Source organism: Girardinichthys multiradiatus, chromosome 21 (genome assembly GCF_021462225.1).
Source record: "Girardinichthys multiradiatus isolate DD_20200921_A chromosome 21, DD_fGirMul_XY1, whole genome shotgun sequence".
Classification (NCBI taxonomy): Eukaryota; Metazoa; Chordata; class Actinopteri; order Cyprinodontiformes; family Goodeidae; genus Girardinichthys; species Girardinichthys multiradiatus.
The window spans coordinates 15,361,092-15,422,632 of NC_061813.1; the positions used below are offsets into that span (position 1 = coordinate 15,361,092).

At 38.7% G+C, this 61,541-nt stretch overlaps 1 protein-coding gene across 2 annotated transcripts; it reads right to left on the bottom strand.

Annotated features, from left to right (window-relative positions):
* Nucleotides 1-14,288: 14,288 nt before the first annotated feature.
* Nucleotides 14,289-60,657, bottom strand: LOC124858296 (receptor activity-modifying protein 3-like). Of its 2 annotated transcripts, XM_047350285.1 has the most exons (5): nt 60,529-60,657; nt 60,268-60,456; nt 33,230-33,259; nt 32,844-33,003; nt 14,289-18,982 (listed from the first exon to the last, which is right to left on the bottom strand). In XM_047350285.1, exons 2-5 carry the CDS (start codon nt 60,317-60,319, stop codon nt 18,727-18,729), a joined length of 498 nt encoding a protein of 165 aa, XP_047206241.1. In that variant the 5' UTR covers nt 60,320-60,456; nt 60,529-60,657; the 3' UTR covers nt 14,289-18,726. The 2 variants fall into 2 exon arrangements, with proteins under 2 accessions (XP_047206241.1, XP_047206240.1); XM_047350284.1 differs by having other exon boundaries at nt 60,268-60,575.
* Between the last annotated feature and the right edge of the window lie 884 nt (nt 60,658-61,541).

The following is a 61,541-nucleotide window of genomic DNA, read 5'->3' on the forward strand; positions in this document are numbered from 1 at the left end:
CCAGAAACCAAAAACCAAACAACCCCAAATCATAACAGTCATCTAAAGAAACATACTGGGAACAAAACCACTTGGAGTGACAGATCCAGCTCTGGCAGTCTTGGACTGGGATCAGCCTAAATCTGGTATTCATAGCATTAAAATGAGACGTGACTGCTGATTATAGACTCTCCACCTTCACACATTCTTGCAAATCTCTTTTGACCCCTTCCTGACCTCACTCCTCTTCCCACTCTACCCCCTCCTCTTCTGAGACATGCTCATCTTCCCAGCCCAAGTCTTCCTTTCTTGCCAGAAATTATGTGTTCTCCTGTGTTCTGTTTCTAAACTGGACAACATCATTCCCAAAATTCCCACATTTATGTGTGTCAATGTTATTGATAGAATTCAGCACCAGAAAATAAATTCAGACAAGACTTTGCCTAACCTAACAAAAGAATCAGGTAGGTGTTGGTCACTGAGCAATCAGTTTATACGGTTATTAACTGTTCTTTTTCTTCAACATAGAAAGTGTTCTTGTTTTTTTTGTAAATATGTCTGTATTGACCTCTCGAATCCCCAGTCAACTGTTTATACTGAACCTGGTTCCGGTGGAGGTTTCTCCTCGTAACATAAAAGGGAGTGGTTCTTTTCCACCCACCAGATGGTGGTAAAGGAGATAGTGATTGCTGCAAAGTTGGTGATTTAAAGCACTGCCCTTTATTATAACTAAGATCAAATGGATGTGTATTTTATTCAGTGTGAATGGGTCTACATGAATGAACTGATTGATTTGATAATACACTGCTCAAAAAAATAAAGGGAACACTCAAATAACACATTCTAGATCTGAATGAATGAAATATTCTCATTGAATACTTTGTTCTGTACAAAGTTGAATGTGCTGACAACAAAATCACACAAAAATAATCAATGGAAATCAAATTTGTTAACCAATGGAGGCCGGGATTTGGAATCACACACAAAATTAAAGTATAAAAACACACTACAGGCTGATCCAACTTTGATGCAATGTCCTTAAAACAAGTGAAAATGAGGCTCAGTATTGTGTGTGGCCTCCACGTGTCTGTATGACCTCCCTACAACGCCTGGACATGCTCCTGATGAGACGACGGATGGTCTCCTGAGGGATCTCCTCCCAGACCTGGACTAAAGCATCCGCCAATTCCTGGACAGTCTGTGGTGCAACGTGACGTTGGTGGATGGAGCGAGACATGATGTCCCAGATGTGCTCAATCGGATTCAGGTCTAGGGAACGGGCGGCCAGTCCATAGCCTCAATGTCTTCATCTTGCAGGAACTGCTGACACACTCCAGCCACATGAGGTCTAGCATTGTCCTGCATTAGGAGGAACCCACGGCCAACCGCACCTGTATATGGTCTCACAAGGGGTCTGAGGAGCTCATCTCGGTACCTGCGGCCCTCCAAAGAAATGCCACCCCACACCATTACTGACCCACTGCCAAACCGGTCATGCTGAAGGATGTTGCAGGCAGCAGATCGTTCTCCACGGTGTCTCCAGACTCTGTCACGACTGTCACATGTGCTCAGTGTTAACCTGCTTTCATCTGTGAAGAGCACAGGGCGCCAGTGGCGAATTTACCAATCCTGTTGTTCTCTGGCAAATACCAAGCGTCCTGCACGGTGTTGGACTGTGAGCTCAACCCCCATTTGTGGACGTCGGGCCCTCATACCATCCTCGTGGAGTCGGTTTCTAACCGTTTGTGCAGACACATGCACATTTGTGGCCTGCTGGAGGTCATTTTGCAGGACTCTGGCAGTGCTCCTCCTGTTCCTCCTTGCACAAAGGCGGAGGTAGCTGCTGCTGGGGTTTGCCCTCCTACGGCCTCCTCCACATCTCCTGGTGTACTGGCCTGTCTCCTGGTAGTTCCTCCAGGCTCTGGACACTACGCTGACAGACACAGCAAACCTTCTTGCCACAGCTCACATTGATGTGCCATCCTGGATGAGCTGCACTACCTGAGCCACTTGTGTGGGTTGTAGAGTCCGTCTCATGCTACCACGAGTGTGAAAGCACCACCAACATTCAAAAGTGACCAAAACATCAGCCAGAAAGCATAGGTACTGAGAAGTGGTCTGTGGTCCCCACCTGCAGAACCACTCCTTTATTGAGTGTGTCTTGCTAATCGCCAAAGATTTCCCCGTTGTCTATTTCATTTACACAACATGTGAAATTGATTGTCAATCAGTGTTGCTTCCTAAGAGGACAGTTTGATTTCACAGAAGTTGGATTTACTTGGAGTTATATTGTGTTGCTTAAGTGTTCCCTTTATTTTTTTGAGCAGTGTATATATCTGGATACAAATCATTTGTCATGTAAAGTGCCTTACGGTAACATTTATTGTAAATTGCTGCTATATAAATAAACTGAATTCAGTCTAATTGTCCTACTCTTGTTTTTAAGTTGATGTCATTGCAGAAGTAGAGGTTATTATATAGTTTCTAAGCTCTGGGATATTGTATTTCCAATTCTGACGTGCTGTGTGTAAACATCTGTAAATAAGACAAAGATTATCCATCATTTTTCTTTGAGGTAAAAATTGTCAAAGAAAATATGAAAAAGTGTTTAAAACTGTGTCCACTGAAATACATGTTGTGTTCAAATTAAATGTGTCAGTAGTATAGCCACAGTAGGATGTTGTGCTAATTGTGTTTTGAGGTTTACAAAAGAGACGATGGATTATACAAATGCTTGTCAGCAACTGAAAACTGTAAAATTTCAACATGCAGTTTAGTTTAGACCTCAAAACATATATGTTTTTTGCAATGCTAAACAAGATGTTAAACTTCCACAAAAAAATCCAAAATTAGAATGAACCTAAAAGGGAGCAAATCAAATTATTTATTATTGCACAGAAAAAAACATGCCTTTGAACTTTATATTTATATTGCATAAGAGTTGGAAGAAAACTGACACTTAAACTCCTAACAGACAAAAAATGTCAAAACCTCCAACTCATTTTTGCAAAAATTTGAAATTTGGAAAACATCCACAGATTTTTCTCATGTGGTTGATGAAAAAAATTGTCCACAATGTTGCAAAAGTGACTTCAAGCCTGTTGGTCTTCCAAAAGGGTATGTTCTTTTCAGAAGGCAACGATTAATCTCTTAATGATTTCTCTTGCCGAGCAGCCTGATCCGGCTGTTTGTGTTTCAGGAAGGCAGACAGACAGACTCAAGCTGTGTGGTGATCTTGCCAGCAGCAGGGAAGTCCGGCTGAGCGGGGCACAGGGATCCCTGGGGGAAAGGAGAAGGGAGAAGGAGGGGGAGGAAGAAGAAAAACACGATGAAGGTGAAGTCAAGTGAGGGGTTTAGAGCAGGATGCAAAAAATGTCAACACTGGAGGGATGAGGAGGACGTGCAAGGGATTGTGAAATAAAGACGAAGGAGTAGGCTGCAATAGTCTGAAATATTTTGTCTTTTTGCAACACCATTTGTATAAAGTTCAGTAGAACTGCCAGATGTTGCCCAAACTGTGCTTTTGATATGTTGGCCAAAAACTACTGTGAACTACTGCAAGTTAGCATATTGGAGAAGTCATGCTGTCTGTTAAAATGTTCACAATTGCTACTTTAACATCTGTAGATGGGGAAATACGCTTAATTCTTTCCTGTTGCTCTATTTTCATTATTATTCACATTTTGGCTCAGTGGAACGAAAGAATCACAGATCTTATCCTTAGGAGCACATCACTCACATATTGTAGAGCAGCATCAAAAACAAGCTTTGTTTTGTTCAAATGTATTCACATCCCTTGAGTTTCTTTACATTATGCCATGTTACAACCACAAACCTTGATGTATTTTTTTGAGATTTTATGTGATTTATAAAAAACAAATGTATATACAGTTTTCTTTTTCTAGTAAACGGTTACAATTTTGGTTGGCTTTTGTATTCATCACCCCTGAGTCAATCCTTGGTTTAACCACCATTTACTACAATTACAACTGCAACTACAATAACAAAGTTGAGAAATGCACAAGTCATTTGGCCATACCAACTTTGTACATCTAGAAACTGATGTTTGCGTATTTTTGCAAAACATGAAAGCTCAGATTGGATGGTGAGCATCAATAATCAGCGCCGTTTAGGTCTTGCCACATATTCTTAACAGGGCTTATGTGTGGACTTTGCATAGGTCCCTAACAAATAAATATGCTTTGATTTAAACCAATGTTTTACAGCTTTGGCAGTGTGTTTAGGGTCAGTATCCTGCTGAAATGTGGCACTTCACCTCAGTCTCAAATCTTCAAACAAAGGTTTTCCTCAAAAGCTGCCCTGTATTTAACTCCATCCATCTTCCCACTAACTCTGACCAGCTTCCTTCTCCCTGTTGAGGAAATGCTTTCCCACAGAATGATACTGCCACCACCTTGTTTCATGGAGGGTGGGAACAGGTTGATGTGCAGTGTTGGTTTCCTGCCACACAGAACATTTTCCACATTGTTTAAAAAGTTCATGTGTGATCTTTTCAGCTCATCTTCCACATTTAGAAAAACATTGGTAAACATGCATGTTAGCTTAACTAACCACTTTAAATTACTCATATGCAGGAGAGTGTGTGGTTGTCTTTTCTCTGGTAACATGTCTAAGCTGTACCCCAACAACTCTCAACAAGTCTCTGGGGACTTTCTCAAGTCCCCAGAGACCCCAAAGTGCTTCACACTACAATCATCCAGCCATTCATACACACATTCACACACTGACAATGGTGAGCTTCATTGTAGCCACAGCTGTCCTGGGGCGCACTGACAGAAGTGAGGCTGCCATACAGTCAGCACCACCGAGCCCTCTGACCACCATCAGTAGGCAAGACGAGTGAAATGTCTTGCCCAAGGACACAACCACTGAGACAGATTGAGCAGGGGTTCAAACCAGCAAAGCCCCTGTTACAGGACAACCCCATACCACCATCGCCACCGTCGCCCCATTCATTGTGAAAGAATCACAATGAATGGTCACATAAATTAAAGAACAGTTAAACAATTCTGTTAGTAAAGCACTTAAGTTTTCTAAGAGAAAACGTAATAAAAACCTGAAAAACAGCATTAAGCCCCAAGCCAGTGGTGCTAGGATACAGCAACATCAGCACCTCGCCACTGATAGCTCTTGAAAATGTTAAAAACAATTTATTTTTGTCTTTGGCACAAGCAGGTGGTGGTCATATGGACTGTTTTTGTTGTTTTAAATTAAAATTATTGCAGAGAGGAGCAGTTTCATACAGATCATGCACTAATGTTTACCCACTTTGACAACTACTAATTGAAAGAACTTTTCCACAATCTGGTCATAATTTACTGCAAGGGAATGTGTTAATGTGACTCTTAATAATGAACATCTACCAGCGAGAGATGGCTCCAAGTTATTTTAGTGATTTCCAGAAGTCATCTCCACATAAAAGTCAACAAGCTTCAGAAAATATAGAATAAAATAAAAAAATGACTGAAAGATAAGCATTTTATGTAATTATAAATCTCATGATTCAAAAAAGTAATAATAATGAGGATTTCAACCAGGGAAAAGCGTTACCATGACTACCGATAGGTAATGGTAGGAGAGGATCACATGACATTTGGTGCAACATTATAAACTTGGAAGAAGAGGTTTACAATGGAGGAGAAGGGGAGTGGGAACTCTGGAGGGTAAAACATTGAGAAGATGTCCTGTTCGGGTCGTGCGCTTCAGTGCTTTCTACTGTGGGAAACTGTGTGTGTGAGTGCATAGGGGTGTGTGCGTGTATGTGAGGGAGTGTTTTTGTGTGTGGTTCAGTTAAGCTACTTGTGAGAACTGACTTTAGAAGGCTATATGCTCTTGTTAGGAGATTTTGGATCATTTGTATTTATCTCTTAATGTGGGAAGGTTTCTGTGGTTGAGCACGAAGCGTTTTACTGGAAACCCGGATAAACTAATGCACGCCAGTGTGATGTCGTCCCAGAGGCTGTCCACTGTCAGTGTGTCTATTCAAAGCTTGTTTATTTTGAGTGGGTGGAGAAAAACCTCACAGCTTATGGGCCTCCATAGAAAAACAGAAACATTTAAGACCTTTTCATAGATTATTAAAGCAAAACATGTTGCATTAACCAAGCAGTGATGAGTCATATAATGTATTTTAGATGAAAGCTATAATCATATCAGAAACTGTGATGATGATTTGTATGTGTGCTGAGATCAAGGCAGAAAACTTGTAAAATAAATTATTGGAAAAAGTTTCTAAAGGTCCTTTAATTCCTGTACTTAAAAAAAATTTAACATCCATGTCATATCAATAAATTTACATAATGGTAAAAAATGGTTAAAAAAAAATAATTATGTGTTCAAATCATACTTTTTCTTTCTGCTCTCAGTGGAGGAGGACGCTTTTTCTCTGTCTCCCGCACCCCTGCTTCAGCTCTGTGTCTTGTCTTTCTTTGTGGAGCCTCTTTTTGCATATCTTCCAAAATTCAGATTTATGGATTTGGTCAGCTGGTCTCTCAATGCAATTGATCAAATTTTCTCAACGAGAAGACAGGGTCAAGGGGAACCCTCTTGTCCAGACAGGACATTTTCTCCGGATACACGATGGGCTCCTGGCAGAAGTGGAGGATTGTGTCTGTCGATATTGTCAGTCGAGGATGTGGAAGATGTGTACACAATTGGATGTTTGATATCAGGATTTCTGCTTTTTGGAGTTGGCGGTTACCTGGCATATCGAGAAATACGAAAAACGTCAGCAGCTATTCTGGCCATTGTAAGGCTGCCTGGCATGTATGAAGGGATCTGCAGAGCGATCAACACTCAGACTGAGATGTTACATGAGCTGAATCGCAGACTGGATGTGATCCTACAGGATCGCAGGCAGGTTGCGGTTCCTGGACTCAGGGGTGAAATGGGATACATTTTGGAGAAAGTTGTTCGCTCGGATCTGGCGGAAAGGACCTGGAATTTGGCTGTTTGGATTCGCCATTGAGAAGCACCAGCGAGACTCAAGGCTGACAGAAAATTAAGAGTCAGCCTGACCCAAATAATTGTTGTTTTACTGAATCTGGCTCCCCTGCACGGCCTTGATGGCTGGCTATCTTCAACTTCTCCTGGAAGTTATGTAAACATGATGCTCTGCTCCCTCTGCCCCCTCCCTTCCCTGAGGACATCTGTGGACCAGCTCAGAACTTTGTGGCCAGTTGATGAACATTCCAACGTACCATCAAGGACAATGGCCTCTGTGACAGTGCTTCGTGGACTTACTTTGCACACACTGACCTGCACACACACACATGCTCAAGATAAACATATGCACCCCTTCACACCACCTTCACCGGATCCCCTGCATGATGTTGTTTTGTATATATGTTGCTTCTTTGTGCTGAGGTTTTTTTGCAATCTCAAACTGTATCCTGCTAAGGATAAAGTGTGAAATATGATTTTTTTCCCTCTTCTTACCTAATGTGGCCTTTTTTCTCATCTACCTAAATGTGTGATTTCATTACTTTTCACAGATTTTCAGATTTCTCAGAAGGATTACCAGGGAAAGCCAAATATTATTAGTATTTGAAAATTTGGACTAAAGCTGTTTTTACACCAATGACCAGAGAATTTTAGATTTCTTAAAAGGATTGTATTACAACTATATCATACCAGTGACAGCCAAACATTATTAGTATTTAAAAAGTTTGGACTAAAACTGGTTTATACCAGTGACCCAGCTTATTTGAATGATGGGACCACAACTGCCTCATACCAGCAACCTCAAAGATTAATATTTTTTTCTAGCACCGGATGAATTCCTTACCACAGAGGACTTCATGAGCTAATTCAGGATTGGATTAGAACCAGCTCTTACCAGTAAACCCCCAAGGATTATTAATGTCATTTGATTTGTTTTTCTGTGTTTGATTTTCTGTATCATTGTAATGTTTTTCCTCATGTGCAGCGATCTGAGTGCCTTGTTGCTGAAAAACGCTATATAAATAAACTTGACTTGGCATATGTCCACAGAAGCTGCGTGTTGCAAACACTATTTAAGTTAGATATGTTTCAGCAGTGAGACCTATTAATGTGCAGCAGTTACCTGATAATAACCCAGTAAAAAGGTTAGGAGGCAGAGTTGTGTTACATTCAACCAACTGGATAAATGCCGTTAAATAAATATTAGTTACTAAGTGAGAACTAATAATCTCTTTCTCTCTAGATGTATTTACTTAAAAATGTATATTTTAAACAGATATGCCAGGCTGGTTAAAGGTATGCTCATTTTGCATGAATTACTTAATCAATGTGGTGTGCCATAGAGGGGATCAGGCTGTGGTTCTTCTGAGGTGCAATGGGAGCATAGGTGGCTTTGATAGCTGCTTTCAGGTCATCTGCAGTGCTGGATCTGGTGTCCCTCATCTTCCTCTTGACAATCCCCTGTAGATTCTCTATGGGGTTAGGTCAGGTGAATTTGCCAACTAAACAAGATTTGTAACACCATGGTCATTGAACCAACGGCAGCAGATGACATGGCATCCCAATTCATCACTGACTGCGGAAACTTTACACTGGACTTTAAGTAATGGATTCTGCACCACTCCACTCTTTCTCTAAACTCTGGAACCCTGATTTGCAAACAAAATGCAAACTTTACTTTCATCTAAAATGAGGATTTTGGACATCTGAGTCCAATATTGACCAGGAAACATGCTGGGCAAGCAGGGAACAGGTTTCAGCTTTTCTTCTCCTCAGCACAGGCAAAACACTTCTGAAGTCTCTGGTTCAGGAGAGGCTTGACACAAGGAATGCAACATTTGTAGGATTCCTCTGTGCATAGTGGGTCTTGATGCAATGACTCCACCCTCAGTCTACTTGTGAATGTCCCCCAAATTGTTGAATGGATTTTTCTTGACAATCCTCTCAATGCTGCATTCATACTTGCTGCTGGTGCACCAGCCACATGCTTCCACTCATCGTTGGATACAACAGCATTCTGTGAACAATCAAGTTCTCTAGCACTAAGCTTTCGGGGCCTTCCCTAATTGTGGAGGGTGTCAATAACTGTCTTCTTGACATCTGTTAAGTGTTTCCACCAATGTGCAGTCCTTGATCACAAAACAAGAAATTCAACAAGCTGGGCTATGAATCCTCTAAAACCCTTTATCAAGCCACAATGTCTTTTTTGATATTTCTGTTGAACATAGGGTTCAGTGTAGTTTCCTGTACAGATGGAAAAATTGTATAAAAAACATAAAAATAATGGAGACTTTGTTGCTGTTAACCATCATGAAAAATACTAGGACACTGCATCTGTAATGCAAAAAAAATTATTTACCTGTACTTGGATCTGGAAATCTGTGTTCTGCTCCCTCACTGTTCCCTGCTACCACAGAGATACTGTGTAAATTGCAGAGTAGTGGATGCTGGGCAAATCCACAGTAATGTTACACAAGCTTTGAGGCAGTGTGTATAACATTTTAAAATAGGGCAGAGGTCAGGGCCATTCCAGAAGCTTAATTTTAGCTGGCTTTATTGATTCTAAAACCAGTTCTCGTGTGTCCTGCAGAACAACTCATTTGGGTCAAAGTCTCAACCTTTCAAACCAGGAAATCAACTTTTTAAATCAACTCTTCTTTTTTTTATTACAAAGAAGGGTTGAACATCCAGCCTAAAGTATGCCAGTAGCTTCTTGATGACTGCAAAACCTACTCTAAAAATGGTTATGAAACATAACCACTGATATCTAACACCCGATTGGACAAAGAAATTTGTTTTTTTTCTCTTTGTTTGACCTATCAAGGTGTTTTGTGAAGGCTGTGCCCGAAAGAACACGTCCAAATCTAATTGAGTTTTTGTCAGAAATTACAGACTAACTAAAAATTATGTTAATAATTTTGTGTTTCACATCAATTGATAATTCTGGTCTTCCTTTGCTGCTGGTTGAGTAAATTCTGGGCCGATTGTGACAAAACCTATATTTTTGGAATATGTGAGATCTCTGCATTCAGCATTCAGACATGCTGTTTGTGCTTAGAAGCCGTGTGATGAACAGCTGGGACCAAATTTTGCCATGATGCCATTTTGTGGCGTTTTTGACCCTTACATAACTTATAACAGTCAGTCAGACATTTTCTACCGCTTATTCCATAGTGGGTCGCAGGGGAGCTGATGCCTATCTCCAGCAGTCTATGAGCAAGAGGCGGGGTACACCCTGGACACAGTTTTAGGGGAATAGAAGGTGAATAAATAGATTATCAGTTTTGATCATGTCTAGTCTGTCTGAGTACAAATATTAAAAACCAAATCTTGTTTTAGGCTGCTATTTTTAGTTAATAGTGCTCTTGGTATTACAATGGTAGAAATCGACATCAGCCTTGAAAAATTGTTTCTTTGTGTGCTACCAGCATCTTATCTATCACAAAAGAGCTGCTTGAAAGCCTGGGACTCTTACACTTCCTGGGTCAACCCACTTCCCTGTATTCTTCTGTCAACTCTGGGAAAAACCTTTAATATCCTTCCTGTGAGCAAGATGCTGGCTGACTAAGCTTTGTGAGCAGCCATCCTTGTGGATAATGGCATAGCGTTGCGTCTCGTTCAGCATGGAGTGAACTTTTGTGTATTTTATTTGCATCTTTAAATGATCTTGTTTTGCAGTGAAGAAGAAACAGAAGAGCCCTTGCATTGTCTCCTGGTCTGTATTGAACAGAATAAATGTTGCCTGATATCATGACATTTGTTTATTTAGTAATGACCGTGTGATTGTTTTGTGTTCAGTGGGTTTGTTGCTGCCAGCTTTGTGCCCTGTTTGATAATTTGACAGCAATGTCAACACCATTGAGCATCACCCAGTGACAGCATTGTTTGACCCTGAGTTTATTTATACGATGCAGTGATAAGATTTGAAATTGCATGCTCGATGTTCTCTGCATTGTTCTAAAGGTTTACACAGACAGATAGAACATCAGCTTGGCGATAATACTGTTGTCCTAATAAAATACAATATCTGGATGCACAGCCATGTCCCATACAAGTGTAAACTTTCCCAGGGTTCTGAGTATTTGGTAAAACCGACTTTTTTCTTTCTCTAATTCAATAAAATATTTCAATTTGGTGCATATTGACCAATGCAGGTTAACTGGCCACGGAGAGCAGTCAAAAGGGGTAACTGTGACCTCTTGTAATCTGAAAGATGTGGGTTCGATTCCAGCTTTCTCCTGCCACATTTCGATGTGCCCCTTGGCAAGAAACTTAACTCCAAGTTGTCTACCTCCAGCAGCTTCAAGTTACCAGCGTATGAATTTGTGTGTTTGTGAATGTGTCTGGGTAATTGTGGCTCATTTTACCAATAATCATTATTATCATCATTTTGATAATTAAGTATAATTACTACTGTGTAGTATTATTATTATTATTACTGTCTTATTCTTTAAAGATGCCCAATATTTCATCTTTTTTTTATTTTTACCTCTACCTACTAATGAAGTGGAAACATTTGGAACTAGTTTGTTTCTTAGATTTGTGTGTCACATATCATTTGCCCTGCTTTTGTAAATTGCCCTCATGCCTTTGTTATGTGTTTACAATAATATAAGTTAACCACCCAGAAACAGTGTATTTACATTTAGTTTGACATTTTCCTTGCATATACTTGTCTCTGTTATGATGTTCCTATATAGTTTTGCTCATATTTCCAAAGAGTTCACATGATACAAGCAGAATGTTACACATGAGATGACACTGATTTGGAAGCACATGGATCTGATTGTGTGTAAAGCATAGTGTAAACATCTAAGTAAGGCATTTCAGTAATTCAGTCATATTCCTTCCCTAACCTTGAGATTACTTTTTTCACATGAATTTTCTCCACCATAAACTGCAAAACAATGAGCGTACAGCTGTAACACCATTCACACCTCATCATTTTCTGTGCTTTTATAACATCAAGAAGAAGCACATTTATAATAGTCACTGTTGCATACCTTGTAATGAATATGACATCATTACATCTCGTTGTTTAAAGCGAGCTAGAAATAAATTAGTTGAAACACAAGACAAAACGGGATGATAAAATTGATGCTTTGAAAAGTGTTTTTTTTTTACTATCAAGATGGATGGCAACATTGTTAGCACACATGTATAATTTTTTTACAAGTAAAACTAAAGTGCAGCATATATTTGTTTGGAGCTCCCTTTGCTACTTTGAGAAAGTCGTCTTTTAAGGAAGGTCATCTTTTTTCGCCTGTGCATAAAGAAATCTCAGTTTTAAATCCAGCTTTTCTGTGAAAGCATCAGAGGTTTGTTAAACCAGCATTATTAAGACCACAAAACACAGCAGAGAGGCCAGGGATAAGGTTGTGGAGAAGTGGAAAACAGGGTTAGGTTATAAATCATCATCCCAAGGTTTGAACATCTTACTGAGAACTTCTAATTCCAACATCTGGAAACAGAAAGAGTATGGCTCAACTGCAACCCTACCGATACGTAGCTGTCCACCTAAACTGACAGGCTAGGCAAGAAGAGCATTATTTAGATAAGCAACAGCAGTTACAGAAGAAGTCCATGGTAGCTCCACATAAATAACACAACTTGATTTGGGAGAATCTGTCAGCTTGACAAATCTTAGTCATGAAATTCACAAACCTAAACTTGTAAGAGGATGACAAAAAGTCATTGGAAAACATTGTGACAAAAAAACAAACAGCAAATCATCCTGAAAACACCATCCCCTTAGTGAAACGCGGTGGTGGCAGCATCAGGGTGTGGGTTGCATTCTCAGAGAAGCTGACCAGAGTTAAAGGGAAGATCAATGGAGATAAATATAGGGGAGGAAATGTACAGCCACAGTTAAAATAGAGTGGCTTAGATCAAAGCATATTTACATATTTACAATTATTAACATATTTACTAACAAAGTTCAGATGTAATTCTAATAAATGATCTGTGAAAAACTTTTTGCATCAAAGTGTGCAAAAAGCATATAAATACTGACTGTTCTTTGCAATCATTAGGAAATCACCATCAGTAAAGATGACACACTGCTGGCTTCATTCATATTGGATTTAAAGTTTAATGATGTTTCCTGAATTTCAGTCATGCAGAACAGAAATGATGGGCTTGAACACTAAAGATGTTGTCAGTCTTTTTATAGTATTCCTGTTATTTTAATTGTGGACAAAAATAGCCAGTCTAGATGCTTTTCCCAAAGTAATGTTGGCGCACTCGGAAGTGTCTTGGTGTGACAGTTAGGAGAAAATTAATTTCACGCTTCTATGACATTGACAGATCAGACAGTGGATGATTCAGCAGCTTTAGGTAATAAAGACAGTTTTTTTTTAGGTCTGGTCTCCAGTCCAGTAAAGCTGTGTGACAGCAGCGAGACAGTAAATTGGAACAGCATGGACAGCTCTGATTTGAGTTCAATTGGAAAGTCATCCTCGGTAAATTGCTCAGCGCGGACCTTTAAATGATAAAATGAATTTGCTTCTTCAGAATGCGAATAGGTGATGCACATTGAGTCTCGCAGACACAGTCATATACCTCTGAAACAGCTCTTTCTATGAATTGTAACCTCTGACTGCTTTAATGGATAGAGTGGGTCCTTGACATCTTCAGAGTGTACAAATCTCAGGTAGATTTCTTTCAAGAAATGAACTAAATGAACTTCTGAACTTGTGATGACAATGGATGCTTAACTCATAATGATTAAAATAATTGTTGTGTTTATTCCAAATAATCCTAAAATGAACCTACTTACAGCATCAAATAATTCTCAAGATCGGAGAATCATTCCGTTAAATAACCAGAAATATGATGATTCAAAGGTGAGGGAACCAAGAAATATTTTTAAAAGGATAAGTTTACTTTCATAGCTTGTTTGATTAAAGAACGACAATCAGATGTGGCATGGTTGCTCATGCCACCTCTGCAGAAATTATCCATTCGTCATTGGATACCAATCACAGATGCCGGTTCAAACCCCCACTCTGTCCGTCTCAGTCATGGTGTCCTTGGGTACTTAGGCAACCTAAAGCTGAGGGACTGTGTTGTTTCATAATTTTGGGGAGAAAACAGTGTTTCTATAAAAGAAAAATCTGTTCTCTCTTCGTTTGTTCACTTTCAAAGAGCTCACACGTTTGCTACATAGATGATGTTTCTTTTTTCTTTAATAAGTGGAAGCATCTTTTAATTCATGTTTGTTTCACCATGAATCAGGACGCAATATTTTAAAAAAACGTGGCCTGTTGCTGGTCTTAAAACACATTACCTGTAATCTCAGATAAAGAAAAATCAAATGAGACAATTAAGACATGAGACATTACAACGTGATTTAATTTATTTATTAAAAAAGACAATATTTAAGGAAAGGTGTAGATTATTTGTTTTCAAATATGACTCCTTCCCTATGTCTCCTCTACCTGCTTCTTCTTTCCTACTGTGGCTCTAATACACTACTGTACCCTAAACACTATATTCCAACCTGCAATTTGAATGGTTTCATGCAAAGCTGGTCCAAGGCAAATCAATAAGTAGACTCTACACATTATATATTAGATGTGTGAAAACCTGTGAAAAAGCAAAAGTTCACAAACAGCAGATTTTGAGCATTTACAAACAAGCTTATCTAAAATATAAATAGATAGATCACAATAAAAAAAAAAGTATGTTGGAAAATGTTAATACTTCTAATTTTATTACGTGAAGTAACAATTACAGGCAACATCTAAATTTAAATACTTCTCTTGAGGGGTTTTACTTTCCATTAAATAAATATTTGAATCATATAAAAATTAAGCTGTGTACAAGACAGTTTTAAAGATAGCTTTTTGGGACTTTTTCCACACTCAAACAAAAATGTCTTCATGTCAGTGAAAGTTTTCTTCAAGATACAGCAAATTTTCTTCCCTAGGGAAATGTTCAGAATGTTTGTTTGGATGGGCAAGCTATGGCTAATGCTACAATATTCCCCATGGTTTTTGAAATTTTTTGTTCCTCAGTTAAAAAAACTGCTTCTACACTGTGGGGGTCTGATAAAAATGGTGTAAGATCAGGCAGGCTGTGACAATGTAACTATTAACAAGATCAAAATGCAGGAAGCTTTTGAGAAAGGCTAAAACAGGGCTAGGCTAAAGGACAAAGTGAGAGAGATGAAGGGAGGGGTGAAATTAAAAATGTTTCAATATTGTGCTTTCTCCAGATATCAAGTTCACACGTGTACATCATAAACTGAGTTTTGAAAAATCTCCACTTTGAGGGCCTTTTTTAAATAAGTTTGCATGTGGTTTGAAAACACAAACTGAGCAGATTTCTTCTTTGCAGCAAAACATTTTTGCTGCAAAAGTACTACTTTTAAACATAAACCAACCCTGCTCACATAAACACATTTAATGTGTTTATGTGAGCAGGGCCTATGACACAAACCTATGACACAAAGCTATGCTTTTTATTTTATCAGTAGCAAAATGCGCTTCCCCAATTTATCATTCCCTATCAAACGTTTATGGTAAAGCAGGTGACCTTCTGGTTTTTGTTATGCAAAACATGCATTTTCAATGTACAAAGTAGAGTTTTTAATTTTATGTTAAAATGTTTGATGGTCTTAAAACCTTGCATGGCTACTCAAACTGTGTGAAAAGAAACTTATGTGATAAGAGTTATGTTTCTTTAAAACAAAATTAAAAACAGTGCCAAGTTTATGTTACATTTTATTTAAAGTTAAAAGTCTGCATTTACAAACTGTCGTAGACAGAAATGTTGGATTCACAGTTTAAAAGGTGGGACACCTCCAACTCAAAATCCAACATGGCTGCTTTGGTCATAAAAAGACGTTATACTTAACGTTTTATGAAGACTTGGAGCAATACTTTAGTCGCAGACATACTACTGCTCAAACTCTGTCAGGAAACAAGGTTGGTGTGTTTGTACGTTCAGAGTAATTTATTTTTTGCTAATGTAAGCTAGCAATGAGCTAATCCTACTGGAACACAATTAGCTTTCCTTACTTTGCCTAGACTTTGTCTTAACATTTGAAGCACCAAGATTCCAACACCCAAAAAACCACACAAGAGAGTATTTTGACAGCACGTTAGAGGTACAAATTCCTTTGCTAATCTTTCACCATTTTCTTAATTCTGAGTAGAATAAGAGTTGACAAACCCAACCACATGGATAACACTACAGCTTAGTGCCAATATGTTTCAAAATGAATCTCTCACCAGTTCTCGGTATGCATAGTCCTAATTTGGATATTTTATGTTCCAAAGCCCCCGCATAGCCGAAGAAAGCTCTTTGAGGAAAAGTGATAAAGTATGAGCCATGGAGGATTTGATTTAAGAGAAATAAAGGTCTGAAACTCCTCAGGGAGTCAAATTGATCCTTTGATGTTCTTGTGTTAAAGTATCAGTGTGCATCTCTTTCTTGTCTACATAACAGTGAAGAAGCAACAAAGATACAGTAGACAGCACAGACAGATCTTGGCCTCTACAGATAACTCACCTTTGTGAGCACTTGTATTTTAACAGCAAGATCTTATAAGTTACATTGCTACAAAACAGACTTTTGGGGATCAGTCCAACTGGAAATTTGAGTCTCAAAATATATAAATGATAGTGTTTCATTGTCTTTATAAAGTGTATTCTTTCCAGTGGTAACAATCCATTCAGTCATTTAGCAAGTCTAAACATCACATTCCTTGAAACAGCACAAATTCCAACTTTGGTTTTCTTTTAGGCAATCCTACAGCGTGATGACATTTAAATATAGCTTCTTCTGTGACTCAGATTACCCATCAGTTCAGAGGTCAGTCACTGACGTGGTGGATACTTTGGCCCTCAGCATTGAGACAGTGCTCCAGCAGGAATATCAGAGGCCAAAAGTCTTCATCCAAGAGATTTCAGGAAGGCATCACAGAATTGTCCTCTGGGGCGAATCAACCCAGTAAGTGAGGGCCAATCCAACAACCCACGTCCTCGGCACCTCTTAGGGGTAGAAGATTTAAAGTCTGAATGCTAAAAGCCTCAAATAAGCTGGTTAGCTTAGCATTAAGAATAGAAAACACAAAGCAACAACCGGGTAATTGTGAAATTTGGTTAAAAAAAAATAAAATAAAAAAAAAAGCTCTTTAAAACTTTAATACATCTGGGCTTGTTTGTTGTTCATTTCAAGCAAGTACAGTAGTGGTTTCAAGGGATTATGTTGACTTTAATTCAGAGACAATTTCCAACTGTTTTTTTTTTTTTGTCTTGCTAAGCAACTACCGGCTGCATGAGGACAAAGATTTGTTTTATTTTATATTTATCAACCCTGATCAAAGCACAAGTGCAGCTCTTAAAGGTTTTGTGGAACATTTCAACAAGAAACAGTGAGTCACTGTCAAATGTGTAGAAGAACATCTATGTTATCATAGTAATATTAAACAATAAATCGCCATTCACTGCCACACACTACTTTCTTTGAGATGTCCACAAGTCATATTTTTTGTCCAATTTCAAGTCAAGGCTCATGAGGTGGGTTTCCAGGTCAAGTTTCCAATCTTTTGCCCTTGGTCCAAGTGAAGGTTCAAATCTTTTGTCCTGCATCTAATTTGAATCTCAAGTCTTTTACGGGGAGCCAAGTAAAGTCTTAAGACTTTTGCCCTAAGTCTAACTCATTGCTCAAGTTTTTAACCCTGTGTCTAAGTCAAGGCTCAAGTCTTTTACCCTGAGTCCAAGTCAAATCTGAAGTCTTTGAGAGGCAAGTTCAGGTCAAGTCTCAACTCCTTTGACAAAAGCCTAAGTGAAGGCTCAAGTCTTTTGCCCTGTCCAATTTGAATCTCAAGTCTTTGAGGGGCAAGTTCAAGTCCAGGTTCAAGTCTTTAACCCTGAGTCCAAGTCAAATCTCTGCTTTTAAGAGATAAGTCTCAGGTCTACACGTGCTCAGGTGACTAAAATCAATATTGCCACATTGGATACATGCTGTTTAGACTGCCTACCAGCACAAATTCTATAGGTTACGAATTTAAATCTTTGCCTTTGAGAATTAAAACAAATTAACATTTAACATCTTTAATCATTTCTGAACATTTAATTTAACATGGGAAAATGATTGCATAGCATTATTTTGAAAATAAAAAAATTATATTTACCCCTCATTTATCCCACAGAAAATATGCTTTTATGTTCATGCGAGACTAATAAAAATAGATTAATTAACAGTTAATGTCAAATTTCTCAAAGAATAAAATGTTTTGTTTTGTAAAACTAAATTTGCCGTTATAATGATGCTACCTTAGTAGGGAGAGAATAAGATGCTGGAGGTCAGTTAAATGTTTTGTTCTTTCAGAACAAAACACTTGTGAATCAACTAACAGGTAAGAAACATTACAGAGATGTACTCTGTGTAATGAGTCATTCACACTACCCTCTACAATAACTCAGAGGGGATATGATTTATGATTTGATACTTACAAGCTTACTGTAACCTCTAATTACAAAAGAAAAAGCTGGTTCATGAGACTCAAGCCCCAGATCTTAAGTCCAAGTCAAGTCTCGAGTCTTTAGATTGTGAGTCTAAGTCAAGTCCAAAGTATTTGTTTTTGTGACTCGAGTTTAAGTCACAAACTGGAGCGACCATCTCTGCTTTTCTTATTTCTCGTAAAAGAAGAAGGTTGTTTATTGTGCTACTAATGGGACAATTTAACCCAAAACAAATTATAGTATTAAGTTATTGAAGAGATTTAAATGGTTCTTAGTTTCAGTCTTTCTCTCGATCTTCCGTTTTCATGTCCTATGCCAGGAGATCACTCCTTTTGCTGCACCAGACCACCAGAGCAATCATGGCCAAAGTGAGGAAAACCGGTATGAGAATGAGAATGGTGAGAGTGTCATCCGGCGGGTCCACCCATATCACCTCCTCTATGGTGCAATTGGAGAAAAAGTGCTTGTGTATGCGGATGATGTAGCTCTCTACCAGCGGGTTGGGCCAGTAGCAGTCAACATTGTGGGACTTTGTCTCTGTGCAGAGGGTGAAGAGGTGGTACTCACTGTGGAGAAAAAGACGATAAAAAAACAACTTAAAAAACACTTTTTGTGGTATAAGAGTGAAGTTCTACAGAGGTTCATGGTATGATTCAAAATGTGCGTGATTGTCAAACAGGCATTTAAGCCCCACTGTTGTTTAGTTAGAATTAACCTTAGCCTTTGGGATTTGTTAAGTAATCCATCATTGCAACCAGGGATTTGCTGCTATTTACTCCCTTTTTTTGACCACTAGCCTGTTTTTCTACAGCGTTACTCAGAGGTGCCCTGAAGCCTGTAACGGCACAGAGCTTAGCTTTGATAAATTACATCCAGCCAGTCCTAATCCTTCTTTTTCCAGTCTGAATTCTTTATCCTTAAAGTCTACCTTTTTTCTCATAGCATCATGGAGCTGCTGTTTGTTCAGCTGAAAACTGAGTAGCAGCCTTCGAGCAGCAGTTTAGGATCTCAAAATAAAACGTCCCGTCTCCATCACTTGGATCAGTGCAAAGCCAGAGGTTCCAAGATATTTATACATTTCTGACATCTGTGAGCTGTCATATCAGAAACCACAACAAACCTGCAAATGAAACGGTTCGGTGTTTTTGGGGATGAAAATTTTATTCTTGGTGTGTCCATCTATGTAAATCAAATTTTGTCTGTGTACTTGCAATTATTGCCATAACAATGCAATATATATTATTTATTGATATGGTTGACATTCTCCATCTGAACAACAGTTTATTATAACCATTTTATATTTAAACATATGAGATAGTGGAATTACAATGTTTTTTGACATTTAATAAAAAATATACACAGCTCAACACAGACAGGTAACTCAAAGAAAAATAAATTAATTAAATTCAAACTGAGTCATTATTGAACTGTGAAAAAAATCACAAGAAGTTAAACAACTTGTATGCAAGTTAACACAATCTTTAAGAGTTGCAATGAAAATGTGAAAACAATATACATGTAACACTGTTTGTGGTGGCAAGATAAACTTAGAACTCAACCCAGCCCAGTCAGTCACAGTTCCAGTTGTCTTATTATTACATTATACGCGTCCCAATTCAGAGGCTGGATCTTTCGAAGGCCGTATTGTTGCACACTGTCATTCTATTGGCCGGAGCAGTTGCTAGGCGATGATACCAGTGATCCAAGAGAGTTTTGTGCATGTGGAAAACGAGGGATGCAGGAGGAGAAAATATCAGGAAGAAGCATTAAATCTGAGTGCGTAAACAAAGATTCAAGAGAGAACAGAGAATATCTGAAAGAAAACAGAGATATTGAGTGCAACCATTACACATTTTGAGAGTAAAGATATGAAATCCTGCTTTTAAATTTAAAATGTAAGGTCTTGGTATTTGTACATTTATTTTTATAGGGATCCTGAGGGGTTTGAATAATCATGGCATCAGTAATTTTGTTAAAATTACTAATTTCTTGATGTGTTTTTTTGATTTACTGAATGAATGTACTCAAATTAAAAGTTGCATTCAGTGTGAGATTACACCACAGCTATAAAAGATTGAATTATTTTTGGTCTTTTTACACATCTTGCCAGAAGATTTGATGTGTTATTAACCTAATCTTTAAATAAGTAAACCATTAAGTTCGTAAGCCAGCCTCAATTATGAAACTTTGACAGCGAATCATAATTTGGTAAGTAATAATGTAGAAAAAGTACTTTAGCAGACAGAGTTGAAAAGCTATTTTTAATAATATCCTTAACTTCTCATCAAACTAAATCTGGAATGTTTTCTTTTCCACCCTCTGAAGTAAAACAGTGGTGTTGTTTCTGGTATTGTGTTGGGTTTAGCCCTGTAATTCCTTTCAGGCTGCATAAAACCCCCAGAGTCTTTCAGGGGGTGAGGGAAGTCTTCATGTAGTCCGAGAGGCAAAACTAAACCCTCACAAACCCACAACGCGCTTGACAGGAGTGTACGGCTAAGTAAAACAAAAGTTGAATCCATGCCTGACTTACATAGATAACCTATAGACAATTATGTTAAGCTGCTACTCATTTGATTATTTTTCTCTCAGGGTGTAAATAGCACACTAACAGAAAACAGAAGCCATGACCTGAAGCCACAGAGTACTTATATTAACTAAATCATTAGACTCATGTCCTCTATATGACCTATAAATTAGGCTCTGACGTCAAGCTGTGGCCATTGTTTTAATTGCATCAGATAAACCTTGCTGCCTGTGGCTCAATACCACATGTAGACTTGTATGAATTCAGTTGTTGTACAACTTGAAGCTCCTATTCTGGAGATTAACCTGACTGTTTAGGTGCTTGATATAAGCTATCAGTGTCATGTTTGGTTTTTGTTGAGGACTCAAATGTAGAGACGAGAACAGTAGGAGCATAGTGAAAAAGAGAGATGCTGCAACCAAAAATGTCTAACTAAATTTCAGGTCCAGGAGATTATGACAATCGGGTTTAGTTTGTTTAATGACATGAACTGATTATTCTGGCAGGTCTTTTATACCACTAGTTAGTTTGTAAAAATATGACAATAATCAACATGTTTGATTGGCTAGAGGTATTGACAGAGACAGAAGGAAAAACATATCCATCAGAGCTTTCACGTGGATAAAAATGCAGCATGCAAGACTGTAACGAGTCACTTTCTTCAGAAGTTACAAGTTATTTCCCAGATGTATTATCTAACCCATTTTAATCCCATGCAGTATTCAGCTGGGAGGGAAAACATATATCTTGATCCCAACTGATTTACACACATATTCACTTACAGTATTTTTTGTACATGTCTGCCATAATATTAAGACTACCTGCCTCATAAATAAGGACTTTAAACATAATTTCTATGAAGATTTGTTCAAACCAGGATACAAACATATTGTTTCAAACTTGTTTAAGTACTTTTACAATGTAAAATATGAAAAGATTAATTTATTCAGTCTGCTCTAGTAAATGGCATAAATGTGGCAACATGCTTTCTTACATTGGACCACAGGGCTGTTAAATAAAGCAACAAAGAAACTAAACAAGTGGGTACATATCTTCCTGTTATCATTTCTGGGTCTCTTTAGAAAAATAGATTTTATCTTTTTTTTTTTTTACTGGATATGTGTAGGAAATATAATAAATTCAAAGCTGAAAAAGAACCAAATAGAAATAAACTAAGTTGGCAAGCACTACTAGATTTTTGGAATGATGTATGTGCCTAAAGTGTGGAACATCTGGAAAACTCTGTTTCTTAAAATAAGTCATCAATAATAAACCAGTGGTATCACTTTTGCACTAGGATGTTTTTCAATCTGTTCAGTTTACCTGTAAATATATGTATACCTGCTAAATTATTGTTTTGAAATTATGTTATAAACCCAATGGGGTTTTTCCGAATCCTTCTCTCTGCCTCCCCATTCTAAATCCTAAACATGATACCGGAACCTCTCTTTGACAGCTTGACAAATGCAATTTGCATTAAGAAAGAAGCATTAACAACTATTTCTTTCAGCCTCCCAGCAACGAGCCTACCTGTACAATTTACGGCTGTGCAATTATCTTCCCAGGTGAAACTCTGTTCCATGAGGATCCCAGTGGATACGGATTTCAAACTAATTGCAAGGAGCCTCAGCGGCACATTGAGGATGGCATGTGCACACCAGTTGTTGTACCAAATGCACCAAAAACAAATAGCTGGAACTGCTGCCAGCTCTGCTGAGGTGTGGTTAGGTTGGCATGAGGCCAACAGGACAAGCTCTTTTTCAAATTCTGTGATGACAAATCCACACAAGTGGGTACAGGCCACACACAGAGACCCTGCAGAGACAATTCACAATCTGGTGGTCTTTGAATGCAGTTTTGTGGTCTTAATTCAGCGTGAAGGCAGGTGGAGTTATTTTTAAGAGTCAAAGCATGCATTACTAAGGTTCGGACAGCCTTGTTTTCCAGTTTGGGTGGGATGGGATGATTGGGTGGGTGGGATGATTATCTTTTCATAAGAGTGTGTTCTCCCTGAAATATGGTGAAATAATACTTAGTAAAAACAAACATTAAAGTCCTGTGTGTCCCTTACGCCTTTGACAAAATGCTCAAAACAGGCTGCTTTTTTGTAGTAAACTACATCTTTCAAAGCTGTTCAGCGCATATTTCTCCTGAAGGCCACTGAGGAAAATGTGTTGGAGGAAGAAATAACTTACTTTTGAATAATGAAAGTCCTTGAGGCTGAGGCACAGAAGGGTTCTACTCTTTATTGAGTTGAAAGTAGATGAAGTTCAGATCAATAGTTCAGTTTGTTTTTGTATTATTTAAAAATAGGAATGCACTGACCGACCAGTTTATAAAGGTACACCATTCAATTACATGTTAATATAAATTATGAATCAGCCAATCACATGGCATCAACTAAATGCTTTTAGACATCCTAAAAACAACTTGCTACAGTTCAAACCAGGCATCTAAAAGTGGAAGAAAGGGGATATAGAGGACTTTGAGCATGGCATATCTTTTCTGAGTATTTCAGAAACTGCTGATTTATTGGGATTTTCACACATCTCTCTGGTTTACAGCAAATGGTCTAAAAACGCTATTCAGTGAGTTGCATTTGTGTGCACGAAAATGCATTAACAGGAAATTGAGGGTACAACTTACCAGAGAATCACTAAAACTGGACAGTAAAACATTTGGGAAAACATTGCCTGGGCTCTCAATTTAAGCAGCAACATTTAGATGACTTATTGGGCTAAGCTTTCACTGTAAACATGAAAGCTTAACCGTTCAGTGCCAACTGATTGTTGTTAAAATGCCACGGCCTAGAGCGGGTTTGTTGCTGGCCATGTCCATCCCTTTATGACTACAGTGTACCCATCTACTGATGGCAACTACCATGTCACAAAGCTCATCTAAAACCAAGTTCTTGAACATGACTATGATCTCCACAGTCACCAAATCTCCATCCAACAGAGCATGTTTGTTATGTGTGGGAATGGGAGATTCACATCAAGAATGTCCAGCTGGTGAATCTGCACCAACTGTATGATGCTGTCATGTCAATATATACTAAAATTTCTGTGGACCGTGTTCCACGCCTAGTCTTATTTGTTCTACGAACAATTAAGGCAGTTCTGATGGAAAAGGGGGTCTAACCCGGATCTAGCAAGGTGTACATAAAAAAGTGGCAAGTAAATGTATTTCATAAAGTATAAAAATTACAATCACTTTCTCCTATAATTTTGTTTCACATTCATCTGAATGTATTATGTCAGATAACACCTATTCCAGCTCTTAAAAGTGCAGAAAAGCGAGATGCACAATTTGTTGCTTGCTTTTCTTAACTGCAACTTTAAAAGTTGTAATGAGCCTGAAGCAGTGTTTTGTTTCCACCTGGACTAACAAGAGTTCATTCATGTTTTAAAGAGTCAAGAACAACAGTGCTTTTCCTCCATGGCTATGTGCATGTCATTAAAGCTTGCTGCTTCCAGGGCTGTAAACTGTTCTGGGAGGAAAGTCAATGTTATTTGAAGCAAATGATTGAAGCAAATAAACCAACACACACCTTCTCAGTGGTCTATCTGTAACCTTTTTGGTACCCCAACAAGCCTACACCCATTTTAAACAACAACAGAGTGATTGCTTGGCGATCAGTGTTCATTACAGAGAGCCACAACTCATTAGTTAAACAGACGAAGCCCTGCAGGGGTCAGAGCTTGTTGCAACATGACACCCTCCACTCTCTGAGCCCCATCCTTTTCATCATTGTCTGCTTCCATCTTCTCCTCTCACTACTCCCTTCCTTTTAACTCATATGGGGCTCAAAAGTAAAAGTCCTGGAAAAGCATTTATGTTAATAAAGTGGGAGCTGTACACCTGTCACCATAAGTTTGATATGGAATTTAAGCATTAAACAAACAATGTTTGGTAATTTCAAGTCCTATTGAAAACATTTTTAAAACATAAGTGGCCACACATATAAATATTTATCTCTCAGCAATATGACAGGTTAAAGAAATCCTTCAAAACTGGCTTCCAGTATCAAGGAATCCGACCTGAAAGTAAAAGTCTAAACAGATTGTGACCAGGAAGTGTGTGGTCTGCAGAGTTGTTAGCTGCCCTTTTCCTGACCCCAGACCTGTACGAGTCCTGGATGGAGGTAATGTCAGCGCCGATGATTCTCTCTGCAGATCTAATTGTTCGTTGCAGTTTGGACCTGCCCTGTTTTGTAGACGTGCCAAACCACACAGTGATGGATGAGCACAGGACAGACTGAATAATGACCAGCAGCTCTTGTGGAAGGTTGTACTTCTTGAGTTGCCATAGTATCTCAAATCCAGAGAAAGGGTGGTTCCTAGGATATGGAAGGATCCAAAGCAGGTACAGTGTTGTTGAGGATGGTAAGGGGAGGGAGTGTGGGGCATGTTGTCCAGATGTCCACCCACATCTCTACTGTCTTGAGCAGGTTAAACTCATCTGCAAACTTCAGGAGTTTCACAGACGGGTCTGCAGAGGTCCAGTCATTTGTTTACAGAGAGAAGAGTAGTGGGGAGAGAACACAACACGGGGTGCGGATGGTTCTTGTGCAGGAGAAGATGCTTCCCAGCCTCACCTAATGCTTCCAGTCAGAGGCAAAGCTGGTGATCCACTGACAGATGGAGGCCGCACTGTAAGCTGGGTGAGCTTCTGCAGGAGGATATCTGAGTTGATGGTGTTGAAGGCTGACCTGTCTACAAACCAAATCCTGGTGCCTGTCCCTGTTGCATTTTCCAAATTGGCCTAAAGTTTTTGTCATATCATTCCTAAGGTTCAAAATCTTTGCAGTGAGAAAATACTTGAGTAACAGAAGTTTTCTGTTGCTGTATAAAGCATTGAGAAACACATAGAATAAGACTAACCCTCCCCCACCTGTTGCAGCACACTGACATCCCACAACTGAAATAAGGCCACTACACTTTTCCCTCGCTTGCAACAACGACAAATCCATCTGTTGGGAAAAACATGGAGACTAAGTGAACTGCCCCACTCATTCTATTTTAAGTGATGCAATTTTCAATCTGTGGTTGACAAGCTACAAGCTTCATCTCTGTTAAGCAGCTGATTGCAGATAGCTACACCAATCAACCAGCTGATATCAACTTGTTATACTTATTTTACACAAAAAAAGCAGAATGAAAAAAACACATTTTACTGAATAAGCATGTTTACGTAAAAACTACAACATTTTACATGTGCTTTTAACCTTGCTTACATCTATGCATTAGATTCAAAATAATTAATATATGGTATAAAACAAATCTTATTTTTTTATTTAATTTTTATTTATTATTTAATAGAGTATATTTTTATTAACACAACAAGAAGAATGGTTGCTTTCAAATTTCATTTAAAATGTTTGTGTTAACACTGTGATACCATAAAACCGCAGCATTTTTACTCAGTTATTATACGATGAGAATTCATACTGGCCAAGGCCTAATACATAATCTGTCAACTGTCATGTGGGACATCTGTTTACAGATAATGAACAAGTCCTTAGCTTAATTATAATCAAATTAAGCTATCACATATAATTTAGCTTCATCTTCAGTATCTATTGCTAACAATACAAGAGAGGCAGAGGCCTTAGTCTGAGGAAACCTACCTCTGACTTATGTTTTACACTTGGTATTCAAATAAAAACTTAATTCTCAAAATCAATGTAATGCTTTCAAAGTTCAGCAAAAAAAAACAAAAAAACAACAAAAACAAAAAACCTAGCAAAATACTGAATGATGCCATGAGGGAATGTGGTGGGTGTTTTTCTAAAAATGTTCACCCCACAAAGTAAGATGATTATTTAGACTGCAGCGCCTGTGTTATTGTGCAATAAACCAGTCTTATAGCACATTTGCTAAGCTTCTGGCTCTGAGCTTGGAGCTTAGCGGAAAGAAACATGAGTTTGAGAGCCCAAAGGTGAAAGGGAGGAATGAAGTTTAACAGTTGGATAAAAATTGATACAAATGGGTGGTCATGGATCATGAAAAGAAGATCCAGTTTTGGGAAGCATGCCCCCAGCTTTTCACCCACCCACTGACATCTAACCATTTGCAGGAGACAGAAAGGGATTAGAGTCTTCCTATCTGTCAAAGTTTTTTATAAAAAGCCACCATGCAAGACTGACAGCCCCTTGAGTGATACGTCTAACGGACGACTCAAACAAGACAGCAGTACTTGACAGAGGACTGATACTAAAAAAATGCTGTTTTAACTTCATTATCCCACTTAAATGTTTTAGACCACCAAACAAATTTTGAATTACACAGAAAAATCTACACTCACCGGCCACTTTATTAGGTTGGACCCCCTTTTGCCTTCAGAACTGCCTTAATCCTTCGTGGCATAGATTCAACAAGGTACTGGAAACATTCCTCCGAGAGTTTGGTCCATATTGACATGATAGCATCACACAGATGCTGCAGATTTGTCGGCTGTACATCCATGATGCGAATCTCCCGTTCCACCACATCCCAAAGGTGCTCTATTGGATTAAGATCTGGTGACTGTGGAGGTCATTTGAGTCCAGTGAACTCATTGTCATGTTCAAGAAACCAGTCTGAGATGATTCGTGCTTTATGACATGGCACGTTATCCTGCTGGAAGTAACCATCAGAAGATGGGTACACTGTGGTCATAAAGGGATGGACATGGTCAGCAACAATACTCAGGTAGGCTGTGGCATTGACACGATGCTCAATTGGTACTAAGGGGCCCAAAGTGTGCCAAGAAAATATCCCCCACACCATTACACCACCACCACCAGCCTGAACCGTTTATACAAGGCAGGATGGATCCATGCTTTCATGTTGTTGACGCCAAATTCTGACCCTACCATCCGAATGTCACAGCAGAAATCAAGACTCATCAGACCAGGCAACGTTTTTCCAATCTTCTATTGTCCAATTTTGGTGAACCTGTGCGAATTGTAGACTCAGTTTCCTGTTCTTAGCTGACAGGAGTGGCACCCGGTGTGGTCTTCTGCATGCCTTGGTTGTGCAAGTGGCTATTTGAGTTACTGTTGCCTTTCTATCAGCTCAAACCAGTCTGGCCATTCCCCTCTGACCTCTGGCATCAACAAGGCCTTTGCGCCCACAGAACTGCCGCTCACTGGATATTTTCTCTTTTTCAGACCATTCTCTGTAAAAACTAGAGATGGTAGTGTGTGACAATCCTAATAGATCAGCAGTTTCTGAAATACTCTGTTGGGACCACAGCCATGGATACAACGTGAAAGGCCAGTACAGACTTTCCTGGAACTTTCAAAGTAAATTGCATTAACCTACTTCCGGCACAGCCAGGAAACGGGGTAACTGCGGACTTCCTGTGACATCACTGTCCAAATAAAAGCACCACTCTTGCTACATCCTGCCTCTTCCACACGGCCTCTGAAGGGACCGGATAGGGGGACAGCGCGCTAATGTCTCTTTGCTGGCAAAAAGACATAAACTCTTCAAACTGGATCCAAGGGTGTCATAAGATCACGCAATCATATACACAAGTTAAGTACTGATGAATTACTGTTGAAACAATCCGGTATTCATTCATAAAAAGGGGTAATTAAGGTAGAAGCCTGGCTTGACTTTCTCTCTGAGGCCTGCAGAAGCAAACTATGTTCCAGAGAAGTCCTCAGTAGAGACGCTGTCTCTACAAAGAGTGGAGCGTTTTTTCCCGGTCTGAAAGGACGACAACAGGAGCCGCATCCTGTGGTAACGTGGAGTGTGGTCAGCGGACAGAACGGGCTGCCCAGCCACTGCTCCGTAGGTTAGCTGGAAGCTAACCCTTTGTTCACAGAGCTTTCTTCAAACTTCGTCGTCGCCTGGACAACTCCTCAGCATGGTTCATACGAGGTTAGGGTTTTGGGCAGAGTAATAGAGAGATATTTAAGATAAAATGATCTAAACCTTTTTCATTTTATGAAGTTTGGTTTTGATTGTGTTGAACTCAGCTATCTTGGTGCTAGCAGGCTATCTGCAGCACACGTGCTCAGTTTTATGTTTTGTCTTTGTGTGTTTTTAAAGTTAAGACAAACTTTATTTAAAGGGTGATTTTAAACACAGAAGATTGATCATAACGCGCTGTCCGCGCTTATGCATTTTAACTCTTTTATTGACGGTATTTTTAAAGAGTGTGTTTGATTCTGGTGCTAAGCTATCAGCTTCTTTGTTAGCTTTCACTGCTAACAGCTAAGAACACGTGCTGGCCTGTTAAAGAATATTTACCCAGAAAGCTTGTTAGTTTTCAATCCAGTAAATAATAGTTCCCTAAACATTATTTTACTAAACTTGAAAACTAAATCAACACCATTAAGCCCCATTTTTCCAGAAAGATTTGGCTCTTTTCCAAAATATCTCCTTAAATATTTTTACCATTTCCTTTAATAATATTTCTTTGAATATTATTTTAATAAATAAAGGCAGCTAATGAGACACTGTTGAGAAATGGTCATCCAGAAGGTTGGTTTTATTCAGCAGATCATTCTTTAAAACATTATTTTAATAAAATAATATTTTATCTGATCTTGCATTGTGAATGGTTGTCTAAATGTTACTGATTATTTCCTAAGTTGGTTCCAAGACTAACTTAACTTCACATCCAGATTCTTCAAGATAATCCTTGGTTCTCAAACATAAATATTACATGGTAATGTTGCATCACTCTTTTGGTCATGGTTTCCAATCATCTTTAATCAACTTGTTTATATTGTACATAGCCCATTAGTCTTCGTTATTCTTTAATTCTACATGGTAGTTTAGTTGGATTGTTTTAGCATAGTAAAGAGTTTGTTGACTGAAATATGTTTGACTTTGAGTTGACTTATTTTTGTTAATAAATTCTTGTATTTTAAGAAAGTGTGTGAATTAATTCCATGTGTGTGTAGAGTAGAGGCTGACATTTTTTCGGGAGTCCCACGGGTCGGGATACAGCATTAGTAAAGATCACGTGATTGGGACGGTACAGGATAAAAAATGAACGGGAGCAGACGGGAGCGGGGCTAACCAATAGGAGGGAAAATAAACTAGGATCAATTATCTTTGGAAATGTAAAACTGAGACTTTGTTATAAACGTTAAGAAAAACAAAACTTGGATCCACGCCGCCATTGTGTAGTTTTTTTCCAAGAAGCCTATACTATAATGCTAGTCAAACGAACTACACGACCCACAAGCCAACAGTGCTTCTGATCGATGTTTTCCACCTGCGGACAGGATGGAGGGAGCAAACGCAGGTGGAGAACTGGACGTGGTAAAATTGGATTTGTAACGTAAAGTCAGAAGTAAGGACTTATCTATTAAACTCATAGAGCTGACAGGAAAGTCACAAATATTACCAAACTTCAGGAGAGTTGAATGTAGCGGTTTTAACACGCAGTCGGCTGCTTGTAACACGTGTTTAGTCGTAATCAAGTTCACCAGTGATTAAGGGACACTTGTAAGACAGATTCTGGATTAAATCAACCCTGCATCTCTTCATTCATCAAACCAAAAGTACCATCATGTGTCAAGTCTCATCTGACCAACAAAATTGCTGCATGTGCACTAAAGATTTAAGAGGTAAGGCACGGAAGCCCGTGAGGGGACATGGGGAAATGTATTTCTTTTGCGTCCCCACGCAATACTTTTGCGTTCGGCATTTTGGAGCAACAGCACAGATGACAAACTGCTCATAAAACAAACAGCACTGATATGACATTAATATGGTTTATTTGTCATATGCAGGTTAACACGCAGTAAACAATGCAATGAAATGCTTAGGATAAGAAGAACCGTTCAAATCACGATAAAAACAAAAACACGGCGTACAAAAAAAAGTACACATCATGCAGCAGTAATAAGGAAATAAAGTGTCACAGATGTGGTTTCGTGCAGCATTATTGTTCAGTAGTTTGTTTGACAGTTTGTGGATAAAAACTGTCTTTTAGTCTGATTTGAAGATAATTTTATTTAAGGCTGATTTCAAAATAAAACTCAATAAATCTCAAAACGGGTGTAGTGTTTGTTTCATTTTTGTAGTTATCTGGTTTGGAAACTATCCCACAAAGTATTGCGAAATAACGCAAGGACTATTGCGTGGGGACATAAAAAAGAAAACAATTCCCCAATGTCCTCTCGCGGGCTCCGTAGAAAGGCTTCATCAAGGGAAGATATTAAATAAATATGTTGTGAAATAGAAAAAAATTCAATGTACCATTAAATGTACAATTTATTTAATACATCATTAAATATTAAGTGTACCACTAATTACATCATGTCATCTTTAAAATTATACTTAATTATTCAGTGGCACATTTAATTGCATAATAGTCCATTTCATGATATAATGGTACATTTATTGTTTCTAATGATGTATTAAATAAATAAATGGTACTTTTAATTTAATGGCACATTTAATGTTACATTTCTTTCATGTTACATTTACTTCACTTATGGGACATTCACAACATTTATTTATTTAATGATGATTTTATTGTATTAAATTTGTCCAGTTTGACCCTCCATTCTTGATGCCTGTATAGGAGGTCATGTCAGAATTTGAATCAGGTGTGCTGGAGCAGACACACATCTAAAACTTGCAGGGAAGGGGTCCCTGAGGACCAGGGCTGTGAACCATTGAGGTACAGTTTCTAAATTATGTCCTTTTGTTCAACAAGTACAGTTCTCTTACTAGGTGCATTTTTCTTTCGTTCCAGCAACTTGAAACATAAAAGTGATGTCATTGTTCAAAGGAAACGATCACTTAATAAATAAGTAAAATACAATAGGTACATTTTGTTTATTCAACTAAGATAGGCATGGTCTGTTTCCTTGTTTGATATTTTATTATTTCTTCATTATTATTCTTTTTACTTTAACTGGCCTTTACTACAGCTAAAAACAGGGACCTAACTGGTCCTTCAAACAAAGAAATTACCAAAAGACTAAATGAAGAAAACAAAAATGGGAGTGGCACAGGAGTGGGAGTTGTTCTGAATGGGAGCGGGATGGGAGTGGGAGTCAATTTACCAGGAGTGGGACGGGACAGGATTTTTTTCGTTATGCTGGCTTGGGATTGGGATGGGACAAGACATTTTTTTGTGGGAGCGGGATGGGACAGGAGAGAAAATCCACTCCCGTGTCACCCTCTAGTGTAGAGTTGGGCTGTTCAATAATGTCAGAGCTTGGCTCACACCTTTCTATTTTGTCCTAATACCGTCACCTTACTGGGCTGGTATTCACAGGATAACCCTTAACAGACCAAAATGTTATTTGATAAAATATTAAAATATTAATATTAAATATAAAAAAATATTCTCAGATTCCTAATCACAACAACTCAGACCAGCTCAAAGTCACCTTTCTTCCCCATTCTGATGCTTGGTTTGAACTGCAGCAGATTGTCTTGACCATGTCTACTTGCCTAAATGCATTGAGTTGCCATGTGACTGGCTGATTAGAAATTTGCATTAACGAGCAGTTGGACAGGTGTACCTAATAACGTGGCCGGTGAGTGTAGGTAAAAGTGCATGTTTTTCAATGATAATTAAATTTATTCAGGGCTTAATAACCCTTTCTACATTGATATATGACAATGACTTTGTTCATCTGTTCTTGAATTTCTTTACATTACAGCATGTCGTGTTGCTCTTTGAGATCTTTTAGCCTACAAGATAAACTAAACCAAAAAGTGTTGGTGATCACAGTGAATTCTTGAACAAAGCAGGAGTGCTTAGGGCAACAGGACTTTTATTCCACTTGCCCCTAAACCCTAATCTAATCTATTAACTGTGATGTGTGAAGAAAAAGCAATTTCTTAGTGCCTTATGCCACACTTATAGTAGGTATTATATTAATGAAATGAAGGTGAGATCTGCTATAAACCGACTATCTTTGAATATGATTTTACCTCATGAAGTATGTGAGGTTACACCATTGCTCCGGGTCTATGTGAGCCATGTCCCGTTTGAAGTGTTCTCCACAAACTTCCACTTCCCACCGTAGACGGGACTCATTGCAGAGCCTCCTCTTCCAGGTAATGGTAGGCTCCAAGTTGAAATTGTCAGAGGCTGTCAAGAAATAAGAAAAAGGGCAAGCACTTATATGCCATGTGCAATGCTGTGAGATTGGCTTTGAACAAAAGGGCCAATATCTGAAAGGGAATGTGCGAAAGATGGAAATGTCGAGGTTTAATGAAAGCGGTTTATTTCTTTCTGGATGGATGGATGGATGGATGGATGGATGGATGGATGGATGGATGGATGGATGGATGGATGGATGGATGGATTTGCTCACCCGATGTTCCACTCATCATCCAGGTATTAACTGTGAATACAATTAACAGAAAACAGTTAGATTCTCATTTGCATTTATTCAGAAAACGAAAAACTCTTTAAGTCCTTCAATGTCAGCCTCGAACACATTTAAGTTTTGTCATGCACTCGGCATTTATACAAACATGTCACGTTTGTTTGTGATAAACCTTGGCTCATCTCTCAACTGAATATCAGTGCCTACAGGGGCCTTTTTGCAGAGGAAAGGTTAGTTTGTTTAAATGTCAACAATCAAAGGACTCAGTCAGATTGTAATTTAAACTATGCAAAGATCACACATTGTGAATCATTGAGGCAGTATACTGCATCTTTTACTTACGCTACTAAGATTTTATGTTTTTAACAAGCTTTTTTCAGGACTTGTTCTTATTGGAACATTTCGCTATCACAGTGAAATATCTCATAATAAGATGGGTACTTTACAATGCACCTCCTGTGAATTTTAGTGGCATTTTTACTTAATATATAGCTGTTGTTTTTTGTTTTGTTTTGTTTAAGCATAATCTAACTTCTTACTACAGTATTCAGGCATTGTATGTGATGTGCCTGGATAGTCCCATTAGTAGGTCCCACAAGGTTCAAATCTTGGTACATTGATATTGTCTTTTTATATAAATAAGCTGTGACACAACATTTTACATATTTGCTGATGACACTGTAATTTACTCTTACGCATATACTCATGCTAAGGTTTTTGAATATCTTTAACATGCTTTAAAAGAGTCAAAAACAGCTCTGTACCCTCCAACCTGTTTTAAATACAGTGGACAAGACATTTTTCAACACATCAAGAACAGCTTCATCAGCACTGCCTGAACAAAAGATGTTCAACAGCGTGTGCCTACTTTTCACATAGATGTTTTTGCTGATGAGCACATGTCTTTCAATAGCCTTTCAACATGTTTTTTAAAATTCATTCAGGATTATGTTATAGAAAAAGGCTTCTCCGCTTTGCAGGTTCTTTGTAGTAATTAAACCGTGAAAGTTTAAATGTGTAGTTATAAAAGTTTTATTTTTTCTGAGTCTTTGGATTTATCTAAACCAGTTGAAGAGACAATGAAAATTTAGAATTTAATGCCCCTCTTCAGTATTTTTAAATAATTTTATCAGCTTTTAATTCCATTCTCAATTTTTTTGCCTTCTTATCGGTTTCTGTTCTTTGATCCAAATTCTTACACACCACAGCTTTGGTCAAAGCTAAACAGTATGCGGCACATGAAAGTAAATCTCCCCTTTTAGTGACACTTTCAAAGAGGCGGATCATGCTGGAAGACATCCAGCAGACGTCCAACCAAGAGACTGGGCTAAATATAGAGACCTCTGTCTGACCCTGCAAGACATGTTTTGAGGTACAGTGTTTGTGTTTTGATTGGTTTATTTCTGCTGTGTGCTTGGTTTCAAAACAATCATTCCATGGAAAAAAAAACATTATCATATTATATGCGTCTGGATAATCTAAATGACAGGCATGAAGAGAGAAGTGCAGCACTGCTTATTTGAAATGCATATTTCACATAACATAATCAAAGCGTGGTCCACACTGCTTTCACATGCATGCTTAGTGAACATTGGTCTAAGGTGGAAAAATGACTCAGAATACACGGGTGGGTTAGTGACTCATGAACACCTTTCTGCAATTTAATCATGCAAAGAGATGTGGACTTAAAGAAAAATGCTCCAGGATCACTCTTCTACACATCCGATACTGTGACACTTTACAAGTTTCAATAACACAGCAGATTATGATAGATCATGGTAGAAGATGACCAATAGGATTTCTACAGGTCCTTCTCAAAATATTAGCATATTGTGATAAAGTTAATTATTTTCCATAATGTCATGATGAAAATTTAACATTCATATATTTTAGATTCATTGCACACTAACTGAAATATTTCAGGTCTTTTATTGTCTTAATACGGATGATTTTGGCACACAGCTCATGAAAACCCAAAATTCCTATCTCACAAAATTAGCATATCATTAAAAGGGTCTCTAAACGAGCTATGAACCTAATCATCTGAATCAACGAGTTAACTCTAAACACCTGCAAAAGATTCCTGAGGCCTTTAAAACTCCCAGCCTGGTTCATCACTCAAAACCCCAATCATGGGTAAGACTGCCGACCTGACTGCTGTCCAGAAGGCCACTATTGACACCATCACGCAAGAGGGTAAGACACAGAAAGAAATTTCTGAACGAATAGGCTGTTCCCAGAGTGCTGTATCAAGGCACCTCAGTGGGAAGTCTGTGGGAAGGAAAAATTGTGGCAGAAAACGCTGCACAACAAGAAGAGGTGACCGGACCCTGAGGAAGATTGTGGAGAAGGGCCGATTCCAGACTTTGGGGGACCTGCGGAAGCAGTGGACTGAGTCTGGAGTAGAAACATCCAGAGCCACCGTGCACAGGCGTGTGCAGGAAATGGGCTACAGGTGCCGCATTCCCCAGGTCAAGCCACTTTTGAACCAGAAACAGCAGCAGAAGCGCCTGACCTGGGCTACAGAGAAGCAGCACTGGACTGTTGCTCAGTGGTCCAAAGTACTTTTTTCAGATAAAAGCAAATTCTGCATGTCATTCGGAAATCAAGGTGCCAGAGTCTGGAGGAAGACTGGGGAGAAGGAAATGCCAAAATGCCAGAAGTCCAGTGTCAAGTACCCACAGTCAGTGATGGTCTGGGGTGCCGTGTCAGCTTGCAGGTGTTGGTCCACTGTGTTTTATCGAGGGCAGGGTCAATGCAGCTAGCTATCAGGAGATTTTGGAGCACTTCATGCTTCCATCTGCTGAAAAGCTTTATGGAGATGAAGATTTCCTTTTTCAGCACCTGCTCACAGTGCCAAAACCACTGGTAAATGGTTTACTGACCATGGTATCACTGTGCTCAATTGGCCTGCCAACTCTCCTGACCTGAACCCCATAGAGAATCTGTGGGATATTGTGAAGAGAACGTTGAGAGACTCAAGACCCAACACTCTGGATGAGCTAAAGGCCGCTATCGAAGCATCCTGGGCCTCCATAAGACCTCAGCAGTGCCACTGGCTGATTGCTTCCATGCCATGCCGCATTGAAGCAGTCATTTCTGCCAGAGGATTCCCGACCAAGTATTGAGTGCATAACTGTACATGATTATTTGAAGGTTGATGTTTTTTGTATTAAAAACACTTTTCTTTTATTGGTTGGATGAAATATGCTAATTTTGTGAGATAGGAATTTTGGGTTTTCATGAGCTGTATGCCAAAATCATCCGTATTAAGACAATAAAAGACCTGAAATATTTCTGTTAGTGTGCAATGAATCTAAAATATATGAATGTTAAATTTTCATCATGACATTATGGAAAATAATGAACTTTATCACAATATGCTAATATTTTGAGAAGGACCTGTAAATGTTTTTTCACTGGCTAGCGTGTCGTTATGTTTTGCTTTGCAGTGTTTTTTATTTTTAATTTAAGCCTAAGACTCGAATCAAAAGAAAAATGAGCAGGACTGACACTGTAGTAGACAAACTGCAGAAAAAGGGAATACTGTATTCATGTGAAAGGAAACAATTGGTACTGGTATTCTGAACTTGATTAAATGAATAGTGCACATCTTTTTAGACTCAATTGTGGAATTCACAGTGTTCTGTTGCATCAAGACATGGTACATTACTTTTTTGTTCACCTTCTTGTTTAATTTTCTTTTTTAAATTATATAATTTCCTGGCAGCCTAGTAATTAAATTTCCGTGTTCAATTAATGCTCTCATATGGTTAGATAATTATTAGCCAAATTATTTAGACAGTGGGTGAGGCCATCCATTTCCCTTTCAGTTTTAAGTATCCAACATTCTGACATGAGTCTTCATCAGACAGCATAGCCTAGCATGAGATTATGTAATATTATTGTTTAGTTATTTCTGCAATATTTGAGTTGCAGTTGAACCAGATCTGTAGCAGTGAGGCACATGTGCCGTATACATGCAACATGAGAGCTGCTGCACACATGTTGAGGAATTTTTGATAAGTCCAAAACTTATGAGATAGCCTGGCTTGTCTGGTGATCAAATTGTGTATGCTACAGCGTTAAATGTGCTGGTAGGCAATCCTGGAGCATTATTTTCTATGGCATTGTGTCTTTGTGCACCACTAAAAAAAAGACAGGGGCACAATAGTGTGACAGGGGTAAAAGTAAGTAGAGAAAGTTAAATGTTGATGGATGCAATCTTCAAAAAGGAGCCACTGTCATTGGAGCCCCTGCTATCCTCAGGAAGTATTATTGTTAGAATGATCTGTGATCATAAGATTTGTATTACTAATAAAAACAACAACAGGAAGTAATTCACAAAAATCACATCTTCCAAACTGTGTTGGATAGTAAAAATCAGAAGCTTTTGCCCTGGGAGTGGTTGTAATCACAAAATGTGCTTTTCCCACTGAATGCATCTAGATTTTCTAATTTAAATTTGGCAACCTTTGTCAGCACAGAAAAAGATGCAGTTTGCTTGGCAATGCAGTTTGAAGAGCAAATCCCTTTATGTTAGAGCTTTCTAATTAGATGGGTGTGAAAACTCTGGATTGCTCCCATTTTGTGGAAGCGAAGATCTTTTTAATGAATCAGGGCCAAAGACTTGGCAGAAGACAAAGAGAAGACGAGCTATACAGGTATAGCATAGTTTTTGGAAAATAAGTAGTTTTATCTTTTTTTGGTATTTTGAATAAGGCATATCACTGCCATAAGACCCTCAAAACACAAAATGTCTTCTCAATCTTTTACAAAAGTTGACATGTGAAAAGATGAGAATTACTATTGACATTTAAATCTCAGCAACAACAAAACTACATGAGAATATTCAAAGATTAGTTTGATGAACATGAAAGTGAAGTTGAACATCTCCCATGGCCTGCACAGTCACCAGATCTAAATATTATTGAGCCACTTTGGGATGTTTTGGAGGAGCGAGTCAGGAAACGTTTTCCTCCACCAGTATCACGTAGTGACCTGGCCACTATCCTGCAAGAAGAATGGCTTAAAATCCCTCTGACCACTGTGCAGGACTTGTATATGTCATTCCCAAGACGAATTGACGCTGTATTGGCCGCAAAAGGAGGCCCTACACCATACTAATAAATTATTGTGGTCTAAAACCAGGTGTTTCAGTTTCATTGTCCAACCCCTGTACTTATCAATACATTAAATCAAATATCACAGTGATGTACTGTGCACTCTAGTGACTGCCTTTGAGACCTTTTCTTTACTGACCCCAAAACTTGGCTCTAAGTCATTAAGTTCCCACAGGTCTCCACTTGAATTTTATTCCCCCGGCAACCAGATCTAAAATAACTTCTTGTTTTCACCGTCCGATAAAAACACAAAGGAATCTGTCAGAAAAACCAAAGATCACTTATGTTCCCTTACTAAATATTAAACAACAGACTGGACTTTCAGGAAGCTTTCAACTATACACTGAACAAGTTGAACGTTGATTCCTAAATAAACTTTAAATTAAGAATTTAATTACAAATATGTTTGCTAAAAGATTTGATCCAACTCTTTACCTCTGTATAACTGTTGAAGAGAGCAGACTTTGACTATATCTGCTCAATATAAATAATGAGCAGATATTAAATATAAACCAACATGACCCTATGTGGTACAAACTACACCCTAATTCGTATAGCATATTTCAGCAACAAGACAATTCAAAGAGACATTTCTACATGATGCAAAAACTAAACTGCTATGACAAAAAAAACATAAAAATGTATAATGCAGTGGCTTGATAAGGGAAAGTAAAGTAAAGGAAAGTTGGACTACAGACTAAAATTAATAAATGCACTTGATGCTTTTAGGCCCACATTTTCTTGACATAAAATCAAACATTTCTCCCTAGGGAGCAGAAACGTTCTCGACCCGTAATTTGTCTCTATAATAGGGGAATATTCCTTTTAAAACTGGTCCACGTCTGGACCAGTAGTCAGAGACTTCCTGGTGTCCTGTACCTTCCTCCTAACTTCTTCTAGCACAACCCAGCTCAGCCACGGTCTTTTACAGTGAACTGCTTCTCACTGTTGACAGGCGAGGTCCTTTACGCTGTCTGTTCCAAGGTGGAAAATCCTGATAACCTTTATCCCCAGTAGAAACTTTTACCAATATGTTTTAGTTGGCAGTTTATAACAGCAAATCTAAACAAACGAGTATTTAACCTCGATTTAACCAGGGTTTCAGTTTTTTGCAGTTTTCTGTAAGTTTGCTCCAGATAAGTGGAGCATAAGAGCTGAATGCTGCTTCTCCATGCTTGGTTCTGATTCGGGCGATGCAGAGTAGGCTTGTAGTGGAAGACCTGAGTGGTCTAGAAAGCTAATACAATGACAACAAATCTTTCATGTATTTTGGTGCTAAGCCATTCAGTGACTTAAAAGCTAATAGGAGGACTTAAAAGTGTATTCTCTGAAATTAAGGGAGCCAAGGATTTTAAAACTATGTTCTCCACTTTCTTAGATTTAGTGAGGATGCGGGGAGCAGAGTTCTGGCAGACCTGTGAGACACTGTTGTAGTAATGAATTAGACCTAAGATTAAACGCATGGATGAGTCTTTTGAGATCCTGACATTAGTCCTTTAAACCGGGGAATGTTTTTAAGGTGATTGAAGGTCGACTTAGTGATTTTCTTTATGTGCCTGTGAAGGTTCATGTCTGAGTTCATCCCTACACCAAGATTTCAGGGCTGGTCTGTGGTTTCAAGTTGTAGAAACTGAAGCTGTGTTCTGACGCTTGATCGCTCCTCCTTTGGTTCAAAAATAGTTACTTCCGTTTTAATTTTATTCAACTGAAGAAAATTATGGCACATCCACGCATTAATTTGTTTTATGCATCTATGTATCACTTGAAAAGGTTCATAGTCACCTGGTGACATTTTAATGTATAGCTGTGTGTCATCTGCATAGTTATAGTAATTTAGCCTGTTGTTTGTTATGATCTGAGCTAGGGGGAGCATAAAGATACTAAATAGGAGGGGTCCCAGGATGGAACCTTGGGGAAGCCTGCATGTGATTTTTGTCAATTCTGATGTAAAGTTTAATATTGACACAAATAAGTCCTTGTCCTTCAAGACTCAAACCAGCTAAGTGCTGTTTCAGAAAGACCCAGTTCTCCAAATGCTCTATTAATATACCATGATCAACAGTGTCGAATGCTGCGCTGAAGGTCCAATAATACCAGCACTGTGGTTCTTCCACAGTTTGCAATTATGCAAATGTCACTGAACAACATGACAAGGACAGTTACTGTGGTGAGCATGGAAACCTGACTGGAAGACATCAAAGGAGCTGGTTATCGTTAAAAAGGTATTTAACCGTTGAAACACAGCTTTTTCAATAAGCTGACTGATAAATGGGAGATTTATGATGGGCCTGAAATTCTGCAATAGCAACCTGTACAGATTCTTCTTTTTTAACTGGTTTGATAGTTGCTGTTTTTAAGGCCTGGGGAAAACTCCCAACAAAAGGCATGAGTTTATTATTTGAATCACATCAGATGCTATGAAAGGCAAAACTTAAAAAAAAAATAGAGACAGCTGTTATTTTTACACTAATAGGTCAGGCCTTTCCTGACCACTTTGAATTACAGCTTACCATGGGTTGAGTTCAGCTCCCCACAATATAATCAAGTCACAAATGATTTATGGACAGGGAAACAGAATGCAGGTGAGCATTAAAAGTGTGCCTGGTATGAAATTAACATTTTCATAACGTATTAGTAAAGGCTATAGAGACAAAAGCTCTGCTTGGTGTATTTACAAAGCAATTTAGAGAGCAGTGACGGGGTCTTGAAAGAAACAGGCAGAAAATAGAGACATAATGACACTAGCTTTATTAAGTCCTGCGTTCATTATTACAAGAACCAAAGAATGGCCTGTTCAGCAGGATTTTCATTAGGTTCACGGCATGTGCTAATTTAAAATTAGCAAAACAGGCAGCAATTAAGAACTTCTTGAAGAAATCTATAATAAAACATTTAAACACAGCAATATAAGTATAACATCATTTAATCATTTAATTATTATAAGCCGGGAGTGAGTGACTGAACTAACAGTCTGACAACATGCTAGTCAAAATAGGGACGTGACTCTGTGTATGGTAAATACCAAATAACAGAGAGGATTTTTTTAAGCCCAACTGTTGTTTCAGAAAGAAAATAACAAAATTACAGTTTACAGATATTAGTTGCCAACATGACCCCTGCTCTTAAAATGTCATCCACTCCCTGTTACACTAATTTAGATGTGAGGAAAGTTAAGGGGCTGCAGATAAGCAAGCAGAAATGCCTTAGCTTCAGGCAGAGAAAGAGATTTTTTATTTTTTTTTTTTGAACCTGTCTTGTTATAAGATGCCTTATCAGCATCATTAGCATAAAAAGCAGTGACATATACTGAGCATTATATTGGAAGGCTGTAATGATGGTCAGATCTTATTTAAAACTGGTTTCATTTTACAGTAACATTAAAGAATTTACTTTAAATACTGTGATGGACTGGCGACCTGTCCAGGGTGTACCCGCCTCATAGACTGCTGTAGATAGGCACTTCCCTGCTAAGGAAGAAGCGGTAGAAAATGACTGAGTGACTTTAAATGCCTAAAATATTTTCATTGTCTGAACAAAAAAGGTTACAAAATGCTAAAGGAATTTCCCAAGAAAAGTCAAATTATGTAATTTAATCTCACATGGCTAGTTATAATCTTTATAGGAAATGTTGGTCTGATTTCCATCCTGTCCATAATACCAAAACAGCAGTCGTTAAAATCATTAATTATCTTCTTATTGCAGCAAATTCTGGACTTTTTTATTCCCCTTGTTCTAAGTGTAACCTTTCATACGATTTCACATATAGCACAGTTATTGATAGGTTCGCCAGTACTAAGACCACCAAAATATCCTTGAACTATCTATGTGGTTTAACTCATTTTATGCACATCCTTCCAGTCCAACCCATTTCCAGTCAGATCCAGTGTACCTCAGGGCTATGTCCTAGAGCCTATTTTGTTCATTAGCTATTTCTTTCCCTTGGTCACAACATCCAGAAATCCATTGTTAATTATAATACCTATGATAATGAGAATTAGCAGTATATTTCCCCTAAACATATCTGATTTTCTTTCCAATGCTCTTTCTAACTGCTTACAAGACAATGCATAAAATCAACTAAACAGATGTTAACATTAGCACAAAAAGCAGCTTGATAAAACATAATTTTTCAGCTCACACTGGCAACTCATTTCTTCCCTTTTCTGGGTTCAAGAGTGTGAATGTCATTTTTGAAAGCACTCTAATGTTTTGTGTTCTTGAAATGGGCTTAAAATGACAAACATATTATCTACCTCTATAATAATAATCATACTTGTTCATCAAGCAACACTGTTGTTGGAGGGACATGCAAAACACAGAAAAACTCAAGCCTGAATGTGCACTAGTGACCTGCTCTTTGTCAGACAACCAACTACTATTCTATCTTCCCCTGGAGATGTACACATTGGTTGTTTTCTTGTAGTGCTGTGTAGGGCACTTTGTGCTTATTGTTTTTAGGAAGACATCTCTGGGGCACTTTGAATGGTCATTGTAGGGTTTCCTGCTTGCCAGATCTCTCGGTTTTGAGCCAAAAAATACCCACAATCCCACATAAAGAGAGATTTGTGGTAGTATGGGACATTTTTAAACAGGGGTAATAGATAAAAAGTTTTTTTCACTGTACTTTATTAATCCTCTTAGGTGCTTCCTATGCTATCCTTCACAAATATTCTGTTATTCTTGTTAGTATACATTTGTTTGTTTGCACAGTACAGACGCAGTTTTATTCTTCAGTCCACCATACCTAACATAATTCTCACAGCACCCTACACACTTTGTAAAACCCCTTTTTTGCCAGAAATATCACACTTCCATCATTATTCTTGTAAGATATTTCACAAGGTTCGAACTCACAGATAAAGGGATCTTTCACTATTCCATTGTTCTGACTTTTTTATTTAAAATGTTCTGATGTTTCTAAGACTCCATGATGCCATTCATTCTAACAAGGTTCCTAGAGTTTTTGGGAGAGAAACAGAACCACAGCATAACAGGTCCTCTACCATACTTAACAGAAGCCATAAAGGTCTTTCACACAGCAAGGTTTGAAGATTTGTTTACCTACATTACCATCGTCCTAGTTGTGTGTTGTGGCAGGATAAAACTGAAGGGAAACCTTGGTGTGAAGACCTACAGTTTGGCTGCAATATAAAGTCTTTTTATAATCTAGCTTATTATCATCTCAAAAAGGTTGCCAGAATGAAGGACCTCCTGATAAAACAGGACACGAAAACACATGTGCATGCCTTTATTTACAGTAGGTTAGATTATTGCAACATTGTTTTTACTGATCTCTGAAAAAATCAATCAGGCAGCTGCAGCTCATCCAAATTTCTGCTGCCAAAATCATTTGGGGAAAATGGATCACGTCACACTAGTTCACTGCACTGGCTTCCTGTTTGTCCAAGGATGTACTGATTTTTTTTATTTTGCTAATGGTCTAAAAGGCACTGGATGGTCTCGGGCCACAATACATTTCTGAGTCGCTTGTTAATTACAAACCTTATAGACCGCTTAAGTCATCAGAGACCTGCTCAGTCAGTGTTCCCAGAACCAGAAGTAAACAATTTAATTTCCATGCTCCCTCAGCTCTGGAACAGACTTCCAGAAGCTGCATATCACAAGTGTTTGAACATGGAGATCTCTTTTTAAGTAAAGGTTAAAGATTTGTTATTTAAATATATTACCTCTCATTTCCTGTAAAGCTCTTTGTATCGTCTGGCATATGAGCTACATCAGTTGCCTTCCCTTCCATTGCTTTGCCTGACCTCGCCCCGCCCTGCCCTGCATCATCAGCCAGTCTTGTGTGTCACAGTTTCAGATATTTAAAACTTTGAATTTGTTGCTTTGTCTGAAGATATGTACAAGTTTAAGCATGTAGTTTTTTTTCTTGTTGCAATTTTATTGACTCAAGAAGATATTTGATACTGTCTCTGCTGTATTTAAACATCATTTTCTCTTGACTTCCCCATTTTAAAGGGCGGCTAAACAATTCTGACCTAAAGATGAGTTTATTTTTCCATATCTACACTTAAGGTACTTACAATTTTGGAAGGTGCTGTACATGGTGGTGTGTGGCCCAGATCATAACCAATGTCATCTTGAACACAAAAATTGTTTTGATTGGAAGTCGATGTGCTTTAAGTTGGAACTGGCAAAAGGTGTTTGTGCATATCTATTACACCTTGTTATCCAGCTGAACAAAGGTATTGATTGAGTCTGCCACGGTTAATGTAGCCTTTATAATGACAGGACAGGATGAGGATAATCACAGTGTTTAACTGAAGAAAAAAGCTGGATCTATCTAAATGTGATGCTCATTTTATAGGGCAACACAATTTAGCAGAAGATACAGTCTCTTACTACTTGAGTTTCTAAGCCATACCCCCCTTTCAGGCTACCCAGCCTGAACTGGATATGTCACTATATGTTTTGTGGTAAAAAAAACTATAGACATTTCAATTAGTATTTGTTTTTCTTTTCTAAATCAGGTCATTTTAACTATAAGTTATTTGATTTGTTATTCTTTCTGCTCTCAGTTTCTGGAGCTCCTCAGGCAGTAGTTGAGGAAATCTAGCTGAGGTGACCGAGGCATATAACAAGGAAAATGCTTGCTTTTCAGTGGCTCTTTCCCTTTCTTCTATTCAAACAGAAAACCTTTAAAATACAGTGTGGCTAAAACTGATGGGGAGTTGAAGCAGACTCCTGAATGGGCCTAGAATGTGAAAGTAGAGAGTAAACAGGGAGCATCTTTCGTCTTGTAAAATACATCAAACTACATTTGTACTGGACGCTACTAGAGGTATTTAGTGTGAATGGTTTTTAATTATTTTTACAATAAATATTATTTGTGAGGATATTATGTGTCCTCACTGCTTTTTCCTGTAGTAGGTACTTTTCTTTATTATTCAAAATGATTGGGACCTATTACAAATATGTTTTTCTAATTTGTTTACCTTGAAACTGGCAACAGGTTCAACTCTGACCTTTTCTTCAATTAAACCCTGGGTCAAAAATAATCTTACAATTGTAAATAGAGTTACGACTATACTTACTTTACAAGGATGTTACCTTACAGAGTAACAGACATGGTGTCAGTTTCTCTTGTTATCAGCAGAGCACCGACACGAAGATGGATAAGTGGTTACTGCAGTGTCCTGATGTGACAAAACAACTTGGATGGGATCGTGTTGCAACATTAATGTGCACTGCTTAGTGTTTGTATGAAGGCACAGGGCAAAAATGTGATTACTGCTAGTTCGGTGTTGCAACAAGAGATTGCTCAAGTACAGTAATTCATTCAGCAAAAAAACAGTTCAGGACAACACAATAACTGTTTATTAGGGTAGACACACTATACATGTTCTTTTCTGCACTGCATTGTTCAAACCTATATGTGTACTGGAGCTGTTGGCTGATTTTCTTACTCAGTATTGAAGGTCTTAATCACTGGGTTATTCTTCAGAAAACATACTAGTCTTCAAGTATTCAAAGGCATGAAAACTAAGAAACACAGATGAATAACAGCTTGAATGATTTCTTAATGGATTCATACTGAAGGCCCTATGCCTGTAGGATTTCTAAGATTGTTTTAATGTTCCTGGATCTGCTGCAAATGTGGAAAATCCTATACCAGCTTGAAGTGGAGCGTGATCATATGATATGAATGGTATTCAGCACATGTTTCACACATCCAAATATTTTGCAATAAAGATAAAGAAGTATATATACCTTCACAATCAATTATAGCATTTTTCTGGAAGAACGAACACCATCACTATTTATATTTGCTAACCAGCAGCATAAGGGAATGTAGGTGAGGCATTTTTTCTGAATAGAAGCCGGGCCCCTGGCAAGCTTGCCTTTTTGCTTCATATTTTTTACCTGATACAGCAATATGTGTGTATATATTGGCCAGCGATGTTAGAAGTAATCATAAACCCAAAATCTGTATTTCTAAGTCTTCACTGTAAGCTAATCAAACTGAGACAACTAAAGTAATGCGGAAACTTTTGAATGTTCCTTCTTACCATTCCTACTCATAGTTACACACATACGATCCCAGGGCTTCTCTTTGACAACATGACATATACATGTTGCAGCCTACAAAGCTCTCAACTTCATTCTGGTTCGAGCAGCCAGTCTATGCTCAAAAGGCAGCTGGCTTTCCCTCCACATGAGGCAGAGGCCAGACCAATCCCTCTCTTTTTATGGCCTGAAGTGATTAGATTGCTCAATTAAGCTGCTTGCTGGTAACCTTTTAGGTTAAAACAAATGGAGTGGTAGACCATGTCTATTACAGTACCACTGTTTAAAATAATTTAAACTACTTGATGCACTGCTAGCCCAGTGAGGGCATGAAAAGGTGGTAGCCTTGCCTTGCGCCCAATTTGGTCTGTCCTTATTTAAATTCTCTGAAGATCAAGCGATGGCGATAGAAAAGCTACTACAACTTCTAACTCCTCTAGGCATCACCCAGAACCCAGACATCACAATATATGGAACAAACTGCGTCCAAGGAGACCTCTCCGAGACACTGCAGAATTTAAACATTGAAGGACAGTCTTAATCCGACATAAACAGGGCCTTCAATAAAATATTTACAAGTTATCTCCCTCATATGTCTCATTGATACTGAATATTTATTTTTATACCAATGCCTGAACTAACAGAACAATCATGGATCAGATGTGTTTCTGCCTTTTTTAAATATACAAATACTAATGAATTTCTCTGTGCAAATGTGTGCACACAAACTATGTCCTTTGACAGCAATTAGTTACCAGACTATGAGACAAAGTTTTGATGGGTCATCAGTTCCAGAGAGAGCTAAAGCTTTAATTAAATGCAAAGAAACCATAGCTATTGATGCTAGAAACATCAACCTTGAAAAAAACATTAAGATGTTTGTCAAAATTTTTAATTCATCCTCAGCTGCAGGAGAGACACTGATACAGTGTGACTTCTTATAAATGCATTCAGCTTCACTTTAGAAAACCAAAACAAACAAAATAAAATGGAGACAATGCGATCAGATTCAATGCTAATCAAGCTCTCTTCACAACAGTCCTGTGGGACTCCCACTGAGGGAAATCCACTGTGATTGACCGCTGAGTGACAATCACTCAGCGGTCTTCTACCAGCTCATTTACCAGGAGAAGCTAACAGAATCAATTCTGCAGCACTGTCAGTGAGACTGAGCAGGATAGATGAAGAAGAAAAAAGAAAGGCCTTACTTAACCAACTGTCACACTGTTTCTTATCATTGCTATGTATGTTTGTGTGTCAATAACACATTATATGACTAAATATGAAGAAGTGAAGTGTTTTTTATGGAAGATCAAATTCCTTCCTCCCTATGAAGTTTTTATTTTGCTTATGATTTTCCCCCATTATTTATAGTGTGTGTGCATAGGGATGAAGGCTCTAAAAGTACATATTGCTACTCAGTATGTTCTCAGCGGTATGTTCATTTTGTTGGAATGTTAGCATGTTGTTTTTCTTTTACATATGACCAGTGGACAATCTTAGGAGGGAATTTCAATGCTCTGTACCCAGTATATGCCCCCAAGTGGCCAAATAATTATTAGATTAAATAAACCAGGTCCGGTTTCCCTGCCATTAGAGCTACTTCAAGCATTTGGCATGTCAAGGCGAGTCAATCTTCATAGGTGTGGACAGATGTTTTTCGATATGTCAAAAACAAATCTGAAAAAGGGCTAATTTTTAAATCAATTAGATGTTACTTTGATCTTTCAGCATCAGCCTTATATGTTAAATTTGGAGGTGTTTGCGCTTCTCCATATGCAGCTAGGATCCATACCCTGAGGGTTGTAGCATATGCCAAATTCTATGTTCAAGGACCACGTAGATCATTGCTATTTTTTTTGGAGGGGGGATGTTTTTATTTTGTTATGCCCAGGAGAGCATGGATTGATTATTTCAGCTGGTACATGAGATGTTGGTTGCAGCCAGTTAGTGACAGGACACAACAAACGTGGTGCCAAAATGCTGATACCTGCAATTTGGAGGTGTTTGCACCTCTCCCTGTGCAGCTGGGAGGCCTTCCACAAGGAGCACACTCCATTCTGATCTCTATGTGCAAAGAGCCTGGGCAGAGTGAGTTACTTTCTGTTTAGAATGCGGGCTGTATATTTCATCTGCCTGATTATCATTTTTGTTGCAGAAACCATGCCCATATGCACACCAGCTGTGGGCATGGTTAGGTTAACACGAGGCTAGTGTGGTCAGTCCAGCTTCAAATTCTCTGATGACCAAAGCACTGCTGATTTTTTATGTTGTGACACTAATATAATAAAGGTTTGTAAATCTGTGGTGGCCTGGCTTAGCTGGTAATTGCATTGTTACACAAATAATATTAAGAAAGGTAATGCTAGACCACTATTTACTTGTACTATCATAAAGCAAAGCAGATATGCAATACTTTAGTGGGGCTTTAGGTTGAAAAATATACAAATAAAGCAAATAAAGTTTTTTTTTTTTTTTTGTTTTTTTTTTAACACAACAGGATTTTGAAACTCATATTTTGGGTCCAGTTTCATTTACATCACAGTTAAGATTAACTGCTCTACCAGTAGTCCAAGATAAACTTTGGGTGACCTTTCCTTTTTCTCATTGGGTCACTGGGACAGTCTGCCTGAACAGTTTGCTGCTCTACCTGCTTGTTAAACAGCTTAGTAAACAATCACCTCCAGACCCTGGCGTTATTTTCGTAACCTTCCTAAAGCGGCAGCCTCACATTTACAGCCACCTCACACCACAAATGTCCAGCTGTCAGCGGGGACAAAGGTCAGCCTGTCGGTCCAGCCACCATCATTTGTTGTTGTACAACTATATATGAGCTAAATGTGGCACGGCCATGTACAACACTGTAAATAACTTCCTGAAACCACTGTCTGATGTTATCCTTGTTTAACGCGACATGGGGTCTCTCTCTGTTGGCCAGCCTTTCACCTCCGCCTAATCTGATTCTTAAGGTCGGTTTGGTCCTAAACACTTTGTGAGGCAAGAGAAACCTTTTCTTTTACTAAAGCATAACTCAGTAGGACAGACTAATACAGTCATCCATACGGAGGGAATCCAGGGGTCAAGGAGGAGGGAGAGGAAAACAAAGCTAGAGATCGTACAAATGTGGAATGGAGGGGAACTTCGGGTACTTGGCAAACAAAAGCAGGAAGGAGATGAGGGAGAGATGAAGGATAACCCTTATAGTGAGAGACAGAAATAAAATCCAGCATCGGAGAAAAGGGGAATCCATGACGGGTGCTTTTCCGGAGAGAAGCGTGATGTGTATGCGCAGATGACTTCAGCTAAGGTGGTGGTGAGGTGCAGCAGGGTGTTGTGGGTGAAAGTGAGGCATCACGACTGGCTTTTGGGCTAACAGCTCTATATAAATGCAGTCCATTTACAACGTGGAAGAGAAAATTACAGCCAAGCTCTGGCTGAATGGCCCCTGACGGAGGGGCTCCATCTGTTTGTGAGCTTTGACTGCTTGTGTGTTAGGAAGCACTCAGGCTTCTGCACTAAGCGCCTTGGGAACATTTAGTCTTTTATCTAAAGCAAAGAGTTTCAATGAACATAGCTTTGACATTTGTTTTGATGGAGAATCAGCAATGTATTCATATAAGAATTAGCAAGTTGTGTCATCACACATGCAAACAGGAAGCTGCCGGAGGTAGATAAGAAGCAGGGATGGATTTTAAACATTGAGTTGGCATAATTAATAACTACATTGAATTCAACACTGTAACTCTTTAGCAAAGATTATTAAATGAAATATCTAGACAGGGGCTTCAGTAATGTTCCACAGGCTTTCCTTTATGACCTGAAAAACCTTCATAATTCCAAAAAGAAAAGCTAAAAGAACATTAAAGCCACACTTTCTTTGACCAAGCTCCAAAGTCTTAAGAGTCCAAGTGGGCTCAGAGAAAAAAGCAGCATGAACGGCGCCAGGAGGCATCATCAAGCGGTTGCCTGACAGTAGTTCCTTTTTGTTTCTCAGCTTGTTTTATCTGATTGGCTCAATCTAATGTATGAATGTCCTACTATTTTCAGGCATTTAACGATGCATTCAACTGTTATTTTTCAGTGTTGAATGATTATACAACACAGAACATTTTTCAAAACAGGAACTGGTTTAGCAAGTTTGAATTTAATGTGGGCTATATAGGCTAAAATATGAATGTAATTTAGCAACTTCCGCCATGACCACACCTTTTTTGGTGGCAATCAACAAGATTCTGGCATGAATTCAGGCAGGATATTGTCATGTTTTGTAGGTGTTTTTGGGTTTTGAATCATGCTTCTGTTTATTATTCTCCTGGTCATGCTGTCATGGTTTAAGTTGGTGGAGGACCAGAAGTGCAGGACGAGCGGAGACAGTATGGTGAGTTGATCACAATTTAATGCAGAGCCAACTTACAACTGCCGGTGCCGGCTTAACTGGCGATCCAGAAAACAAAGCTCATAAGTTCTTGTTTCAGGATCGCAGAAATAAGCTTCACAAAGTATAACTCAAACTTGGTAGCGAAATATGACTAACGACACCGCGTGGAACAAAGGACAAGGAGGAACTTAAATACAGACAAAGGTGGACATGAAACAATAGGGCAGGTCATTAGGGTAAACAAACACAGGTGTGGACGGACTGGCAAAGAGTCTGAGACGCAGGTAAACCAAACAGGAGTAACAGAAACAAGAGGAGCTAGATGAGGACAAACAATAAACAAACCCACAGAAACCAGAACACAGATCTGAGAACAGAAATGTAAAGGACAGGGCAGGAAATAAACTTCAAATCTAAAACAGGGGGAACAGATCCAAACAGACAATCATCAAACCCATAAGAACACAGAACAAAGCAGAACCTAGACAAATCAATAAGAAACGAAAAAACACACCTGAAGCATAGAAACTAAAACTACCATCATCAGAAGTAAACAGAAACACCTGACTAAATGAACGTAAACAAACACCAAGCCAAAATTCCACACCGTGACACATGCTTTAGTTTTTGTCTTCTAGTTCATGTTTTGTCAAGTTAGGTTTTTGGATCTGGTTATGCTTTAATTTCATAGTTTATTAGTTGTGTTTCTATTCGTTTGTATTCAAGAGTCTCTGTTCTGCTCCAGCCACGTTTTGTTCTCTCCTGTCTGTTTTCAATCATCTTCATTCGGTTCACCTGCATCTAGCATTTAGTCTCCTCATTTCACCTGGTTCTTGCTCCATATATACACATCTGTTCTGTTCATTCCTCGTGGAAAAATCACAGTTCATCTGTTTATGCCAAGCCTGTTCTGTCAAGCCTGTTTTGCCTAAGTTTGTCCATCCCTGCATCTGCAACTACCTGTCTGCCTGCAAGTTTCTTTTTGGTTATTAAATCTTTTTTCAACTCACCACGCCACGTTGCTTCCTGCTTGTCTGCATTCTGGGGTCCTCCGCCATACCAGCCGTGACAGATATCGACTCTCCTTCTCATCAGAACAGGTGAAGAAAATTAAAATTGGATGTTTTTCTAGCACTGAGCTGACTTTTAAAGAAAGTTCGTAATTTTTTTAAGCCTGAGGTCAGATCGATTCCAAAAGGGTTCTCTTTGTGAGGTCCAAAAGGCTGCTTCCAACTTAAGCCTTAATAAAAATGTATGGACTAAACTTTTTAAGCTGGTTCTTTACTGGGAAGCCCACCAAATGAACTGAGCTCTACTCTTTTTGCCAAGAACAGTGGTCATGTAACCATCCAGAATCTTATGACTACAAAACATGTATGATATCTCTACAACTTGCTATGAGACACTTATCAATATGTATGTATGTACAGGGGTTGGATAATGAAACTGACACACCTCATTTTAGTGTGGGAGGTTTCATGGCTAAATTGGACCAGTCTGGTAGCCAGTCTTCATTGATTACACATTGCACCAGTAAAAGCAGAGTGTGAACGTTCAATTAGCAGGGTAAGAGCACAGTTTTGCTCATGGGTGACATACCAGAGTTCAAAAGAGGACAAATTGTTGGTGCACGTCTTGCTGGCGCATCTGTGACCAAGACAGCAAGTCTTTGTGATGTATCAAGAGCCACGGTATCCAGGGTAATGTCAGCATACCACTAAGAAGGATGCACCACATTCAACAGGATTAACTGTGGACGCAAGAGGAAGCTGTCTGAAAGGGATGTTCGGGTGCTAATCCGGATTGTATCCAAAAAACATAAAACCACGGCTGCCCAAATCACTGCAGAATTAAATGTGCACCTCAACTCTCCTGTTTCCACCAGAACTGTCCGTCGGGAGCTCCACAGGGTCAATATACACGGCCGGGCTGCTATAGCCAAACCTTTGGTCACTCATGCCAATGCCAAACGTCGGTTTCAATGGTGCATGGAGCGAAAATCTTGGGCTGTGGACAATGTGAAACATGTATTGTTCTCTGATGAGTCCACCTTTACTGTTTTCCCCACATCTGGGAGAGTTACTGTGTGGAGAAGCCCCAAAGAAGCGTACCACCCAGACTGTTGCATGCCCAGAGTGAAGCATGGGAGTGGATCAGTGATGGTTTGGGCTGCCATATCATGGCATTCCCTTGGCCCAATACTTGCGCTAGATGGGCGCGTCACTGCCAAGGACTACCGAACCATTCTTGAGGACCATGTGCATCCAATGGTTCAAACATTGTATCCTGAAGGCGGTGCCGTGTATCAGGATGACAATGCACCAATACTCACAGCAAGACTGGTGAAAGATTAGTTTGATGAACATGAAAGTGAAGTTGAACATCTCCCATGGCCTGCACAGTCACCAGATCTAAATATTATTGAGCCACTTTGGGGTGTTTTGGAGGAGCGAGTCAAGAAACGTTTTCCTCCACCAGTATCACGTAGTGACCTGGCCACTATCCTGCAAGAAGAATGCCTTAAAATCCCTCTGACCACTGTGCAGGACTTGTATATGTCATTCCCAAGACGAATTGACGCTGTATTGGCCGCAAACGAGGCCCTACACCTTACTAATAAATTATTGTGGTCTAAAACCAGGTGTTTCAGTTTCATTGTCCAATCAAACATTCTTCCACAGTGATGTAAAAGACTGTTAGTTATCACAAATGCTTGTTGATAGTTGTCGCTGCCAATGGCGGCCCAACCAGGATTGAGGTTCAGATTGAGCTTCTCCACATTGGCCCAGTTTGGTTTGGATTGGTTTTTCTTAAAAAGCAAAATCATAATTTGAAAATTGCTCTTTGTATTTACTCTGGTTATCTTTGTCATTAAAAATTGCTTGATTATCTGAAACATGTAAGCTCAACAAAAAAGAAAAAAACAGAAGACGTCTGTAAAGGGGAAATACTTTTTCACGGCAGTGTAGGAAAGTTTCCACATTCACAATTCTCAGCACCCAAAGGATTTAAAAGGGTAAAGAAAGGCTAATTTAACACTGAGAAAAACATTCATTTTATATTTTTGTTTATGCTGCTGGCTTCAATGTTTTCTTCTAAATACAGTTCTGGAGTTGGAGGACTTGTCATGTTCCAGTTTGAAGGCGAGAGGTCTAATCCCACCAGATTCTGTGGATAAGACATACAAATATTTCCTTCAAAGAGTGAAAGATTGTTATGTGTTACTGACACTAAATCACAGAACTAAACAAATCCATATTCTCAGCTTGATTTCTTTTATTTAAAAAAAGCTTTCCTGGAATGGACACTAGAAGACAGTAAATTGAACAAGTTGTCTGTTTGTTGCCAAAAAACCCAGTTTGTGCTCCACACAGCACCTCACAGTTTACAGCAGCAGGCTGTGATATGATCTGGAAAAAGCAGAGGAGATTTTATGCCACCTCCAGCCCATAAATCTTTAACAGAGGCTTGAAAGATTAATATTGCTAATAACATACAAGGTCATTAGATTTAGTTTGGTGAGCACACTAAGCAAATCTCATAAGAGAAAAGTTAGCAATGTGTTGGACAAAATATCTACATTTGTTTCTCATAAACTTGACCAGTTTTCCTTTTAAACCAGCTGTATCCTAAATGTGTTTCTTTTGTTTGGAGATTTAGGTTTTTTTTTTTGGTAGTTTTCTGTGTTTTTGTTGTATCTGTTAATGACCGGCCAGGTTTACCTCCGCTCTGCATCTGTGACGCCAGTTTACAGAATTAAATCCCAAACATTGAGGGGATAGTTCAAAATTTCTGACTTGAGGTTCTGCTAAACGTTTATAAGTACTTAGTACCTAACTTGTAGTATATAACTCTTGACATCTACCTTTAAATACACATTAGCTGGTCCCGGAGGTTGAAACTAACGGCTACCACAAGAGGGGCTAAGACCAAGAAAACACTCTTCTATGGTCTTAAAAAAAACTTCATCCTCAAAAACTTTAGCCATTCATAGAAACACTATTTTCTAAACTTTTAAACCCTCATCTTGTTTGCATTTCAGGGATTTACAGAGAAGTCGATGATTAGAGGTAGAGCATCACAAATAAACCTCTGGTCAGAGTAACTGCCTGATATAAAACTAAAGTGGTTTAAAAAGCAAAACTACTACAGCAGGTTAAAGTAACACCATTTTTCTAACTTGCCCCCCTTTTGTATCAGGCTATAACTCTAAAATGTTTTGTTTCACGCAGGAAGATCATTGGTGGTGCACTGCTTCCAACCACCATTTCCCAAATAATTTGCAAATAATTATTGGCTTCTGTTTAAATAACCATCCCGCAGCATTTTTGAAATTAGGGTTTATTTTCAGACAGCTTTGTCAGACTTGCCCTGGACCAACTTATCTAGGCTTATATTAAATGAAGCAACAAGAGAGTTATCTACTTTAGATAAGATATTCATTTCTTACAACATTCTCACTAAGTCTTTCTTAAAATAATTCTTAACTATCCCTTTAAGTATTTATTCTCTATGTACAGCAATAAAACACACATAAACAGGATGCCCATTTTAAACTCATCACTGTTGAATAGCTCTCTGTATGCATAAAAATCAAGCTATCAATAACTAAATGTCACAGACAGCATTGTTATAACCATGACAGAGCAGCCATTTAATAATTGTTGTAATATTTGTGAATCTCTGCAGCTCCCCCAGAGTTAGCAGGGGGCTCTTGGCTGCTTGTCTAATTCTCTAATTCTCTACATTAATAAAACCATCAGCTTAGTGTTGGTCCATGAAAAAAAGAAATCTCAATAAAAATGTGTTGACGTTTATGGTGGGAATGTAACCAAATGTACAAACTCTCAATGTGCATCAAGAATCTTATCAAGGTGCTGTAACTAACAACAATGAAAGCATTTTGACTCTGTTTTATTGCAGTGATCAACATTAACGACATTCCATGTGGATTAAAAAAAGAGTAAGGCATGCGAATCCAAATGATACTCCACACTGAAATCTTTCTTAAGATCAACAATAACAAAAACCCACAAGAAATGTTTTACAGCTTTTTTAGATGGAAGAGAAAACAGAAAGAGCCCCAAGGCACCTTCCTTCACCGCACGAGTGTCTGAGTTGCCGTTGAAAGGAGTGAGCAGCTGCTTCAAAGTCAGAGGGAATCACTCTGCCATGCAGATGGAGGCCCTCATACTCTGCTGCACCATCAGCACTTGCCCAACATTAGAAGCAACAAATCAACGTGACTCACTGCATCATGTTATTACTCTTATCTGAACAAACAGCACCTGGGGATTCCGATGAGAAAACATTTCAGTCTAGACAAGAGCTAATAGATGGAAATGCTGCAGCATCTCTGCACAGGACTCTCCGCTCTGTTCTCTCTACTGCATCTGCAGCTGGCTGCTTTCTTCTCGAGTGCCAAGCAAAACTCAGCATAAAAGCTTTATTTTAGATTTTATCTTATCCACAAAAGGTAAAAATTAAACATACAGACCTCATACAAACCAGCTAATATTTGATTAACTGTTCCAAAGCAGGCTGCAAATTAAGTTTGTTTAAAACGATTGGTTTCCTGGTAAAACTTTAATTCATAGTCCATTGATTTTCAGTAGTGTTGAGGTTGGGGCATTTTCAGGAGCTTGATGTTAGCTTGTTTCATCATTCCAAAACCAGTATTGATGTGTGTTTGGGGTCACTGTCCTGTTCAAACGCCAGTTGTCCAGGTTTCAACCACCTGACCCAAACCATCATCGTCAAATGAAAAGACATTGGTCAGAATGTACAAGATATGTTTAGCCACAGCGACAAGAGGGATGTCTGGAGGAGTCAGGGTGAGGCTTTCAAATCGAGGAAGACTCTGTCATGATGAAGAATGGTGGAGATAGTATCATGCTGAGGGTTTTATTTGAAATGGCACTGGTGTATTACACGTCCTGGATGTTTTAATGAAGACGTAGGACTAGCTGCTATTTCTTCAACCTCACTTCAAATCAAACATTAGACAGCTGAAACTTGGGCGAAACAGTGTGTTCCAACTGTACAATAAACACAAACACACATTCCAGCTAGCTTTGTCAATGGATAACGAAGGTTAACCTTGAGCTTTCATAATTAAAACCTGGGTTTGTACCAGGAAACTAACCAATTGTCATTAACTCCTTAACCTTGTTAATAGCTATAGAAAGGTTTAGTTTCTCTGCAGCTTGCTAAAAGATGTTTATCCAAATATTAGTGGGGGTGTATGTATACATTTGAGCCTGTGTGGATTTGAGACAATCACTTCAAACTTGTGCACCTAATTCTGGTTCTAATTCCATGAAGTTTTGTGTGGTATTAGCAGTTCACCCTAAAAAAGAACATGACAAGCAAACTATTTAAAGACCCAAATATTCTAACACTCATGCCCATGATGAGTGTTTTTAGACTGCTGTCAATTAAAGAGTGGTGGAAAACATTGCCTCTATATAGCAGATGTTATGGGAAGTTGAATCTGTAGAGCTTGGTTAGGCATATTACACAACGAGATCTACTTTTAGCCGTTAAAATTTATCCAAAAATTCAGTTCATGGACACGTATCTTCATATTTTATGAAGGAATTTGCTGGCATAACTCAGGAGAAACTAGCCCACTTGGCCCAGACCATTTTACCACCACTGCCAGTGTTTCCCCTTAGTTTTGTAAATCCGGAAAACATCTATCAGCCTTCCTGCTTGTCTACGTTAACCTCCCCAAACTGCAGAAAAGCAACGAATACATTTAAAAAACAAGTGGTTTAGTGCTGTCCCGATGCTTGACTCACAAACATTAACATTAGCCAGTAAGAGGGGCTTTTATCTTCTTAAATGTCACATACTGTTATCTCCCTTGGCCTTGGAGGGATCATTATTAAAACACCTCTAGGGAGGGTAACATACCCAATCTGTCTTACAGAGAAATGTCTATCAAGATGGAAGACAATGAAAAGCTGCTTCTCTCAAGTACTCAGAAATCTGTTGTGGTAATGTCATTGCACACTTATGGGACTGGGTATTACTAAGTTAAGGCATTGATGTATAGTCCCTGTTTTTAAATGTCAAGATACCCACGCAAGCTTGCTTGTTATCCCTTTAATGTGAAGCATCTCAGTCTCAGTTAGGAATCCTTATTAAATAAGCAACCTAAGCAATCTGTGCCAAAATATGATCACATTTTAGCTCATAATATTTCTGAATCATGTAAACACCCCCACTACTGACCTTAGGTTCACCTCTACAGTTGCTCTGAAAAAATCAGCCCCCGTTTGAAGTCAATAACCACAAACCTTGAAATTTCCATCCTGCATTTACCTGGCCTTCCCACTGAAGGAAGCTAAATATTTCCAATCAGAGTGAGACCAGATGGTGCCAACATGAACTATCCACCAAGCATCTGCTATTCATGAGCTCCTATCCTCTTGATAAATCCTATTTTTACATCAAGGTAAAGGCAATGTTTGACAACTGCAGGTTGTTTAAATTCATGCTCCGATTTGTATCCATCCCTGCCCGGTGACAGGACATTCAACCGATATTGGAGAATCCTTACACTGTAAAAAAAAAAAGGTTACTTCTGGGTGTATTACATCACTTAAATAAATATTTTAATTTTAATCAAGCATATTTGCAAATATAATGTTCAGTAATGGTTTCATTTTACCAACATCAGCTACAATTGTTTTGGTAACTAATCATAAAATTGCATTTATGAGCTGTGAATTTGTATCCTTCTTAATCAGGCATATTAGGCATAGATCAATATGACCTTGTATATTTTAAATGTATATTAAGAAAGAGGATTCTGGATTGATAAATTTTGAATGCATGCTACATCATTTTGTTGATTAATGAATAGTTTATTGTGCAGATGTTTTGCACTTCCAACTTATTAATAAAATATAAACTAACTATTTCTTAATGACTCCAGCCAGAATCAACATAAACACAATAGTTAACATGCTTTGCAAAAGATTTCATAGCCAGCTAATATTTGCCATAAGCCTTTAAAATGGGACACAATGAAACATGTGGAAGTGAGCACTCTGGTTAAATGCAACCAAAACTGAACTTTTTGGCCTAGATGCAATACATGTGTAGAGGAAAACTATCACTGTGCAAAACCCTGACCTAACTATGTCCAGAGTGAAACATAAGGATGTGATCTTGTCCCTGCTGACGATAAGCTTCAGCAGTGACAGGGACACAGGTCAGAGCTGAAGGGAAGATAGATGGAGCTAAATAGGACAATCCTGGAATTAAACTTGTTGGAGAAAAAGCTTGAGACTGAAACGTAGGAAGATATTTACCCTTACATACCTAACACAGAACCAGTGCTGCAATGGAATGGTTTCGATTAAACCATATTTGTGTGTTGGAATGACCAAAGTCCAGACCTAAACCCAAAAGGGAATCTTTGACAAGATTTGAAATTCAATTTCTACAGATGCCCTCCATCTAATCCAAGCTTGAGTTTACAAAGAAGACTGAAAGAATTTCAATCTCTACATATATGCCCAGCCTGTACAGACATAAGACAAAAGCTTGCTGGTGTATTACAGTGAAAACTGCTTTCACAGGTATTAACTTGTGCGGAGTAAATACAATGTGCACTGCATATTGTTCAGATTTTTACTAGTAAAGAAAAAAGCTTTCAAAACCATGTGTGCTTTTCCTTCTGCGTCAGTGTTACAGACTCTACTCTACTTTGATCTATCACACAAAATCCCAGTAAAATGTATTGACCTTTGAGGTTGTAACATGACAAAATGTTGGAAAGTTGAGGACCTGTGAATATTTTTGCCATCCACTGTAAATCCTTATGTCTGAGTAATTAAATTTATTGATTTGATTTGAAAATTAGTTAGAAATTAAAAACTTCTAAGATTTTAACGTACTGAGGCCTCAGATTTTCAACTCAAAAATATTGACTAAAATCTACCTGCATAAAATGTATGCAAACTGCTACACCAAGTCTAAGTAAACCAATAACTAAATAACCACAGCATCTCAGCTGCTAGTCTACATAAGGAATAGCTCAGTCACAACCTGGCACCGAATGATGCACAATTTCAAGCATGATTTTATCCAACAAGCTAATGAGAAAGATCCAGGAATTCCCACTGGACATAATATAGGTCAGGGCTTTTCAATCGGATCATATTAGACTGTGCAATTCTCATTCAGTGCATGCTCTGAGAGCTGTGACTAATGCTCCTCATACTTTCTCTTTACTAGCGCTTTGCAGTGTGGCACACATGATGCGGGGATGCAAACAGAGAATGTCACATATTAGAGGTCACCTATAAAACACATTGCTGTTCTTTTGCCATTAAAGCAGTTATACTCCGTTAGTGAACTTGTTCGGCGTTATTGTCTTTTTGAAGTCTCCATCACCTAATAAGTGGAGTTTACTGGTGTAAATGGAGGTTTTAACGTGTGCTCTGATAATAATAAAGACAGAAGTAAGACACACTCACCCAAAAACCCCAGAAATAAAAGTTTCAGCACGACAAACTCATTTGTATCCATCACTCTGCAAGGACCCGGTCGGAGTGGGAATGAACCATCAGCGGCACCTCCGAGGAATTTGGATCCTAAATCGAACCATAATTGAAATCATCCCAAACAAGCGCGTTCAGTCATAAGCCTCAAAACCACGTGACAGGCTGAAAAGAAAATAAACATAAAATAAGAAAAACAAACGCAGAGAAATCAGATCCCGGAGAGCGATTTCTTACAGTCTCCGAGATGGTCGCGGCTCTGTCTCTGTCTGAGCCGTCAGGAGTCACAGCTCAGGACCGCCGTCCAGCATCCTCACAGACAGGGGACGGGGGAGGGGAGGATGACGGGGTTCCACCACAGCTAATCTTCCTCTGCAGTTAACAATGAACATGCAACCAAAGACAAGACAATATACACACGAGAAGGTGAAAGTGAAAATTCAGCACGTATAAAGATTATTTATTGTCAAAGTATTGGTAAATGCTTTTTAATGTGATACATGTAGAATCAATGAAACTTAAACTTGCTTATTGTGTACAATATTACATATATTCTAAGTTTTCTATTCTAAGTTTTAATTATAATCCAATTATCCCGACGTTAAATGAATTCATGGCCAGGTCTTCATCGGTAAAGTACGCTGAGCCAGATGAACACTTTCACACAGAACACTAGTGACCTCTTGTGGTTGCTGTTTGCATTACGCATTCCTCAATCTACCCAGATACAACCCTACAGGGGTTGGACAATGAAACTGAAACACCTGGTTTTAGACCACAATAATTTATTAGTATGGTATAGTGCCAACAGTCTGGGTGGTACGCTTCTTTGGGGCTTCTCCACACCGTAACTCTCCCAGATGTGGGGAAAACAGTAAAGGTGGACTCATCAGAGAACAATACATGTTTCACATTGTCCACAGCCCAAGATTTGTGCTCCTTGCACCATTGAAACCAACGTTTGGCATTGGCATGATTGACCAAAGGTTTGGCTAGAGCAGCCCGGCCGTGTATATTGACCCTGTGGAGCTCCTGACGAACAGTTCTGGTGGAAACAGGAGAGTTGAGGTGCACATTTAATTCTGCCGTGATTTGGGCAGCCGTGGTTTTATGTTTTTTGGATACAATCCGGGTTAGCACCCGAACATCCCTTTCAGACAGCTTCCTCTTGCGTCCACAATTAATCCTGTTGGATGTGGTTCGTCCTTCTTGGTGGTATGCTGACATCACCCTGGATACCGTGGCTCTTG

Coding starts and splice junctions, on each gene's coding strand:
- LOC124858296 (XM_047350285.1), bottom strand. CDS start 60,319: ATGGATACAAATGAGTTTGTCGTGCTGAAACTTTTATTTCTGGGGTTT. Junction 33,260..60,267: donor TTTATTTCTGGGGTTTTTGG/GTGAGTGTGTCT, acceptor TTGTATTCACAG/TTAATACCTGGATGATGAGT. Junction 18,983..32,843: donor AACCTCACATACTTCATGAG/GTAAAATCATAT, acceptor TTTTCTCCACAG/TGAGTACCACCTCTTCACCC.